At 36.3% G+C, this 60,948-nt stretch overlaps 8 protein-coding genes across 9 annotated transcripts; 6 read left to right on the plus strand and 2 right to left on the minus strand.

Annotated features, from left to right (window-relative positions):
- The first annotated feature begins 11,922 nt into the window (after window positions 1-11,922).
- On the plus strand, window positions 11,923-13,787 carry LOC116127640 (60S ribosomal protein L21-1). Its single transcript, XM_031413284.1, has 2 exons — window positions 11,923-12,247; window positions 13,344-13,787. The coding sequence occupies exons 1-2, from the start codon at window positions 12,011-12,013 to the stop codon at window positions 13,599-13,601; spliced, it is 495 nt and encodes a 164-aa protein (XP_031269144.1). The 5' UTR covers window positions 11,923-12,010; the 3' UTR covers window positions 13,602-13,787.
- Window positions 13,788-27,420: 13,633 nt separating this feature from the next.
- Window positions 27,421-28,860, plus strand: LOC116127557. The gene is made up of 3 exons (XM_031413204.1): window positions 27,421-28,366; window positions 28,451-28,540; window positions 28,712-28,860. The coding sequence occupies exons 1-3, from the start codon at window positions 27,421-27,423 to the stop codon at window positions 28,858-28,860; spliced, it is 1,185 nt and encodes a 394-aa protein (XP_031269064.1).
- A 2,183-nt stretch (window positions 28,861-31,043) lies between these two features.
- LOC116127463 (uncharacterized TPR repeat-containing protein At1g05150-like) lies at window positions 31,044-33,883 on the plus strand. The gene has a single exon (XM_031413111.1). The coding sequence runs from the start codon at window positions 31,326-31,328 to the stop codon at window positions 33,720-33,722; it is 2,397 nt and encodes a 798-aa protein (XP_031268971.1). The 5' UTR covers window positions 31,044-31,325; the 3' UTR covers window positions 33,723-33,883.
- Window positions 33,884-36,990: 3,107 nt separating this feature from the next.
- Window positions 36,991-41,364, minus strand: LOC116127622 (protein LTV1 homolog). Its single transcript, XM_031413260.1, has 5 exons — window positions 40,922-41,364; window positions 40,404-40,817; window positions 37,818-38,420; window positions 37,512-37,646; window positions 36,991-37,414 (listed from the first exon to the last, which is right to left on the minus strand). The coding sequence occupies exons 1-4, from the start codon at window positions 41,327-41,329 to the stop codon at window positions 37,515-37,517; spliced, it is 1,557 nt and encodes a 518-aa protein (XP_031269120.1). The 5' UTR covers window positions 41,330-41,364; the 3' UTR covers window positions 36,991-37,414; window positions 37,512-37,514.
- A 1,001-nt stretch (window positions 41,365-42,365) lies between these two features.
- LOC116127492 (cellular nucleic acid-binding protein) lies at window positions 42,366-47,233 on the plus strand. 2 transcript variants are annotated; one of them, XM_031413155.1, is made up of 5 exons: window positions 42,450-42,491; window positions 44,942-45,005; window positions 45,156-45,385; window positions 46,073-46,165; window positions 46,242-47,233. In XM_031413155.1, exons 3-5 carry the CDS (start codon window positions 45,237-45,239, stop codon window positions 46,774-46,776), a joined length of 777 nt encoding a protein of 258 aa, XP_031269015.1. In that variant the 5' UTR covers window positions 42,450-42,491; window positions 44,942-45,005; window positions 45,156-45,236; the 3' UTR covers window positions 46,777-47,233. The 2 variants fall into 2 exon arrangements, with proteins under 2 accessions (XP_031269014.1, XP_031269015.1); XM_031413154.1 differs by lacking the exon at window positions 44,942-45,005 and having other exon boundaries at window positions 42,366-42,491.
- Window positions 47,234-48,146: 913 nt separating this feature from the next.
- LOC116127558 (transmembrane and coiled-coil domain-containing protein 4-like) lies at window positions 48,147-53,869 on the plus strand. The gene is made up of 15 exons (XM_031413205.1): window positions 48,147-48,515; window positions 48,785-48,869; window positions 49,266-49,739; window positions 49,991-50,159; window positions 50,258-50,410; window positions 51,033-51,130; window positions 51,310-51,401; window positions 51,885-51,955; window positions 52,039-52,174; window positions 52,652-52,711; window positions 52,808-52,890; window positions 52,969-53,045; window positions 53,131-53,201; window positions 53,570-53,627; window positions 53,705-53,869. Exons 1-15 carry the CDS (start codon window positions 48,289-48,291, stop codon window positions 53,867-53,869), a joined length of 2,019 nt encoding a protein of 672 aa, XP_031269065.1. The 5' UTR covers window positions 48,147-48,288.
- A 1,353-nt stretch (window positions 53,870-55,222) lies between these two features.
- LOC116127446 (glycine-rich protein 2-like) lies at window positions 55,223-56,238 on the plus strand. The gene is made up of 2 exons (XM_031413091.1): window positions 55,223-55,674; window positions 55,738-56,238. The coding sequence occupies exons 1-2, from the start codon at window positions 55,428-55,430 to the stop codon at window positions 56,016-56,018; spliced, it is 528 nt and encodes a 175-aa protein (XP_031268951.1). The 5' UTR covers window positions 55,223-55,427; the 3' UTR covers window positions 56,019-56,238.
- A 2,086-nt stretch (window positions 56,239-58,324) lies between these two features.
- On the minus strand, window positions 58,325-60,024 carry LOC116127500 (B-box zinc finger protein 21-like). Its single transcript, XM_031413163.1, has 3 exons — window positions 59,500-60,024; window positions 58,984-59,421; window positions 58,325-58,891 (listed from the first exon to the last, which is right to left on the minus strand). Exons 1-3 carry the CDS (start codon window positions 59,683-59,685, stop codon window positions 58,613-58,615), a joined length of 903 nt encoding a protein of 300 aa, XP_031269023.1. The 5' UTR covers window positions 59,686-60,024; the 3' UTR covers window positions 58,325-58,612.
- Window positions 60,025-60,948: the final 924 nt, after the last annotated feature.

Genomic DNA, 60,948 nt, shown 5'->3' on the forward strand with positions numbered 1-60,948 from the left:
TGATGCATGTACCTTGCACAATCTCGGCATGCTTCCGTTGCCACCATGCGATAGCATGATCCTCAAGGTACCCAGTTGCGATGTTCACCCTCTCTTGCTCACTTTGGACATTAGTAGCTTCGAAGTACCTCTCCATGGACCATAGAAAGTTCTCCAACTCTTGGGCATCCCGCTTTCCTCCATACTTCTGCGGTCTTGGAACTTCGACCCTTGCGGGAGGTGTGGCATTGGTGACGACCCCGTTTGCCACCGCCTTCTTGCAAAATGCCCAATTGCCCTTGCTTTCCTTTAGACCCGATCGGAGCTCTTCCACTTGAGCTTGTAATGCCCTGAGAGAGTCCAACATCATCGCTTGGAACTCCGTGAAAGCTTGGTGCTTCTCGACAACATCTTGGCGAAACTCTCCCATGGTTTCGACCATCCCTTCCATATCGTCCATCTTTTGATCGAGGACATCGAGGTGTTCCTTCACTTCGACAACGTTCACCTTGTTGCGCATCACTCGCGCTTCCATGAAGGCCATCATGTCCATGGACTTGTCCTTCCGTCCTCGAGAGTTCTTCTTGGAAGGATTGGGGTTAGGATTGGCCTCCCTCCCCCTTTGCTCTTCATGGCAAACTTCGGACGACATCTTGAACCAAGAATCTTCCCGCTCTGATACCAAATGTAACGACCCGATCGCTTCTCTTCGGAGTCGTGCGGCCTTAGGTGCTAATCTCCTGACGATTGCCCTAAGTCAGCCTTGCTTGCTCACGCTTCTAGCCCTGCAAGTAAGAAAACACTCACACAAACTCACTCACAAAGGATGCTAGAAAGAGAACTATTTACTAATGAGAGAACTTTACAATTCTTGGATGGTTTGGCCAAATGAAGGCCTCCCCCTTTTATAGTAGTTAAAGAATAAAATAAAAGATAAAAATCTCTCGAGATCAACGGTGGAGATTAGCTAACTCTAAACTACCACCTACCAATTACCATCTACCAACTACTATATTAATTACAATATTCTAGCATATACAAGAGTATTCCGGAAGCTTCTAGATTGTTGGGGTGATGCACACCAAATGTTTGATGAAATGCTTGAGAGGTGTCACACTAGTGACCGGAGGAAAAATAGGGCGAAGAAAGGAAAGAAAGAGAAGGAAGAGGATAAGAGAGAAGGGGGGAAAAGAAGAAGAAAGAGATTTGGACGGAATTTTTATTGTTTTCTTAATGGAAATCTTTTTTTTTTTTTTACTTTTTAATTTTTTTATTCACAAATCCTTAAAAGGTCAAAACTACCCTATAAAGATGATAGAATACCAATAATACTATTTTAGTTAACGGATTTTACTAATAGGTTTGGATGAAAGGTGGGTTGTGGTTTCAAAACTTTTTGGGTACCAGTTTATGTTTACAATATAAACTAAGTGTAAGTCGTTCTCCCAAAAATAAAGAAACAATGAGACCTTTGGAGAGTGAAGAGAGGAGGTGCGCTTCTCAATGGTCAATACAATNAAACTTTACAATTCTTGGATGGTTTGGCCAAATGAAGACCTCTCCCTTTTATAGTAGATGAAGCTTACAATGGACGGTGTAGATCTTCCACAATCAACGGTGGAGATTAGTTAACTCCAAACTACTAACTACCGTATTAATTACAAGATTCTAGTATATACAAGAGTATTCTAGAAGGTTCTATAGTATTAGGGTGACGCACACCAAGTGTTTGATGAAATGCTTGAGAGGCGTCACACTAGTGATAAGCTAAGAAGAGAAAAAAGAGTTTCACTCAATTCTTACTCAAAACATTTAGAATTTCTTACAATTCTCAAGTGTGCCTACAATGTCCAAATGAGGACTTATTTATCGGCCTCAAGGCCAGCAAAACAAAGATTAAAATACAAGGCAAAAAGGAAAACATAAGAAAATTAGGTTTTATTTTAGCCTTCGTTTTAAGTCATCAATCTGAGTGATTTTAGCCTTTGTTTAAGGGTTAATTCAGTCCTCACTTTAGCTACAACTTCTTTGGTTCAACCTTGGTTGATTTAATTGTCCAAATCCTTGTTCACGTGTAGCCCAATGCCTAAGCCAAATCAGGCCTTGAACTAACTTAATATTGTGGCCTAGCATCAGGTCTTTGGCTGGTCCTCATGTTTTATGGCTAGAATGAGAATGTTTGGAGCAAGTATAGCTCATTTGATCTTTGGACTGAATTTGCTCCTCACTTCCAAACATGTGAGTTAATTTGGCCTGATTGGAGTTGAGGAATTGAATGGTTTTTTATTCCTCATCATAAACCAAAATGTATCCCACTAGAAACGAAAGCCGTCTATTTTATGAAACTAAAAATAGGCAAATAATATTAACTTCAGTTGAGATAAAACCTTACTTAAGCCCAAACTGCACAACTCACAAAAGTATACAATTATATAACAACCTCTTTGTCACCATTCATCGGAGAGCTCTCTCCCTCATTCCATTTCTGTGCGTTGTTTTCCTTCCATTTGTCTTCTCACACACATTCTCTCAAATCAATAGAGAGAAAAGAAAACCATGGAAAATTTTGCTAACCGCCAACGACATCAATGACATTCTCACTCTCACGCCTGCGCAGATCACTGGAGACATACTCAATCAAACAAGGCAACAGACTGCCGCAGAACGATCGAGATGCATTAATCACTATTCTACAACGTTTGGATGGCAGGACGTTTAACTCTATTCAAACGCTTCATGTTTTTGATGTAGTGATCTGCATATTCTTGTTTTACTACTAGTCTTGTTGCTTTATTTATGTTTTTGTGTTTTGATTTTGTAGTTAGATGATACTTTACGCCGCCTCACAAAACACAGCTTCCCCTTGGTCAGAGACAAGGCCAAAGTGATTCTTCAAAAACTAAAAGAGAATACTGAGCTTTACGAGTTCTAGGCCGTTTTGAACACTGAGTATAACGAGTTCCAAGATGACGCCAATGGCTTGCGTGTCATTTACCCCCTCGAACACCAGCAGGTCCATATTTTTCAGTGGGCCCTTTCACATTGACAATCAGGACGAGGAGTTCAATGTCAAAGACCTTTAAGCCAGCCCTAGCCATCAGATATGATATGATTGTTTTTATTTAATTTGGGATAGTTTTTAAAAAAATATATTCAAAATTTTTATGAAGAAGACTCTATCTAAAACATCTTTAGTTTTGTTCTGTTTTCTATTATTGCAGAACCTTCTTTGCAAGCTACTTTTAAATTTTCATTAATTTCAATGAATTCCAAATCTTTAGTGCAAATTTTGGCCATTACAAATTTTCTTACGTGCATAATAAGAGTGACACAGGGGTTGAGTTTTTTATCTCCAATGACATGGAAGGATATGCCGGAGTCACGAGTTTCCGGAGTCACGAGTTGTGGTAGGGAGATTTGGTGCAATTGGTAAGGATGGTGACACGTGGAGTTGAAGAGATGATTTTTATTAGGAAATAAGATAAAATGTCTAACGGGAATGCACGAATCAACAATTTTAAATAGATGTACTGATTTTCAATTTCTCTACTTATAATCTATTATTCATTTATTACAAAATCAACAAAAGCTTTTGATAATTAGAAGTTGATTAAAAATTCTTCAAAACGTTTTGTCACTTGAAAAATAAATATTAATAGCGGAAGTGTTATTAACAATATTCCTGCTTAGGTGTAATTAAGTAAATTTTTTTTTTATGTAATTATAATAATAACAAAAATTGTCTTATCTTGAGTTCAAAGCTTAATTACCCAAAAAAAAAAAAAAAAATCTCTTATTGTAAGTTTTTTTGCGTTAAAACGAACATTAGCGAGAGAGATAATTATATAAATATTCATTAACCTTACTTATTATAAGAAAATTCATGTTATTTCTAAAATCTCCAAAAAAATTTGTTATTTGGTTAATCTTCAAAGGATCGAGATCAAAACCCTTTTGTTATATTAATAAAATAATTATACCATAATGTATTTCCTTCAATCACTTTTGTGCATATTTGGATTTCAACAACACCAACTAGTTACAAAAATAAATAAGTAATATTAAAATTTACAAAGTTAATATTATCCTGTAAGATAAATAATTTTTTATATGTAACTTCTCTATTTTATTTAATATTTTCATAATTACTTTGTATATAATATATCTTATGAAAGGTTAAACAATTATAACCAATGTTCTGAAAACCGGACCGGACAATGACCCGTTCAAGGGTCCGGTTTTTGGTTTGACCGGTTTGACCGATTGGATAGTAATTTTTAAAATTATTTTTAGTCCCCAAAGGTTTGAAATTCATCAAAAACACCCCTTAATACTCCCTTAAGGTTTGAAATCTATCTAAAATACCCCTATCGCGCGAAGATTCTGGTGAGTGGTGGCGGCAATGACGATCGATGGCCAATCAAAGCTGGAATCTTGGGGCTTTTGATGTGTAGGTGTCGGCGACTCTGATGGTGGTGCCAAGGAGTTCCATCGACGCCGGAAATAGCCGGAATCAACAAAAGAAGTCTGACGGTCGCGTGAAGTTTAGGTGGACGGCGAACGACGATGGCTGGACGATTGCCACTGAAAATGGCAGGGTTTTGTGATGGAGATGTCGTCAAGTCTAATGGCGGTGATTTCTCCCTCGATCAGTGTCGGAATCTGACGGGATTCAACTGGGATTGGACCGCGATTCGGTACTGTTCCGGAGGTCCAACCGCGGTCCAATCCGGTTTAAATGCAATTAACGATTTTTGAAGTATTCCGGACTAGAAATGCCACCAGTCACCAGTCGAACCGGTCCAACCAGACGATCCGATCCGGTTTCCAGAACATTGATTATAACATAAATTATTGACAGATTTATAACAAAAATTTCACTAACTAGTGCAATTTAATAAATTTGGAAGAGAGCTATACACGTACACATAGACATGTTTAATAATCTCTTTTTTCTTTTTTTGGGTTGAAAGAACACGAAAGACTTTGTATACACATTTTATATGCACGTATTATTTAAAATTAGTAAAAACATAAAATAAACTATAAACATATAATTAAAATACGACTTTGCCCTTCAGAATTTCCAAAAAATACAAATTAATCAGTCCAAAGGGCAGATTTCATATCAAATATTCATCATCTGGAAACTAAAGCATAAAATTATATAACAACCTCTTTGCCACCACTCCCTCATTCCATTTATTTGCTCTGTTTTTCTTCCATTTCTCTTCTCAAACCATGGAAAATTTGCATTTATTAACTGCCGACGAGATCGATGACATTCGCACTAGCATACGTGTGTAGATCACCGGAAAAAAGTGTTCCAAACAAGGCAGTGACCGCGGAAAAAAATTTGTTAATGGCTAGTCTAGAACTTCTTGATGGAAAGGCGTTTGACTGTATTCAAATGCATCAAATTTTTGAGACAATGATCTGCATTGTTTTACTACCTTTCTATTACTTTATTGATGTTTTTGTGATTTGATTTTGCAGTTAGGTAGTTTTATAAGCTGGCTCACAAAATACAAGTTTCTCGCGGTCAAAGACAAGGCCAAAATGATTCTTCAAAAGCTCAAAGATAATACTCAAGAGTTACGAGTTACAAGCCATTATGAACACTGAAATCCAACACGGCGCCGGCTGGTTGCACGACATTATTCCTGACTTGAACGCTGGCGAGCCATTCTTCTTCCCCTACGATCCCTCTAGGGACCCAAACCTATACCTCTATGAAATTAACCAGTCACAGACAATGAAAACTTCTGATATGATGGTAACATTCGGTTAGAAAAAATTTTCTTAGTCTATCTACTCTAAACTGTCCATATCAAATAATCATCATTTGAAATTAACCAGTCTAAACCGTCGGATTTCATATCAAATATTCATCATCTAGAATCTATAGCATAAAATTATATCACAACCTCTCTGCCATCACTCCCCAATTCCATTTCTTTACTCTTTTTTTCTTCCATTTCCCTTCTCAAACCACGGAAAATTTGCATTTGTTAATTGCCGACGAGATCGATGACATTCTCACTAGTCTAGAACGTCTCGATGGAAATACATTTGACTATATTCAAACGCATCATTTTTTGAGGCAGTGATCTACATTGTTTTACTGCCCTTCTATTACTTCAATGACGTTTTTGTGTTTTGATTTTGCAGTTAGGTAGTATTATAAGTTGGCTCACAAAATACAAGTTCCCTGTGGTCAAAGATGAGGCCAAAACGATTCTTCAAAAGCTCAAAGAGAATACTCAGAGTTACGAGTTGCAGGCCGTTGTGAACATTGACATCCAACACTGCGCCGGCTGGTTGCACGATATTATTCCAGACCCGAACGCCGGCGAACCATTCTCCTTTTTTTATGATCCCTATACGGACCCGAATGCATACCCAAACCCATATCCGAACCCCTACAGACAAGACGAGGGAACATCACTAGCATAGTCCAGACATTGAAAACTTCTTATATGATGGTAACATTCGGTTAGAAAATTTTTTCCTAGTCTATCTACTCTAAACTGTCCATATCAAATAGTCATCATTTGAAATTAACTAGTCTAAACCGTCAGATTTCATATCAAATATTCATCATCTGGAAACTAAATAATAAATCTCTACCATCGCTCCCTTATTCCATTTGTTTGCTCCATTTTTCTTCCATTTCTGAACTCAAACCAGGGAAATTTGCATTTGTTAAATGCCAACGAGATCGATGACTTTCTCGCTAGCAAATCACCAAAGACAAAGTGTTCCAAACAAAGCAACATGCAAGCACAAAAAAAAAAAAAATGCTCAGAGTTACAAGTTGCAAGCCGTTATGAACACTGACATCCAACACGGCACCAATTGGTTGCATGACATTATTCTCGACCCAAACACCAACAAACCATTCTTCTTTCCCTATAATCCCTCTGGGGATCCGAACTCATACCTAAACCCATACTCGAACCCAAATCCAAGCCCATACCCGAACGCATACAGAAAAGTTGTATGCAACATTTTGAAAATGAATGTGATTGCCTCGAGTCAAGAACACGAGGGACGACCACTAGCACAGTCACAGACAATGAAAACTTCTGACATGATGGTTACATTCGGTTAGAAATTTTTTTCTCACTCAACCTACTCTAAAACGTCCATATCAAATAATTATCACCTGAAATTAACCAGTCTAAACCGTCGGATTTCATATCAAATATTCACCATCTATTAACTAAAGCATGAAATTATATAACAACCTCTCTGCCATCACTCCCTCATTCCATTTCTTTGCTCTGTTTTTCTTCCATTTCCCTTCTCAAACCATGGAAACTTTGTATTTGATAACTACTGACGAGATCGATGACATTCTCAGTAGCATGTGCATGCAAATCACTGGAGACAAAGTGTTAAAAAAAAAAAGAAAAAAAAAAAAGTGTTAATGGCTAGTCTAGAACGTCTCGATGGAAAGGCCTTTGACCATATTCAAACGCATCAAATTTTTGAGGTAGTGATCTACATTGTTTTATTACCTGTCTATTACTTTATCGACGTTTTTGTTTTAGAGTTTAAATACTATTGTTAACTTTTTCCTATAAGCATATTATAATTATGTTAATCTCAAATGGGAATGCAATTTACATGTATCACTGAACATAACTGATCAATCATTTAACAATATAAACTAAAAATTGAAACAGGACATAGTGAAAGAATAAGCCCATGAAATATTGCTGCATGATAACATATGTCACCATTTGCTATATTAACCCATGGAAAGGCAAAAATCAAAGTGACAGTCATACAACCTCAGATAGGAAACCCTTAAGAGTTAAATTGGCCAGCGATGTATTTTCTCCAGCATTTCTGTAACGACTTTACATAAGAAATTATATTTGGTAATTATAATGGCATCACTCGCAACAAATTTTGTAAAGAAAATTTGCTAAAAGATAGAAAAACCTAGAAATTAAATTATTGGCTAGATAAAGGAACAAGTCTAAAAAACAGATTTCAACTTTCTGGTGTGGTTGAAAATAGATCTTCATGCTCAATGGGGCTCTGGGCTCTATCCTACGAAAGAAACAAGATTAAAGCATTCTGAGATTTAGTGCAATGTATTAGTCAACATCATAAAAGACAGCCCAACTATAAAGCACTCTTAATGGCGTAAAGCCAAAATTCAGATTGGCAGAGGGTAGAACATACATTATCCTTGTCATACGTTCCAAAGATACCACATAGAAATTCCACAACCTCACTTGCCAGCTCCACACTCTACAGGGCAGCATCAAAGAGTAATTACCTCAAATGATGTTATGAAAAGTTAATCAAAGATTTTTTTTTTTTTTTTTGCAGATAATAAAAGAGGAGGGTAGAAAGAGGAAATTTTTTATAAAACCACATAAATGTAGATCCAACAGCCACATGTAAATAAACAAGTAGGATTTTGAAAATTAAACGGAATGATGTTCATAAATTCTCTTAGTAGAGATACTTGGTTAGGAGCAAGCTTAGGTGGAAAAGGAAGACACTCATCCCTTAGTTCTAAATCATCGCCATAACCAAATTTTCTCAGGACAACCAAGTAGTCTCAAGGTGCCCGTTTCCAATGAAAAGATCATGCAGAGTGACGAACCCTTTAAAGGTAACACCACGGCCATTGACTCCATCTCATTGCTTCTCTTGTACAACTCTTTTCGCTGCTACTATTTCAGCAGATTTCAATGGAACATTAGAGCATTTAACCTGTTTAATATCAATTAAACATGTTAGACACTCAAAGAAGAGTGTAAATCAGCCATGGTAAGAAAGTATCAAAAGGGAAAAAAATAGAAGTACAAACAAACCCGAAAATAATTAAACTCTGCATCACTAAGGGCGTCATCCCTGTCTTGGTCACAAAGAAAAAATATCCTTTTCAATGCCCTGACAAATCATGGTTTCAGATGTTGTGAATCACGATCAAGCAATGGATCTACTAGATGAAGTATTGCCTTCTAAGCGTGATAGAAAACGTAGTGGACCTACCATCAAGGAAAATTTGATTAATCTTAACTCTTGAATAAAATCTCATTGAGTGATCTTCTTGCAGTTTTTTATCATTATGATTAACTTTCTCTTCTGTTGAAAGCAAGACCTTGAGCTTTGGTGACAAGTGGGAGTAGGAGGCAGAATCTATAAATAGAAACGATTTAAATTGGGGCAGGAGGGAAGGAAATATAGCAACCAACCAACTTGACCTTAAACCCTAAACGTTCATTTGTCGAAAAACCATAAAAACATATCTAGAACCCTACCATCTTTGACAATATGAATATGAAGAAAATAATGCAAGATTTTGGTGCATTCATGCTCTGGTATACTTGTACGAAACACAAAACAAGTTCACAAATCACTGGGAGGATCTTTACGAAAGTAAGTGCAAAAACAAATAGTTTGCTTACACTCCCCAACAACATTTAGGAATTCCGAGCATCTCTGGTTGCATTTCTCAATCTCACATTTCTTCATTTCAATTAGCTTGTGACATGTATGCTCTGGGNACTCTGATCCTCAAGTCAACATGGTTGTGACTAAAAACCAAAGCGAAAAGGTAAAGGATTTACCATATTTATGGAGCCAAGCGCAATTATCGTCATAGAGTGGTTGGAACTCGACTATAAGAAGACAATCAGTGTAGAGTAGTCAGAACTTAGCTCTATAGCAGGAAAAAGGCGGTGATTCTTGAAAGCAAGAACTTTGAGAGCTTAAGCAATTACTTGCATGTGAATGAATTGAGAGAGACTAGACCTCTGCTCTTATAGGAAGCCAAGGAAGCTTGAGTCTTTGTAGAACTTAGAGTTCTTTTAGTTTAGGAGTTTGAGTAAACAAAAAACTCGTAGTACTAATCCATGTAGGACTAGGAGTACTAGTTCATGTAAGATTGGGAGTCTTGGATGAACTAAGAGTTGTATGAGACTTGGAGTCCTATTGTGGAATGAAACTAAGCTAGTAGGCTGGAGCCTGAGGTAACTTAAGCTGTAGAAAGGCCTAACTTGTGGAGTGGCCCAAAATATAGGTTGACCTAATTCGTAAGGTGATCGTAGAGTAATCCAACTCATAGAGTAGCCCAATTCATGGAGTGGGTTGATCATGGTGTGGACTAGCTCGTAGAATTGCCTAGCCTATAGAACGATCCTTCTTATAGAATGTGTCATCTCGCTAGATAGTCTTTTCGTATAATGAGTTTTGATGTGGGCTCAACCAGAGTTGGGCTGTGGCACTGGGGTATGCTGGATGCAAGTGGCCCTTTTGTTGTTGGGCCTGATGGCGTCCAATATGAATTGTAGAGCCAACCAGGGTTGGGTCATGGTGTAGAGCCAACTGTATGTGGGCCATGGCATAGAGACAATTGCAATTGGGCTTGACTTGTGCCCAATATGATTTTTTATCCAAACACCTTGTATACACATTTTATATATACATATTATTTAAAATTGGTAACACATAAAATAAACTATAAACATATAAATAAAATAATTATATTTTATAGCCCAATATTCATTTCTAAGTTTGTTCATTTATGTTTATGTTTAGATGTGTGGTCATTGGCGGTTTAGTATGTGGGTATTTTTACTAGGGGCTTGAAAGATGATGTTCCGGTATTGTTACCAGGATTTTTTCTTTAACTTTTGTGTGTTAGTGGGCGTGTTTATTTTATTTTTTTGGATTTAGATGTATTGATATTGGTGTTTTAGTATGTGGGTAATGTTACTGGCAAGCTTTTTGTTTTATTAATCTTAAAAAAAAAATTATTGTTTGATTAATCTTTAAATGATCGAGATCAAAACCATTTTATTATATTAATAAACTAATTATACCATAATGTATATTCCTTCAATCACTTTTGTGCATATTTGAATTTCAACAACACCAACTAGGTACAAAAATAAATAAGTAATATTAAAATTTACAAGTTAATATTACGCTATAAGATAAATAATTTTTTATATGTAACTTCTCTTTTTTATTTAATATTTTTATAATTACTTTGTATATAATATATTATAAGAAGGGTTAAGCAAATATAACATAAATTATTGACATAGATTTATCACAAAAATTTCATTTACTACTACAATTTAATAAAGAGTAAACAACTTTTTCCCACCCAAGGTTTGCCTCAATGACACTTTCCCACTCAACGTTAATATTTTGTTATTACCCAAAGCCGATTCCAGCTGATTTCAATGGCAAAAATTCTCATCTCACCATCATTTAAACCTCAAGTTTCCTCTATATAAAACTCCTCTCACTCTGGCATTCGATTTCTTGCTGAATGTCGGCCACCGTAAAGTTAGGGTTTTTAATTCTTAACTGATTCCGACAGTGAATATTCAATCAGTCACCATCATTCAATCCATCGGCCTCCACTATATAAAACCCCTCTTACCATGATTCTTGGTAACTCACCGAACACTGGCTGAGAAAGTGAAATGTAATTTAGGTATTAGCAGAATACACACTTTGGGTGGGAAAGTAATATTTTGAAACTTTTTGGGTGAAAAATTGTCATTAGGGGAAACCTTGGGTGAGAAAAAGTCGTTTACTCTTTAATAAATTTGAAAGAGTGCTATACACATACACGTACACATAGACATAAGACATGCTTAATAGATTTTTTTTTTTTTTTTTTTTTTTTTTTTTTTTTTTTTAACCTGGAAAGAACACAAAAGACCTTGTATAGGCATTTTATATGTACATGTTATTTAAAATTGGTAAACACATAAAATCAACTATAAACATATAACACAATATCTCCAATAATACGCTTATGTTAAAATTTAAAAAATATTCTCTTATAAACTTCATATAACGCATGGGCCAACTAAAGCCCAAAAAGAAACAAAGGTCCAACACCACACCTTCAAAATCAAAACGAAACCCTAGAAATTTCATATATAAATAACACTGAGAACGTCTAGGGTTTTAGCCACCACCACCCACCTTTTCTTCTTCAAACCCACAGAGAGAGAAAGCTCTCAGAAGGTGAGTGAAAATGCCGGCCGGTCATGGTGTGAGAGCCAGAACAAGGGATCTCTTTGCCCGGGGATTCAGAAAGAAGGGTTACATCCCATTGTCGACCTACCTTAAAACTTACAAGATCGGCGATTACGTTGACGTCAAAGTTAATGGCGCCATCCACAAGGGCATGCCCCACAAGTTCTACCACGGCCGCACTGGCCGCGTTTGGAACGTCACGAAACGCGCCATCGGTGTCGAGGTTAACAAGCAGGTCAAATAATTAACCCAATACTCATTTCTAAGTTTGTTTATTTATGTTTTTATTGTTATTGTTTATGTTTAGATGTGTGGTTATTGGCGGTTTAGTATGTGGGTATTGATTGATATGTGGGTAATCTTACTGGGTGCTTGAAAGCTGATGTTCCGGTATTGTTACTGGGATTTTTTCTTTAACTTTTGTGCGTTTTACTGGGCGTTTTTATTTTGTTTGGATTTAGATGTATTGATATTGGTGTTTTAGTATGTGGGTATTGATTGCAGGGTAATGTTACTGGGAAGCTTTTTGTAGGGAACTAGAAAGATTATATTCCGGTACCGTTAATGGGGTTTTAATGGGTTTTTTTTCATGGTTGTGTGGGTTTTAGTGTGTGGGGATTGATTGATTGTGGGGTAATGGAATGTTGTTTGACTGGTAATATTATTGGGATTTGTTTTTGTAGTGTCCTAGAAATATGATATTCTAGCTATGTTACAGGGGGTTTTAATATATAAGTATATGTTTGCGGGTGTGATTTAACAGCACATAATGTAGGTGATTGAAAAAGATGTTATTCTGGTAATGTTACTTAGATTTTATCTCTGGTGAATTAGCAGTACTTTGAAGTTAATGGTAAAAGTGATTGTTGTTATTAGTTTGGAATTTCTGTGGATGTTGTGCGTAATGGTTTCTTTTGGGTTATCATTTTTGGTCCTTCAGGTTATATATTACTTTAAACTTGTGTTTGTTTGTTTATTGCTGATTGATGATTGTGTGAATATATTTTATGCTTTATTTGTATTTGTTATGCTTACATTTTTTTGTTATGCAGACAAAACGTTAAATTAAGTAGTGTGCACAAAGCAATCTTCCAACTTTTTATATTACTGTACTTGATAAAAAGCCATTGTATTTGCTGTATTGTGATCAGTTGGATAGTGTGATTTCTTTTTTTCTCTTGTGAGAATTATCGATATTTGTTTGATTAGTTTGGTTCCATGTTTGTCCTACACAGTAATTTGGCTTGTTATGTTTATTATCTACATGCTTGTACATATATATTTTAATTGGAAGTTTCATACTGAACTCTGCTCCATATGCTTGTATAAAGGTGGGTAACAGGATAATTAGGAAGAGGATTCATGTTCGTGTGGAGCATGTGCAGCCTTCCAGGTGTGCCGAGGAATTCAAGCTGAGAACGAAGAAGAATGATGAACTCAAGGCTGAAGCCAAGGCAAAAGGTGAGGTCATCAGTACTAAGAGGCAACCAGAGGGTCCTAAACCAGGTTTCATGGTGGAATGTGCAACATTGGAAACTGTCACACCCATTCCTTACGATGTTGTTAATGATCTTAAAGGAGGTTATTAGGTTTTTTTTTCTTGGTTTTGTTCTTGCTGTTCGGTTATTTGATGCAAAACTTTTGTGAACTTAATCTTATTTGGATGCATTTGCATCCATATTACTTTTGTTTTGAAGAGGTACTGCACTAGCAGAGATGTTTATTTAATCACATTTTACATTAGAAACAAGGTTGTTTTTTGAATGCAAAGTTAACATTTGAGAAAGTTTTGATTTCAATTAGTTAAATGATTTCAATTTTGTTAATGTTTCAACTTTCAACTCAACTAGTAACTTTCTTGTGATGTGAACGGCTGAGATTCTGAGATACCTTTTCCCTGGACATTTGAGAAAGTTTTGTATGAGTTAGAAGCTTATTTCCAGGTCTCTTGGATTGTTTTCTGCAATCAAGTATCAAAATTCAGTAGAGTAATACTACACTTACAAAGAAATTTTACAAAGATCTTCATACAAAGTGATGTGGTAAGAAATGAATGGAAAAGTGAATTTAATGAGTTTGACTTTTTGTTTCATTCTTCTATTCATTTTTTATCACATTATTTTGTATAGAAATCTTTGCAAGATTTTTTTTGTAAATATATTATTATTGTATTCAGTATGTGCCTCCTCCATTCTCATTTTAAGCATAAAGAACTGCGTAGAAATGGTTTCTTGGTAAAATCCCAGAAAAAGAACTTAAAACTCTTGTGTAACTGCGTAGAAATGGTTTCTTGGTGAAATCCCAGAAAAAGAACTTAAAACTCTTATGTCATATTTGTGGATTAAGCTTCTGCTTGTTGGTCTGGTTGATCATACCCAGTTGTGTGCTTAATTCGGCCTTCAACTTAGCCCTACAACATTATAGAGGTTCAAATTCAAATCATAACAAAAACTAGTGTAGCATTGGATCTGGATCCTATATTGAGGGTTAACGTGGCGGTTTGAAAACTTCCAAGGAACCAGTCCAGCAGTCGTTTACCTTTGGTGTTGACCTGCGGCTCATGATCCGGAGTTGAGAAGTATCCTCGGTGAATGTTATCGACCGAAGATAGCCCTCGAATGTTATGAAATATCTTGATTTAAAAAGATACTAAAATGCATATTCATAATCATGTATCAATAATAAAGACCAGGTTGCAATTAATTTATATAAAAGATACAAGTTTTAGACTCTTATACAAATATTAAAACCTAATGAAGAAAGAACCAGGCTATAAGAAAAATATTTTTTCTTTAAAAAAAAAAAAAAAAAAAAAAACACACTCTCAGGTCTTGTGTCTATGAACTCTCATGTTTCAATTTAACTTTTTTCGGATCAACACAATCTGTATTGTGTTGATCCAAGTTCAATTTTGTTTCTTGGAATGGTTTTCCGCCCAACATTTTATGGATTAATCTAAAACCAGTATAATTTGTTTTGTGCCGATTCAAGTTCAACTATGTTTCTTGGATTTTGATTCTTATTAGAGTATAATTTGTCCAAAAAAAAAAAATTTAATTCAGGTGTGCATGGTGTGTATGATACACGAGAAAGAACTACCATCCATTTAAAGTTCAAATTTAAGAAAAAGTTAAATATCTTTTGGGTAAAAAAGAAAATAAGATTAAAAAATCAATCATATTCATTAGATGATTGAACTGTCACATGTTTTTAGATCCTTCAAATATTAGGTAAATTTAAATTAGCCAATAATCCAAATGCAGAGAGAGGATCCCCATACCCCATTAAGAGTAGCAAATCTCATCAGCATAGTAAAACAATGGTTAGTGATAATATATTGAACACTTGGCTTGGCAATTGATACAAAGGAGAAGAAGATTGGAGGCTTCAAATTGGCACAATTAAAAGTAGAGTCAACGGTGGACCGTGTCATACTTAAAAATTTAAGGCATGTCATGCCATGGACCGTGCTGTGCCAAGGCCCGAAAAATTCATGCCATGTTGTGCAATGTCGACCTACCAAATTTGAAGGCCCATGGCACGACCTGCTATATATCTTGTGGTGCCTTAGGCCATGTCGTGGGTCGGCCTGCGTGCTTTGTAAAAATATTTAATTTTAATATTGATAAATGATGGTAATTTTTATTTATTATTAATAATTATTATAAAAATATCTTATATTTAGTGACATTTTGTATTTATATGAATTAAAGAAATATATAATCACTCTTAAATATAATTAAATAATGAGACATTGAAATATTAATTGAATTTCAATACTTTTTAATACTTATAAGTTATAATTATAAATTACAATGCAAATTTAGAAATTAGGATAAAGAATTATTATATATCTTCATTTTCATTAATTTCTAAATTCTTTCAATCTTCAAATATATCTTCAACAACACGATTTTGAAGCTTNAACAATTTTTCTTAAATAAAATCCAATAATAATTCTTGAAAACAGTCAATAATATTTTATGTTAAGACATAAAAGGACATAATTCAATATTTTATCATCATTATATTTTGCAAATGGACAATACTTCATTTATTAAAAAAATAATTATTAATATTGTGCAGTAATTGTTTTATTAATTTTTATGGTTATATTGTACCTTAATTGTTTTTGTTAAGTTTTGTGGACTTTGAACTAAACAAAGGCTTCACAAAAAAATCTAGCCAAAACAAATTTGAAAATGAAAACGATTGGCTTCTTCTTCTTTTACTCTTCTGCGTGAGAAATGCATCACAACATTAGAGGTAGAAAATGGAAGTAACTAAAATTTCTTAAATGATAAACTAATTTCACTACTGAAATAAAAAAAATTAAAAAAAAAAAAGCAAAAAACAAAACATGTTAATAGATTTACGAAAGATGCAGGCACAACCATGAGGATATTATATTTGCCTCTTGTATGCCATTAAATGGTTGTGATCGCTTACAAATTCAAACAAATCAAAAACATTAATCGCAACCCTAAAATTACAAGAAAAGAAACCTTAGACTTCTTACTGATGTAATATGAAAAGAAGATTATTACTGCTGGAATTATGTGTTCTGGAATCAAGTAATTGACATGATATCCAGGAGTGAGTTTAGGAAATCCTTTATTGAAAATATTCTGTAATTACACTATTTGATTACATTCCTTGTATTACTTTTACATTTTTGTATAAATTCACACAATACTGTAAACACAAATATACAAGAGATACATTTCTTCTTCTCTTTTCTGGCATTCTTCAACAACTACAGTTGCTCCTTTTGCCCCTCCTTGCTCATCCTCTGACATGGTATTAGAGCTCAGTTCAGTTGAGCTGAGCGTTTGACCAGCGAGCGAGGAGTTAGAGCCAACAACTACCTCCAATAACAGGCGTGACCCAACATATGGGCTTGACCGTGAGGGGGAGTGTTGGAGTCCCACATTGACTAGGTACGCTCAAGCCTATTGGGTTATAAGAGGAGATAATCCTCCCATTCAACAAGGCCTTATTGGGTGAGGAGTCAGACCGACCTCAAATTTTGACATGGTATCAGAGCATCCTGTTTAATCTTGCTTCCTCACAGCAACCCTCTCTAGCCAACAGTTCCAGCGTCAGTGAATCAAGGCCTTTGGACTGAGCATTTTATTTTCTCAACAAATCCTTCTTTGCCAGATTTCCAGAAGCTACAGACAATGCATTTGGGTTAGTATTTATCTTATACTGAAATCACAAAAATTCTTAGTATTATCATTTTTGTTTAACCAAACAACTTCCCTCATGGATCCAAACACCAACCCGCAAATCACAAATCCACCACCCTCAAACCAGTCAACTGAAAACCAAAACCAAAACCAAAACCAAAACCAAGATTCTGGATTGGGTCAAAATTCTGCTCAAACCCACAACCAATCCGGACCAAACCCATTTGGGTTCATGGGTCAAACATCCAACCCGACATTCCAAATCATCCAGAATCATCCCAATCGACCAGAACCCGGCGACCCTCTCTACTTCCCAGCATCCGACGGCGCTGAGTTGGTGCTTGTCAAGCAACCACTCACCGGATCAAAAAACTATGCCACTTGGGCCCGTGACTTCCGCCGATTGTTGATCACAAAGGATAAGGAAGGGTCCATCGATGGAACTCTTCCTCTGCTAGTTGAAACGTATCTCCTCAAGCACTGGAAACGCTGCAATACCCTCGTCTGAGCATGGATCAGCAACTCCCTGACCCAGGAGATTGCCGCTGGGCTACCATAAACAAAAAATGCCCAAGAAATATGGGCAAACATACATGACATGTACGGGCAGCTTGATTTGGCTAAGATATTCACCTTACGAAAATCTCTTGCCGAAATCAAACAACATAACTTATCGGTGACGTCCTATTTCAACCGCTTATCAGCAGTTTGGAATGAATTGGATGCTGTAGTCGAGCCTCTTGAAGTGCCTGCAATGGTGATTCAACAAGTCAAACGGGTAAAAGATCAGGATCAATTGATCCATTTTTTAATGGGTTTAAATGACAGTTTTTTACCTTTCAGAACACAGATGCTTGCCACCACGCCGGCACCGACACTTCGCCGCACTTTCCAGTTGGCTATACAAGATGAGAGCCAACGCATGAGCTCCCACGATGGCTCTCACAACAGCGACATTTTTGCTTTCAACGTGAAACAGAGACCATTTAGTGAAGGAGAGAAAAGTAATGGCGGCCATGGAGAACAAATGGGTCATGAAAGGCAGGTGAATGATAAGATTGTTTTATATGGGGCAAAAATCAATGGCTCAAATTCTTTCTCCAAATCCAATGGTCCAAATAATGTCAAGCCCAATTCCTTTACTAATTCACATTGACCGAGTTACTCCACCTCAAATGGGCCATCTTTATTTAATTCAAATGGGCCACCTCAAGCATGTGGGTCAAATGGGTTAGGAAACAATAAGTCCGGAAGAAATGCACATTATTGCGATTACTGCAAACGAAGAAATCACACTTGTGACACTTGTTGGAAGCTGCATGGACGCTCCTTTAATCAGAAATATGGGTCCACTGTCAACCAAACAGACACCAAAGGTAATCCTGTACCCACTTTCAGTCCTAAACAATATCAACAAATCATTCAGATGATCAATCAACTTCCCCAGGCTAATACGGCATCCTATGCAGGTACATCTTGTTGTTTCAATTTAAATAAAGATGATATTTGGATAATTGATTCAGGGGCGAGTGACCACATCATTTGTCACTCCAAGTACTTTACCTATACACCAACAAAATCATACACATATGTTCGTATGCCCAATGGCACCATGGCTCCCGCTACCCTAATAGGGACTGTTCAACTTACCAAAACCTTAGTCCTCCATAATGTTTTATTTGTCCCAGCCTTTAGATTTAACTTTATCTCTGTTTCCAAAATCTGTCAAGATAACCATTGCTGTTTAAAATTTCTTCCTAACATATGTGAATTTCAGGACCCTTTGACTGGGAAACTGATGGGCTCGGGTAAGGTTCATAACGGTCTTTACTATTAGATCACTGATTCCGTAGAAAAGTCTCAAAATATTTTGTCTTGTATTACTAAAAATAAATTATCTGATTGTAATACAAATTTCAATAAAAATTCCTTGATTTTGCACCAAAGATTGGGTCATAGTGCTTCTATTCCACAACCTCATTGTCCAATTTGTCCCATTGCCAAACAATCCCGAACTGTTTTTCCACACAGCACATCAAACACTACTCGTCCTTTTTCCCTTATTCACATAGATATTTGGGGGCCCTATCACACACCTAACCATGATGGCTTCCGATTCTTTCTTACCATAGTCGACGACTTCTCTCGAGGGACATGGGTTTATCTCATGCATTCCAAAACCCAAACACTTTAATTCAAGCATACGTTTCCGTGGTCAAAACACAATTCAATTCCTTTGTTCAGAGAATCCGAACAGATAATGCCCGTGATTTCTTTAATCACCATTGTTCATCATATTTTACATCTCTAGGCATTATACATAAAAGTTCTTGTGTCTACACCGCCCAACAGAATGGTATAGTTGAACGGAAACACCGACACCTCTTAGAAGTAGCCAGAGCCCTCAAACACCAAGCCAACATTCCAGTCTCCTTTTAGGGCGAATGTGTGGTCACAGCTACTTACCTGATCAATCGGATGCCTACTAGAATTCTTAATGGTAAGACTCCCTTTGAACTTCTTTTTGGGAAACTACCAGACACTAGTCATCTCCGAGTGTTTGGTTGTTTATGCTATGCTACTAATCTTGGGGCTCATGACAAGTTTGCTCCTCAAGCCACTCGTTGTATTTTTATGGGCTACCCTATGCATCAAAAAAGTTACCGTTTATATGATCAGATAGAAAATAGATTCCTGATTTCTAGAGATGTGATTTTTCATGAAGATTCCTTCCCATTTATGGATACTCATAATCAACCAAACATTACTTCCCAGCAGACATCTTTTTTTCCTAGAAGATCAACATTTCCTTCCGACACATATTTTATGATACCACATGCAGAAGATCTGGATAATTCTCCAAATGCTCCCAACTCTACTGTTGCTCCCACAGATCCTTCCACAGAGTCTTCCCCATCAGTCGACTCCTCACCTACTACCTCAGAAAGTTCTCCTAATCATTCAGAACCAGCCCCTCGTTGGTCCACACGGTCCACCCAACCACCCATTTGGACAACTGATTATGTCTGTCCCACTGTTCAGAATACTTCAGGTACCCTTTACCCTACTACCAATTATGTGAGCTATGATAGACTGTCTTCTACCCACAAGACTTGTATCAGTTAGATCTTTGCAAATCAAGAACCCTCTTGCTATTCTGATGTTGTTTCTCATGCATAGTGGAGACAAACCATGGTCGATGAACTTCATGCTCTGGCACAAAATCATACTTGGGACATTATACCTCGGCCCTCTCATCGGAAACCAATTGGTTGCAAATGGGTATATAAGATCAAACATCAAGCTGATGGATCCATTGAACGCTACAAAGCTCGTCTAGTTGCCAAAGGCTTCACTCAACGGAAAGGGTTTGATTACCAAGAAACTTTTTCTCCCGTTGCTAAACATGTCACTGTTCGAGCTTTTCTGTCTGTTGCTGCTATTCGTGATTGGTCTCTCTACCAAATGGATGTTCACAATGCCTTTCTCCATGGCAACCTTCATGAAGAAATTTATATAGACCTTCCTCCAAGCCTTCGCCACCAGGGGGAGAATAATGTATGCCGGCTGCAAAAGTTTCTCTATGGTCTGAAACAAGCATCTCGCTAATGAAACGCTAAAATCACAGAGGCACTTACAGACATATGATTTGTTCAATCCAAAAATGACTATGCTCTCTTCACATGGCACAAAGGTACTTCATTCATTGCTTTAATCATTTATGTGGATGATATCCTTATCACAGGGAATGATGCACCTGCCATTCAAGCTTTAAAAGAACACCTCAACAACGACTTTCGTATAAAAGATCTGAGAGAACCCAAATATTTCTTGGGAATCGAGATTGCAAGGTCCCCCGCCAGCACATCCCTCAGTCAGAGAAAATATGTTCTTGAGCTAGTGTTAGATTCTGGATTATCTGCATGCAAGCCAAGTGTGATTCCCGTAGAACAAAACATCAAACTCACAACCCAGCAATATGATAAAGAAATGCCATCCTCTGAAGATGATCCTCCATTAAAAGATGCCACCATCTATCAAAGACTCGTGGGAAGGCTAATATATCTCACCATGACACGACCAGACATACGTTATGTTGTCCACATCTTGAGCTAATTCATGCATGGCCCAAAGGAATCCCATATGAAGGCAGCAACTAAGGTACTCAAATATCTGAAAGGTTGTCCAGGTCTAGGACTTCTTCTGCCAAGAAATGGAAACTTAGACATAACAGCCTTTTGTGACTCAGATTGGGGTACATGTCCAATGACAAGGAAATCACTCACTGGTTATTGCATAAAGCTTGGGGGATCCTTGATTTCCTGGAAGACAAAGAGGCAGTTGACAGTTTCACTATCTTCAGCAGAAGCTGAATACAGAGCTATGGCGAAAACAACATGTGAAATTGTTTGGGTTCTTGGGTTACTAAAGGATTTGGAGATACAAACAAATAAACCCATTATCTTACATTGTGACAACAAGGCTGCCAATGACATAGCCGCAAATCCCGTTTTCCATGAGAGGACAAAGCATATTGAAATTGATTGCCATTTTATTCGAGACAAAATTCAAGAAGGGGTAATCAAGACAAAGCATATCTGAACCTCAAAGCAACCAGCAGACATTTTCACAAAGCCACTATGTAGTCGACAACATTCATATTTACTTCACAAGCTTGGAGTTTTTGATATCTACAAACCACCAACTTGAGGGGGAGTGATGTAATATGGAAAGAAGATTATTACTGCTGGAATTATGTGTCATGGAATCAAGTAATTGACATGATATCTAGGAGTGAGTTTAGGAAATCCTTTATTGAAAATATTCTGTAATTACACCATTTGATTACATTCCTTGTATTGCTTTTACATTTTTGTATAAATTCACACAATACTGTAAACACAAATATACAAGAGATCCATTTCTTCTTCTCTTTTCTGGCATGCTTCATCAACTACAGTTGCTCCTTTTGCCCCTCTTTGCTCATCCTCTGACACTTACAATTAATAAGACACTTCAGTTCTTGGCAACATATACTCACCGTCCCTATAATGGGTCGAAAATCATTATACTCTATTTATTTCAAAATAACAATTATTATGTGCTGATAAAGACTAGAAGCTAAGGGAATGATATGGGATGTAAAGTCGAACAAAGGTAATGCATGGTATTTCATATGTTACAAGAAGGAGAGAGAACTAAAGTTCCAGTCTCCTTCTACAATTAATTACATTAAAACATAAACTAAGAGCACCCACAACTCAAAAATCTAAATTCATCATGAATGATTGAACCGAATATAAACTAACCTAGCATAATGACACAAACTTTGGACAAAAAAGAGAAAAAATATATATACGAGGAGATAAATAGAAACCTCAACATCTCTTTTTCTTATCCACCACAATTGTCTTATTATTTTGAGTAGTATTTAAAAAAAAAAAAAAAAAGTTGAGTTGGGTTATTATTACGAGATAAGGTTTGAATTTGAAAATGTGTTTGGTAAGATTATTTTTTAATCCTTTATATTTGTTAATTTAGTTAAACACCCCCTACAATAAAAGTTCTAAAATTAACAAAAACGCTCCCACCCACCCATTAAATGCTGGCAACGGGTGGTCAGCTGCCGAGAATATGTGGGTAGGTGAGGGTGTTTTTGTCAATTTATAAACTTTTATTGTTGGGTGTGTTTAGTTAAATTAACAAACCTAAGAGGTTTAAAGATAGTTGAATAAAATAGAATTGAATTTTCAAAATAGGGAAACAAATATGTATTTTGGGTAGAACAGGGATAGGATGGGGTAGAAATAATGCCCCAAACACAGTCTTACAACTAGGTTTTGCAGACGATGACTACAATTGTTGTTGTGAAGGACGTTGATGAAATGATGACTACAATTGTCCCTAAAAAGGATCCGAATAAAAAGAGGACTACAATTAGATATTTACAGAATAAAGACCTTGTGGTTTGTCTTATGTAAAGCCGTCCGAAACTATTGTCTCACTCTTGATCACTCGAGTGTTGTAAGATCCACAGGATACCAATGGATGTGTGCGATGCCATTTTTCTCATTGTCATTGCAATGTATATCCTGGATAACATATATGAATTAGAATAATTTAAAAGTAGAAACATGGGAAAGAGAAATTAGTTTTACTGGATGATAGCAAACATGGCATAGACTAGATAAACCCACCTAGTCTTTGAACTTGTTGATGCTTGATTTTGACACCAACGACTTGCATGTGCAAAATGCTAAGAGAGTCTTAGAAATTACACGTGATGGATTCATGAGATTTGAATATGGTGCTGAGATTATATATGTTTGCAGAAACATAAATAATAGATAGATAATAGAGGTTTTTATAGTGGTTCGAATGCTTAAAGCAAATCCTACATTCACTATTATTTTGCTATTCTCGGATTATTTCTATGATATTGCCTGTAAGGCATACAAAAATGGAGAAAAACTTTGTTTACAGAGAAAAATAATAAAGCTCAAATCTATGTCTAGCTCTCATATGCCTAGCCTCTCCTTTTTGGGAAGAGGGGTGTCAATTTATACACATTTGAGGTCAATGTAATGAGAGCTTTTGCAAGTTGCCTTGGCACATGGAGAGCTCTCATTCGTCCTTATCATAAATGAGATAAGGTTAGTATAAAATATCTCTGAGGCGATATGAGCTTGACAGCTAGTACACTTTGTCTTTTAGGCATTTATTGAGCTGACATCAGCACGACTTTTTAGGCATAACAGAACCCCTCCCCCCCACCCAAATGATCTCAGATCGAGCTCCTTATGCTCTCTGATCTAGTTCCTTATGCTTTCTAATTAAGCTCATAAGCTCGCTCGTTTGCTTAAGATCGTGTGCACCAAATCGTTCAAATCGTACACCTCAAACTCTCAGGCTGAGCTCCTATCAGATCGTGATCAGCTCCTAGCTCTCAAATCGCGATCAACTCTTCACTCTGAGATTGCGAACAGCCTCAAGTCATGATCTCAGCTCTCAGATTGAGATCAATTCTCAATTATCAAATCGTGACCATCTGCCAACGTCAGAAAAAAAGCATAGAAAACTCAAAAAAAGCCTCGAAACATGTCAAAACGGTATATTTAGCCTTGAAAATTGCCCCAACTGAGTACCCCAGTTGCCACAACGTAGAGCTCAGAACAAGCTTTCCATGGATATCTTACGGGCTCTAAAACTCCTCCCAGATTAAAAGTTATGGTTGCTTTAAGTTGGCTTATCCGTTTAAGGCCTTTAAGCCATGCGTTTGGGCTTCTGACGTTAGCTCCCTCCAAGAATTCATCTACTAGACATTTCATGTTAGTCATCAGATCGCGCTCAGTTTCGGATTGCTCCAAGCTCTTAGATCACAATCCTAGCTTTTAGCACCCGATCGCACCAGACATAGTTCAAGCTCTTTAGTTTATGGTTGCAGCCTATAGTGCGACAGCCTATAGGCTGCAGCTAAATGCCTTTGAAACACCTTTGCTTTCGTCTAAATTCAACTCCAACCCCCAACACGTCAAAGTCTCGATTTACGTCACCAGTGCCCTCAACATAATAAGTATGAGCACTTCGTCGAGGATGGTGTTGATTTTTTCATCCCTGAATTTGATTCTAGGGTTTACGGCCACCAGTAGAGCATCCATTTCTTCTCTGTTAAGGCCACCATTGCAATTTGAATCAAGTTGTTGAAAAATTCTTTTTACCATCTCTGATCTGCTCCCTTTTGTACTCATTTTGAATTTTTTTTTTTTTAAAAAAAAAAAACTAGTATTAAGGTTTGAAGAAGGGGAGGGGGAGTAGACAAGAAATTGAATGAGGATAGGAATAGATGTAGTAATAAGCCTAGTTAGTACATATGCGTTTTATACGCGAATTTATGTAATTTATAAATACATATGCGTTTTATATGGGTATTTAATTATTGCAACAAAAAAAAAAACCAATTGCTCACCCCAAAACGACGTCGTTTTAGTGGGGTTTGACTCAAAATTAAACAAAATCTCTTCTCCTCTTCGGTTCTTCTTCTTCCTCAATTCTTTGATGGACAACATTTTCAGTTTTTCTTCCTCAGTTCTTCGACGTTTTCAGCTTTTCTTCATCTCTTGGGTCTTCATCTCTATTCTCTTCTCTTTTTAACTCCCTCTACCAAGCTTCAACTTCAAGTTCGGGCCTTCAAGGTACACACTTGACACATCTTCTCTTCTCTTTGAATCTCGTTGGTTGATTGCTTGTGTTTGTGTTGGTGTGTAAGTAGTAGTAGTAGTAGGGGCTGGTGGGTTGATGGATTTGTTATGTTGGTGGATTGATGGATTTGTTTGAAACATGTTTGATGAAATGCTTGTGAGAGTTATATTTGTATTTGATTGTGATTTTACTGGACTTTCATAACTAAGGCCAAACCTTAAGGACCAAAATGTATTTAATTACTCTTAGTAACTGCGGATTATGCAAATGATCACTGTGGGTTTTGCGTAGTTTTTTCTGCTAAAACCTCTTTAGTTTAATGCTTAGAATCTGTATCCTTTTTGTAAGCAACAAAAATATGCACATGTCACACATATCCAGCCAGTTTTACATGTCTTTTAGTAAAACCTAAAACCTTGAAGTGATTCCCCTCGAGTTGTACTGACCTGAAGACTTTCAACTATATGGGTTTTAGTTTTAGAGGAGTTTTTGTTACTGTGGTCTTTACGTTTGTTGGTAATGCTCTTAAGATTGTTAAGTTTCTGTATATTTGGTTGTTTACTACTCGTAAGCAGTTGGGTTTGAACAAAATTTTCTACCCAAAAATTTAAGTTAACGCATTAGGACTAGCCGCACTGCTAAAGTGTTAGTGTCATACACTCATACCTAAAATAAAATGAATTTGGAATCATTAACTCTCATGAACAGTGATATAATTTAGCAATTGGTGTTTCAAATATTTAGAATTTGGCTCTGATAATTAATTAGACTTCTGTAGAAGAAAATAAGCTTATAGGTAAAGGGCCTTTGTATAGAATAAATAGTCATATCATAAGAGAATTTAACTAATATGAGATAACTATATTGAGCAACTACCAATGCCACATATTGGAAGACTTGGTATACATTGAATCCTTTTATCACTATTGAGTTGCAAAAGCCTATGAATAGGCACTAAAAAACAATTTGATTCACGCTAGTGCTCCTATTGGGAAGACTTGAGTTGGTAGTTAAACTAAGAGTCACGGCTCAAACTCTAAAGTCTAGACTAATCATCGAATATCTTAATGTAAGAAAACAAAATGTGGAAAGAATGAAGAAAAGAATATAGTCATTCTCATTTCCATTGTTTGAAATAACATATTTGTATTGATTGTATTTGTATTTGATTGCCTAGTTTTGCTTTTAAATAAATGTAAGAAAAAGTGATGATTAAAAAGAAGAAATTAAATGTGAAAAGAAGCTACTACTTAGTATTAATTTTTATCAATCTTTTTTCCTTTTGTATTTGATGATGTTCTCTTTCATGTTCTTGTAAATACAGACTCAAACCAATATGATACGAAAAAAAGATAAAATTTGGGAGCATGTTGAAGAGCTTCAAAGGAATAAATGGAAATGTAAATTTTGTCAAAAAGTGTTTAGTAGTGGGGCTTACAGAATTAAAGCACACTTGTCGGGAATTACTGGCCATGATGTTGAGATTTGTAGTAAAGTCAATTATGAGACACAAGCATGTGCATTCTTAGCTATGTCTGCAAGTGGAAGTAACCAAAAATTAAAAAGTTCAGCCGGTTCTTCTATTGCTTTAAACTCTAATGATCATGAGGAGGAAACAGATTCACCATTTTCACCACTTTCTAAGGGTAGCCAAAGACGTCAAAGTCAAACATCTTTACTAGAAATAAATAAGAAAAAAGACAAGGAGTTTGTTGATAGAATGCTTGCTAAGTGTTTTGTGGTGAACAATATCACTTTTAATGTTGTTCAAACTGGTGCTTTTGGAGAATTTGTTAAGGCAGTGGCTGAATATGGTGCAACATACAAGCTTCCATCTTATTCAACTCTTCGAACTAAGTTAATTCTAGAATCTAGAAAATGTGTTGATGAGTATGTTGCTATGGTGAAGCGTTCTTGGGATACATCTGGATCTGGTTGCACTATAATGTCTAATATATAGACTGATATAAGGCACCGATCTTTCATTAATCTTGTGGCATATTCACTTGGCAGTACAATGTTTATAAAATCATTGGATGTTTCTCGAGAAAGAAAAACTGGGATTTATCTGAAAGAAATTATTGTTTCTGTGATTGAATCAATTGGACAAGAACATGTTATACAATTCATAACTAATAATGGTAGCAATTTCACATCTGCTGGTGACATGCTCATTGGATTGTATCCTCAAATGTATAAGATGAGGTGTGCTTCTCATGAAATTCAGCTTCTTTTGAAAGACATATATGAAGAAGTTAATTGGGTAAAAGTTGCCACAGATGAAGCAAGAATAATAGTTATGTTCATGACACAGTACACAGTTCTTCATGCAGCAATGAAAGAGTTCACCAAAGATAGACAATTGAGACAACCTTGTGCCACAAGATTTGCTTCAAATTTTTTAATGCTTCAATCTGTGTTGGATGTGGAGAATGAACTTCGACTCTTTGTTGCTTCATCTAAATGGAGGGGTTTTGATTATTGTAAGACCGAATCAGCTAAAAGGGTCACTGAAATTGTTCAGAGTGATTTTTGGGCTAGAGGAAGGGAGGTTATAAAAACTATTGAGCCATTGGTTCAAGTTCTTCGTTTGGTTGATAGTGATGGATCTACTGCTGGTTACTTATATGAAGCAATGACGAGGGCAAAAGTTGCAATCAAAGAAAGATGTAATAGTGAGGCAAGCAAGTATGGGAGAATTTGGGAATTGTTTGAGAATCATCGGGTCAACAACATCATTCATCCTATACATGCTGCAACTGCCTTTCTCAATCCAGCTTACTTTTGCTCACAAAATTTTAGAGAGGATAGGGAGATGAAAGATGGCATCAATTTCATTCATAAAAACCTACTTCTAATAGAAGAAAAGCATCCATTTATGAGAGAGGTTCAGTTGTATCGTAGTAGGCCAGCTATCTTATTTATTGCAACGGCAAAAACGATGTTACAAACAAGTCATGCTCGTAAGTGTTTTAAAAAATTTTAATATCTTTTTTGTACATTGCTTATCTCTTTATATTCAAGAAAGTTTTTTATGTCATTTGCAGGAATATGGTGGGATTACAATGGGGATGATCTTCCTGTGCTCAAGAAGTGTGCCATTCGAATTCTGAGTCAACCTTGTAGCGCTTCATCATGTGAGAGAAATTGGAGTGCCTTTGAAGCTGCTCAAACAAAAAAAAAAAAAAAAAAAAAAAAAAGGAATAGGTTGTCACATGAAATGCTAGACACACTTGTATATGTGAGGATGAACACGATGATGATGGATAAATTCACCTCCACGATGAATCGTGACTTGGAACCTATAGATCTTGAGAAATTGGGGGAGCTTCCAGACTTTGAATATGAAGAAATTCATATGGATGAAGATGATAATTCTACACTGACAGTTGAGGGTTACATGGATGACTTAATGGATAATGATGACATTGCTTGGTTGGATGATGCTCTTTTTTGAGTTGTTATTGACTTATTGTTGTTTATGTACTTTGTGAGTTTTTTTTATAAACTATAATTTGAATCTTGTTGTATTATTTATGTATTTTATTTGTTTAGAGCTCTAATTCGACTTTGAATTTTGGTTTTGTTATGACTTATGTGTTTGGTTTGACACTATAGTTGAATCTTGGCTAAATATTGTGTTTGAGTCTGGAGATTATAATTTGAATATCAGCTATATATTGTGTATTTGTGTTATTGGTTAATTGAATACTTTGCATTTGAAATGTTATATTGATTTTAACCAAGTAGTCCATAAAAGTGTTAAAACTAAGATTTATATTACCGTATTTTTCAAAATGTATTATTGATAATGCACCGTATTAAACCCGTATATACCCGTATCGTATTTTTCCCGTATCCGAATTTTATGGTCGAATTTTTATAAATATATTTTTTACTATTTGTTGTATTATTCTTATACCCTTTTTTTATCGTACCCGTATTTACTAACTAGGGTAATAACTAATCCAATTGATATCCACTCCTTTTAAACTGGGATATGGATTTGGTTCAGAGTTCAAACTATGTAAATCGGCCGCACATAGATAAGCCTATCTTGATCCATCATGAAGACCCAATAGGCCCATCAAATTCCATTATCAAATTGAAAGACCCAATATTAAGAATTCAGCTTTATTACAAGTGTTTATTAGTGGCATAAATTGATGATTTTTCCTTTCCCCTTTCAATTTCAATAAATCGGTAAAAGTTGTATAGTTTCAATTTATTTCCCTTCCAATGAAGATGCCTGAGCCCTGAGTTTTGTATATATTTTGCGGTCTTGAAATATAGTATGTACGTGTTTGAAATATATATATTTTTATTTAATTAGATAGCCCTGATACTAAATCGTTGACGTTTTAATATATAGTATATATGTGTTTGAGAAAATATGATCAATTTTCATGAGAACTGACCTCATGTACGTTTCTACTTCAATTTATAATTGAAGATAGGGATGATTAACAATAAAATTTGAGGCTCCCTTTTGCTTCAGGAATGAACAACAATCCTCGTGTTAGGTTTGTCTGCTATCCAACCAAACAAGTATGTATTACCAATACTAAAGTACAGCTACAAGGTGGTGCTTATTCCTACATTTAAGAGCTTGCATAATAAGTTAAATGTGGAGATTTTCTTTTGTGAGAGTGATAAATGGATCCAATTAGAGTTGTCCTCTCCCCGTGCGATAAGTACATGTGGTTGGCAGTCTAGTTTTGCATATAATATAATGGAATCCTTTATTGGGTGGATGCATAAAGTCAAATCATTGTGGTTTGTGATCCATTGAAAAATACTGATCGATTTAGGTCATTAATCTTCCCTTTAGAAACTCTGATATTCCTTCATACCGTTTAGGAGTGTTCAGAGGAAGTATGCGACTTGCCCACTTTTCTATACGCCATTACATTTTCACTGTAGAAGGTTATAATGCAGGTAAATGAGTGTTGGAGCGTAAGGTTGAGCTAATGGCTTCAAAAATTACATGGCTGGTCGAGGAGGTAGCAGGGCAATTAACAATTCCTGTGAACCCTGCAAGTGCTTCCTTATATGCTTCAACATGCTCCAGGCAAACCTATTGGATATGCGGAGATAGATATATAAGAGGGACTTTGTATCAAATAATCAAAAGAATATGTACCATATATAAACCTTAAAAGTAATAAATTAATTAAGATTGGAATATCGAAAAAGAACAAAGTTTAAGTACAATTTAATCAGTTGCATTCAAAATTTAAGTACCATTTAAGTAGTTGAATTATGATGTTATTCAATCAAGCCGAATTCTTTACATTGGGTCTTCATAATGGATCAAAATAGGCCAATTTATGTGCGGCCCGCTTTACATATTTTGAACCAAATCCGTATCCCATGCATATGAGTTTAAAAGGATTGGATTACTTTTTATTCAAACGGAAAGACTAATTCTTTTCTTAATCCTGAATTACAAATTTAAGTTATGAGATGATGATGAGACGCCAGCTGGCAAAACCAGCCACGCCATCAACGAATTTATTTTATTTAGTTATAAAAAAGACAATCCGAGAGAGTAAACTGCTTTATTGTGGGGGCTACACAACCCTACACCACTCATACAATAATAAAAATAAAAGGAAACAGAGTTTCTCTGTTCTGTTCCCGTTTCTCTCCGACTGCTTTACCTTTTGCTCTCTCTTCTGCTCTTTAGATCCAATGAAACCAAGAAAAATAGCCCCCACAACACCCAATTCAAACCACCATCATCATTATCAACAATTAGTTTAAACGAACTTCAAATGAATTAAACACTTTTAGTTTTTTATAAATTTATCTTTTCTTAATTTCTCATCCATTCCTATCCTCCTCACTCAATTTCTTATCTACTCCTCCTCTTCTTCAAATCCTAACACATATATATATATATTTTTTTTTAAATTCGAAATGGCTACGAGAGGGAGCAGATCAGAGAAGGTAAAGAGAATTTTTCAACAATTCGATGCAAACCGCGACGGTGGCCTTAACAGAGAAGAAATGGCTGCTCTAGTGGTGGCCGTAAACCCTAGAGTCAAATTCAGCGACGAACAAATCAACGCCATCCTCGATGAAGTGTTCCGTACCTATGGCGAGTTCATTGACGGTGAAAAAGGCTTAACCTTTGATGGTCTGTTACGCACCTACGATGACGGTGCTGGTGACGTGGACAGAGACTTTGATGCGTTGGGACTGGAGCTGAATTTAGACGAAAGCAAAGGTGTTTCAATGGCATCTGAAGCTTCTTCTTCGTCAATTGTCGATGAAAGGGCAATTGAGTCACAAAAGATACAGAGAACGGCAGCTTGGGCGGTTTCGCCGAATCACGGTATAGTGTTTGATGACACGTGGAAGATTGTGGATGATTTGGAGATTTTGGTGAAAAGATTGAAAGCTAAGCAAGCGAAAGATGGGAAATATAAAGGGGAAAATTTTGATGCGTATTCAGACGCAGGTTGGTCAAGAGAATTGGGACCTTCAGCTGAATTATCAGAGAAAAGGGTATTTTGGGAAGAGTCGGGACATGACTACGCAGTTTTTGTTAAGGAATTGGGGGTGTTGAGAAATAGAGCAGATGGGGCTAGGTCGAGAGAGGAAGCTTTTGATGGGCATATGGCCATTGGTAGGGTTTTGTATGAGCACCAGTTGTTTAAAGAGGCATTAGTGAGTTTTAAAAGGGCTTGTGAGTTGCAACCAACGGATGTTAGGCCACATTTCAGAGCTGGGAATTGCTTGTATGTTCTTGGCAGGTATAGAGAGGCTAAGGAGGAGTTTTTGTTGGCACTAGAGGCTGCTGAGTCCGGTGGGAATCAATGGGCGTACTTGCTCCCTCAGATTTATGTCAACCTTGGGATTGCGCTTGAAGGGGAAGGTATGGTTTTAAGTGCTTGTGAATATTATAGAGAAGCTGCAATTCTTTGTCCAACCCATTTTAGAGCCTTGAAGCTTTTGGGTAGTGCACTTTTTGGGGTGGGAGAGTACAAGGCTGCTGTTAAGGCATTAGAAGAGGCTATTTTTATGAAACCTGACTATGCTGATGCACATTGTGATTTGGCTTCAGCTTTGCATGCAATGGGCGAGGATGAGAGGGCAATTGAGGTGTTTCAAAAGGCCATAGATTTGAAACCTGGTCATGTAGATGCTTTGTATAATTTGGGTGGGCTCTATATGGACTTGGGTAGGTTTCAGAGAGCTTCTGAGATGTATACTAGGGTTTTAGCCGTGTGGCCAAACCATTGGCGTGCACAACTCAATAAGGCTGTGTCCTTGTTGGGGGCTGGAGAAACTGAGGAATCAAAGAAAGCTTTGAAGGAAGCTTTGAAAATGACAAATAGGGTTGAATTGCATGATGCCATATCGCATTTAAAGCAGTTACAGAAAAAGAAAACGAAGGGTAATGGAGGCACGAATGGGGAAGGGGCTTTTGTTATCGTAGAACCCTCAAAATTTAAGACAATTGGCGAGAGGACTACAGTAAGGCAGGACTTAGCTAGTGCTCTTCAAATTAGGGCTTTTCAGAAAATTACTAGGTTGAGCCGTTGTGATGTGGAACTTCTGAAGAAAGAAATGAGTGAAAACGATGTACCAGTGTCTTATTCTGGAGGTGGTGGTCCTCAGAAATCCATACGTAAACCTAACTTGGAGGAAATTCTTCGCAGGTTTCTTAGTTTCCTAAAACCTGAAACTTTCCAAGGAGCTGTGAAAGCAATAAATGAGAGGATCCTCTCTATCTTGGATGTAGTAGGCTCAGGTAGGGTGGACTTAGGCATGTTTTATGCTATTCTTTCTCCCATTTGCAGCGGTTCTCCAGAAAAGCGAAAACGAGTAGCCTTTGATGCACTTCGGTGGCGTCCTGTGAATGAAGGGAGTGCTCAGATTAAAAAAATCGATGCTGTTAGATACATTAAATTACTGAGGGCTATTTATGTACCTTCTCAAGGTGTCAGTGAAATGATGGAAGTCCATGGAGAAGCAGATTCTTCAACAGTGTCTTTCACTGAGTTTCTTGTCATGTTTGACGATCCTGATTGGGGATTTGGCATCATGACTGCTTTGTTGAAGCTTGAAACTGGGGATAGGAGTCGCCATGGACGTCATGCTTGCTCAGTTTGCCGCTACCCAATTATTGGTTCTCGGTTCAAGGAGATGAAATCTCATTTTAGTTTATGTAATCATTGCTACAGTGAGGGGAAGGTGCCACCCACTTTTAAGCAGGACGAGTACAAATTCAAAGAGTACGGAAGTGAGTCTGAGGCAATGAAAGATAAGTGTATGTGCTTTACGTTGCAATCCCATAAAGATCCATAGCAAGTTGACTGCAAGTCTTTTATTTTTTTTGTCAATCGTGTATTATTCTGTATGCTATTTTAGTTGCTTGGTGTGACATATAGAGCTCATGAATGTGTTAAGTGTATGCATACCCTTGTATAATAAATTCTGTTAACCAATGGCTCTGATATTCTTGTTCATGGACAGTAGTGGTAGTAATTCTTTTGTTTGTATTTTTAATTACTTGAGATGGTGTTTATTACGTAAATCACTTTTGTGATCCCCTACAAAATTTCCCAATCTGTTGTTTTATTTGCATGAGGTATTAGTCCCTTTTCAATTGATTTATTGTGTGACATTTATATTTTATTAAACTGGTACATGTAAATATTATCTTCTTTCTTTTTGTTTCTTCGAGATACAAGGAGCTTAGTTTCAATGATGTTACAAAGTTTGTGTTCTTGCATTTTCTTCTTAACATAATAGAAGGTATTGCTAATCTGCTACTGCCCCTCATCATCATCATTGTTACTATTTTCTTTTACATGGGCAAGTATATTATCTGAAGCTATATGTGATTATTTTTCAACTTGAACTTTCACTGCTTTCGATTATGAGCATTGATTTGCCCATCTTTCCTACTGATTCAAAATGGTGACAAGTTTGGTTACATGGAAAATTTCAAGGATTATTTGTAGCAATGCCATTAGGACACTGTAGGTTTGGGAGTGGGAATGAGGATGCTAAAGAAAACCAAGTAAACATAAGCTGGAATAGCCTGCAATAAATAGGAAGTCCACGAATGACTTTAGCAGTTATGATATATATGCTATACGATTGGGAAGAGGAGGCAAAACTAAGATGTTGATTATACATCATAATACACGTGTTTGTTATGATTTATTAGTGGAATACACACGTGCAGGATTTTTTGGGTCCTTGGTACTTGGTAGAGTAGATCAGTAAGATGCTAAAATGCTGATCCTTTGGCTGATAGAACTTGGCAGCCGGATTCTCAAGGCTGAAAGGCATTTCTGTCTAGTGCTTAATAATATGTCAATAGATTATTGGAGCATTGTTGGGGAAATCATTGACAAATACTGTTTTACCAGTCAAACCAAGAGGACACCAATAATCTGTTAGTGATAGCTGCTATTTTATCTTTATTTCTTTGTCTCTTTTACTGTTTAATGATATAATTTTTTTTTAGTGGAACAAGAATCTGGTTCTCTATGTTTGAATCGAAAAGTTATATCAGACAAGGATATAAGTCCAGCTCCAACTCCAACCGGCATTAGGATATATTCGGATTCGGGTCTCACCCAAAAAAGGCTCGAAAAGCTGCGTCCCTCTCGGGGTTGTCTTATTTGAAAATTATGACCTTGTCAACATCAAACTCTATCTCAGTCTCACCCGATAATTTAGGGAGATTGAATTGATTGCTTAAAGTTTGAATGAAGGTTGTTAGAGTGGCAAAGTCGTTCCAAACTAATATTAATTAGTGAAAATCAGTTGAAGCACATGCATCAGGAACATCACTATAATTATCACTAACATGACGATATAATTGCAAGAGTAGTATCATCATTATAGTGGCCACCGTTAATAAACAAGAAAGAAATGCGTTGGGGTTCAATATGGAATATCAGAAGTTTATGGTGGAGGGGATAATAAAACCTTAATAAACCCCCTTGTACAAGAACACATTGCCATTTTGCTTTATTATATAACAAGAGCATTTAGTTTGTAATTAAGAGTTGAGGATATGATAATAGACATATTCAGCAGCTAGGGATTGATAGCTGCTTGTATATATATGGTTTTTATCTTATTCTCTTTCGTGGGGTTGTGCCACAATTCTTTTTTATGAATGGTTGTGGCCGTCCTTAGAACATTCCACCAAATCAACTTAATATGTAGATGTGCTTCCCTCTCAAGCAGTATCCTCACCAAATATAAAAGAAAGCGAAGAGCCAACTCATTTCTCTCTGTAAGAATCAAATTATATCTCTGCAATGTTTAATAAATTTGTAGTCTAGTCGGTTAGAATAATCGGCTCTCACTCAAGAGTCGATTCCTGTTTCCTGGCAACGGAATAATTTGTTTATCTTTTTTTTTTTTTTTTAATTTTATTTTTAACCAGTAGCTATAATGCACCTTTTCTCCTTTTCTACATATAGCTATGATACACTAAGCATAATTTTTCTTTTCAACATTTAGCAATGAACACTCTTTCCCTTTTCTACATTTGACTTTGAAATATAAGATCAGGTATGATTATATAATTCTAACATAAGCACCTTTACAATGTACAAACATGGTTTTTCACATTGCTCTATAATGCTTCCCTTGGACCATTCATCGAAATTTTTCATGTTTAACAGTGAAAACATAAACGCACAAAGGAATCAACCTCTATTTTGTTACGATACCTCTATCAAAGTTTGTTTTAGTTGATACACAGCAAACACTCGATGATCCATCATCTATTTGGTGTGAAGATAATGACAGTTTAATTCAAGCACTTCTTCTAACTATAACAAAGACATTGTTAACACGCAACTCAGATATAATTAAGTTTAATTATGGAGTTTTTAAGAATATCAAATGTGGCATAAGCAGGATAAAAAATAATGCACAGTTTAAGCATGTCAACAGCAATTGCTAGGTCAGTTGTGCACATTATGAGCATGATAATGATGTTTATATTGATATTAATCCCCGTGATAGCAAAAGAATCTTCATCATCGTCGGCATTATCACCACCAGGGTCACCAGCATCTCTTGGTCAGAAAGGAGAAAAGGAATACTACCAGGTTCAACTGAATCTGGAAGACGATTATGGTAACTGGAATCCCACACCCAGACATGGCGGAGCCAATCCTGCCCCTGTTCCACACGTACGCTGCAATTCTCATCCAAATTTATTTCACTCTCGTGTCCCTTTATCCGATCATGCTCCAACTCCTTAGTCAATCATCCTCTACTCCGATTCCATGTTCTTATTTTATTTAATCCAAGCCTTGCTATTCCACCTGCCAGGTATTAACATCACAATATTATATGCATTTTCTGTATACAACAATGGCGTTTCAGGTCCTAGCAGTCCCCAATGCCAATATGTTCACGAGTTATACAATGTTATTGTACTGTTCTTTCTAGTGTATAATCCGCTTTAGTAGCTAGTATTTTTAACTTCTGGGAATTCTGTTTCAGAGTATATTATCAAATCCCAGGCTATTCCATCATAAAGAGAAATCATGATAGTCCGTGGAAAGAGATCCCATTTCTCATGGCAAGGAAGGAAGCGCACAAATGAACAATATGACCAATATATGTACTACCGTAAAAACAAACAATGCATATGTTTCCAAAAATCAAAAAAATTATGTGCTAAAAGAGTTATTGATGGCTTACAACAATTCTGCTTCTACTCATCCATTTCAAGTCTTTCAAAAGCCCAAAGATTTACTAAATGAAGACGAGAAATTAACGCCCCTAAATTAAAACAACAAAATTTAAAACTCTTAACAGGCGAATTTCAACTTCCTGCATGCTGTTCTGTGCAAATGGATGACAGCCAAGAATGTGTATAATCTCCGGTGCCGTTACTTACTCAGATATTGCAATAGATAACTGCAGTTGCTGTCCAATTTTGTCTGGAGCAGCAACAATAAAAAACCGCTAGAACACCAGACTGCCTCAAGCAACAATCTGGCATCAAACTTTACCTATTTCAAAAAAAAAAAAAGTAGCATCGTATCAATTGTCACCTTTAAATCAAATTATTATTTCTATAGAAAAACATTTGATGATCATAATACTTACAAGTTACATCAGATGAACGGATGATGGGCCAGATATAGCAGCGACTTTTTGAGCACGCTGTGCTTCAACCCGGTACAGCCCCTTCAACTCTTTTTTTGCTCGCCGAGCTTCACGTCGCTCCTCCTTCACAGCAGTCTGCATGCAGAACATTAATGTCATAATCAAATCACACATAGGGCACATAGACAAAAAGAAGCACAAACCTAAAAACAATACTGCAAAGCATTTGAAACAAACAAGAACATCCGTGGACATAAGCATGCACACACAATACAGACAAAGCTGGAACAAGTAGCAAAAAGATACCTTCCGTTCTTTCTTCTCATCTTTTGATTCCTGACCATGTTGCTTCCTCTTCAGCTGTTCACTTTTCAAACTACCCATGAACTTCACCTTTTCTGTAGCCGCTTTTTTGCTATGAGGCAAAAAATCTACAGGAAGCTTCTCTTTTCCTTTAAGAGATATGACATGATTGTTTGCATTCAAGGCTGCAAAGACAGTTTCAGCCAACTTCTTCTTTCTTGCTATGTCAGGTGCTCCAATTTTTCCAGGGTGGTTATCAATATTTGAGTACGTGGAAATGATAGTCTCACAATCCCACTCTTCCGATTCATCACTACTTTCCTGCACAACAACTTTGTCTTCTACATTTTCATTTTCATACTTATCTGCATATTCCACACAACGACGTATAATATCAGCTGCAGAGTCCAGTGCTTCTCTACCCTTTGCTGTCTCATTAACATGCAATATATCAGCCGGAGCTTTATATTTGTCATCAAGTTCAAAGTCCTTTGTCACACGATCACTAAGGACATTTTTGAGCTTGTTTGCAAGAGATTCTTCTTCTTCGGCATCATAGCCATCATAATCATTGTCACTGTCAGTGCCATATTCTTGACCTTCAAGCTGAAATAAACAAATCAGTGTTAGAGATAAACTGAAATTGATGTAAAATGCGCCAGGCAAAAGGAAAAACCATAAAACAACAGTGTGAATTAGCCCAATTATAAGTATATTAGACATTTGCTTTGGTATCAGACTCAAAATAGGCAGCACTGTCATCAGATCTTTCTTATTGATGCATTTTAACGTTTTCTTAGGAATTCTAAAATAAAATAGACTAGTCAATCAGCAGCCAAATGCACAGAGTCACTGTCAGCTGTGGAGACTAAACTACATGAAAAAAGTCAAGAGTATAATACACAATCTGAAAAAAGTTACCAAAAAAAGCCAAACTAACTGAGAGAACCAACTTAAATTTTGCAGCTTATAAAGAGAAATATACATATAAACATGTAGAAGACAAATAATGAGCATATGATACAATGAGAAATTAGAAATCAGTACAGAATGAGAACTATTCAGATAACAAAGTTGTTCCACAAAGCATCAAATAGAATACTATTAATCCCATATTTTTAACGATTGAATGAGAGATTTTGAGTTGGGCAACCTGGACTGCCAGACAGTTCTATGACAGCTGCTACCATCCCACTTCCCCTAATAAGTCAATATACCCCCATGCATAGAGATATGAAGTATTTAAAACCCACAAGAAATTTGAAACAATAATCTAGGAGCTGTTTCAATTGAAAGTTCCATGTCCAAACTCAAAAGCTTGATTTCAGCAAAGACCAGTAAGTAAGTTCTATGATAAACTAATATAGATTAAAAAAAAAAAAAAAATGCACGACATGAGCACTAGATTTTCTCATCATGATACCCAAAAAAATCTATAGGAATTTAACACTCACATAAGTGTACCACCCAGAAAAAGTAATAGAAGTTACAATTAAAAATAACGATAAGTAAGAGTCTTACCAAATCAAATTGTTCATCAAGAAGACGACGAACTTGTGGCTTGTCAGCAACAAAATCATTTTCTTCTTCCTCNCTTGTTTGCAAGAGATTCTTCTTCTTCGGCATCATAGCCATCATAATCATTGTCACTGTCAGTGCCATATTCTTGACTTTCAAGCTGAAATAAACAAATCAGTGTTAGAGATAAACTGAAATTGATGTAAAATGCGCCAGGCAAAAGGAAAAACCATAAAACAATAGTGTGAATTAGCCCAATTATAAGTATATTAGACATTTGCTTTGGTATCAGACTCAAAATAGGCAGCACTGTCATCAGATCTTTCTTATTGACGCATTTTAACGTTTTCTTAGGAATTCTAAAATAAAATAGACTAGTCAATCAGCAGCCAAATGCACAGAGTCACTGTCAGCTGTGGAGACTAAACTACATGAAAAAAGTCAAGAGTATAATACACAATCTGAAAAAAGTTACCAAAAAAAGCCAAACTAACTGAGAGAACCAACTTAAATTTTGCAGCTTATAAAGAGAAATATACATATAAACATGTAGAAGACAAATAATGAGCATATGATACAATGAGAAATTAGAAATCAGTACAGAATGAGAACTATTCAGATAACAAAGTTGTTCCACAAAGCATCAAATAGAATACTATTAATCCCACATTTTTAACGATTGAATGAGAGATTTTGAGTTGGGCAAACTGCACTGCCAGACAGTTCTATGACAGCTGCTACCATCCCACTTCCCCTAATAAGTCAATATACCCCCATGCATAGAGATATGAAGTATTTAAAACCCACAAGAAATTTGAAACAATAATCTACGAGCTGTTTCAATTGAAAGTTCCATGTCCAAACTCAAAAGCTTGATTTCAGCAAAGACCGGTAAGTAAGTTCTATGATAAACAAATATAGATTAAAAAAAAAAAATGCACGACATGAGCACTAGATTTTCTCATCATGATACCCAAAAAAATCTATAGGAATTTAACACTCACATAAGTGTACCACCCAGAAAAAGTAATAGAAGTTACAATTAAAAATAACGATAAGTAAGAGTCTTACCAAATCAAATTGTTCATCAAGAAGACGACGAACTCGTGGCTTGTCAGCAACAAAATCATTTTCTTCTTCCTCCACTGCATTATTTCTTTCTCCAGCCACATTTTCTCGATTGACAAAACTAACAGATTCATCATTCGTTACTCCTTTAGATTCATCCACCAGATTCAACTTCCTATCAATCTCTAAATCAGCCCCTTCTTCGGGATAATTTGCTTGGAGAATGAAATCCTCGTCCAAGTCCTCAACGTCAGAACCAAACCGTGATAAATCACTATCATCCAGCAACGCAGCCACTTCAGGATCAACAGCTTTTGGAACCCTAACACCAATTGTATTTGACGCAACACTATAAATCGACTTATCATTTGCCTCGTTTTTAACTTGAGAAATTTGCACTCTCGAAGCATCATAAGCCTAAACAATTAAAACATAAATAAAAATCAATATTTCTATAATATATAAAAAAAAATGATCTCAACCGGATAATATGCTTTAAAATAAGCTCAAAATTAACCAACCTTGACATCGCGCTGGAGCTGGTCAAGCCTGAACTTAGGGTTATGATAAAAAGCGGATCCACCGCCAGTGTTTTTAATCTCCCTCAAATGAGCTAAATAATTATAACCATCATCAGGAAACCCTAGCTCCAAAATTTCTCTCCTAACGTGCTCCGGCAAAGATGCCGTTGTAGTGGAGCCATTAAACTCAAGTTCACCGTCGTCGTCGTCGGGCGCGTCGGCGAATATAGAATTGGAATCGTCGTGATTTTCGTCAAGGGTGCCTAACGAGTAGGGACTATTGTCGACTCGAACGAAGACTCGGTCGCTGCCAGGTGTGTCGTCGAAATTGGGATCAGAGGAGTCACGGGCAAGTAGTTGGAAGGTTGCCGCTTTCTTTTTGTCGATAAATTTCTTCTTCTTGCCCATTGGATGATGGACTATAAGCAAGTTTGTAAGTTATGGAAGTTAAGTTATGAAAGTAAATAGCCAAAGAATTAATGTTTATTATAAGTCTGTTGGTATAAACCCTCAAGCCATGAACGGTCTCTGCTGCTCTGTACAAAACCCTAGATTTTGCAAAAATATTTTATTGGAAAAATATATATTATATAATTTGCTAGGATTCGAACTTGGGCTCTCATATATTTTAGTCCCTAAGAGACTACCACCTTTCTCAAATAACATAAAAAGTAAATGTCTTTAGAATAGTAAATTACATATATTTTATCAGTGATGCTAGGGTTACCGACTCAGCCACAGATTTTACATACCGACTTGAGTTAAATTTTCAGATTTGGATTGTTGGGTAATGAGTCGGTATATAAAAATCAGTATTTGGGTCGGTAAATATAGTATTATCCATATTTTATAGAGATTTTTAGATATAAAGTGAATGAAAAAGTAAATACCATGAGTTTAATTTTTTACAATCATTTTTTTTGTTTATTTTCTGTCATATTATTTTATATATTAAATTTAATAAGATTTCTTTATACATCCCATATTATTGTTTTTAAAATTAGTTTTATTATTCACTATTTATAACAACATACTAAACGTAACTTACTTTCCTTTATCTACACTTTTAACATTTTCACAAGTAAAAAGCTAATGGAAATTTTTAATTTGGAATCCTTTTTTATGGTAAGTTTTCATTCAGTTTTTTGGAATAATTAAAATCTCTTAATGTTAATAAATTATTAAAACTTATACTATTATAAATTTATTAAACTATCCTTCTATTATTTATTCTCATACTTGAAATTTAACCTCAAACCTCGAGGACATATTTGTATGTTTAACTCCTACTTATTTATTTATTTTGCTATTAGAAAATAAATTATATAAAAGGATAAAATCGATAAATTACGTCAGCATAGGTCTACAGTGACCCTAAGCGAGCCCCAGTGGTTACCAGCCAATCTCATATTGTCACGTGGCACAAAATTCCGAAACTTCACATGCCTAAGCGACTTTGAAATAAAAATAAGAAAAAGAGGTCTTCTAATTTCTAAACACTAGCTGCCAAGCAAAGGATATTTTTGCTGCAAAATATTACATCGGACCGAAGTTCCTCTCCAGCACAGAGGTTTGTGAATCTAAACCCTGCACTACGATTCATTTGATTCTTTAATTTTACTTTTGCTTCAATAGCTTTTTTTATTTTTATTTTTGTTTTGTATCCCTATCGATTTCCAATCTTGTATTATGCGATCTATCATCCTCTGAATGTTTAGGTTAACCTAAGGTCTTTATGGTTGTGGTATTGGGATTTTGCGATTGTTTTAGTTGAAGGTCATGAGAACCAGGGTTTCGTTCATACAGTACGTGCAATCAATTTTATGTTACACTGAACTGGATTCGTATCTTTTTATAGTTCTGCTTTCTCTTTTTGTTTATCCACTGGAGCACAATGGTCGCTTAGAGGCATTTGTGTGGAAGAGCACGATAGGGTTTTTGAAATGGAACAGGGTTTTTGAAATGGAACAAGGTTTTTGAATTTCGGTTGATAATATATATGGTGATGAATGTCCAGTGGTTTAAGGGCTATTTTTTAAAACAAACAAATTAAGTGAGTGTTGCAAAAACAAATTTATCCTGAATAACGTGTTGCAAAAACAAGTCCTTGATTTATTATTGTTAGGAGTATTTATCTTATCGATTGAGACACGGTTCCCCTCTTGTGTCAAATGTGCCTCCATCCATTATACTTATATTTGGAGTAAGTTGTTTTTATCATTGTGAGTTTGTTGTAGTATTATTGACTTGTCTCGTGATGCATTGTTTTTAAAACCCTAACCAAACATTTTTTTTCTTCCTGATTTTCATGAATATTTGCATGAATTTTACAATTTTTACGTGGCCTCAGTGATCATTATATGACAGTGGTTAGTTAATTTGCAAAGGCCACGTGGTTTCTAGAGCGCGGTGCTCATTATATGGCAAGTTATTGGCTGCTTCAAGAAAGCCACATGCTTGAAATAGATGCCACCAGTGTGGAGCTAATAATTTAAATTTATAACGAAAACATTCCTAATTGATCAAGGAATGGCTGACATCTATCCACTGCTAATTCTGTGTTTCTTATTGATTGTTTTTGTCATTTTTCCTGAAGGATGAGATTTAGATATTCTTGAACTTTAGAATTTATTTCCGTACGTCTTAAAAGTATAATTTCTTGAAACAACATAAACATTCTCAAAATTTTGTTCATTATGCAGAAGATTGTATTATCAGTAAATGTATCCAAAATTTAAGTTGCTTGGAAATTCCTTTTCTAAATGGTCTTTAAGATTCCTCTATTATTCATTCGATCCTTGCTCACTACTTCTCTTGGTCTTTTCGATTTGTTTCGTGAGATATAATGCTTTGAATGTTGCTTAAAAGAGTAAATATTTGGGGCGTAATCAACAATAACCACATTAATTAGTCTTGGATTCCATAAGTTTAAAATGCTTACCAGGGTCCTAAATAGAAATCCAGAATTTATTTTCTTTGGTTACAATTATGCAATATAATTATTGCCATTATTATGACTCTTTGTTAGGTTCAATGCATTATAGGTCATTGTTATTTCAATGTTAATGCATTATAACATAATATACTGATGCAAGTTTCGACTTGATTTCTTAGATAGAAAGCTTTGCTGAAATTCTTTGGCCTCAGGTGGTCAAAATAATCAAGAATAAGTGATTTGTTGATAGGCGAATTTGCCAACTTGATGTAAACCTGCGTATCTAAGCGATAACTGAGGATAAATTTCTGTCGGGGCAAGCAGAATCTGGCCCTTACAGTCTTTGCTGTGAGATAATGCTCTTAGAATATTATTGCGTGTTTTTTCCCAACTTTTTTTCATCTTTGTATGTAACACTAAGCCATTTCAGTTCATGTCTTTGTTACAAATAAGAGATTGTGGACATTAAAGTGGTCAGATGTTACCAGTGAATTGAGGAAGAGGCCGACAGTTAAACATTAAGCTCTCTTATTTTGTTCAATTCTACCATTTGGGAAGGACCCCATCCTGTGTGGGTGTGAATGTATTTATTGTACTTATAGTCTTTCTGTCTCATGCTTACTCCATGTGTGTGGTATATTATCCTTATAGTAATTTTTAATTAGGACTGTAGTATTTCTGCTCTCTCCATTGAAGTCACTGTTTTTTGGCTTTGAAGAAAGCATTCTTGAACACTTGTTGGTATTTGGTTTAGAGAAAGGCCTTTTAGGGAAAATTATCAAACACAATATGTTTTATTTGGTAATGTAATTATCATGAACTATTTTCAGCACAACACATATTGAGGGGTACGCACATAAATGTAATTCACTAATGATTTTGGTTTCTTTAAGACGTATTACACTTCAAGTTGTCAAATCAAATTGGTTCCAAATGTGAAACCAAGGAATTGCTTGTGACAGATTGAGGAGGTCTGTCTCTTTTGTGGATGATTTGTACATGGTTGGAATATTGTCTGTTAAAAAGTGTTAATATTGTAACTAAATTTGAAAGTTTATGCGGGCTGAAGAAATCTTGCTTGCCAGTGGTATATGATTCTCCATGGCAGATACTTCACGATGAAGAATTGTGTCCTTGTAAATTTACACGGTATGTTATGGGACTTGGTGATTGTAATTTGAAAGGTGTTGTTGGACAAGGGTTTTATTTTACTGTTGGAATTTGGTGCTTGTGTTTGAAGGTAAGAGTATGAGGTGGTCCAATGGAGATAATATTTGGGTGTGTGATTAATGTTGACAGGGAAGCTGTGGCAGCTGTGTTGTTTTTGGTGGTGTGTTTGTGGATCAGTGGTGTTTGACGTGATTAGTAGGAGATTTGAACATGAGTTCACGCAGCAGGAGCAGTAGCAGGAGCCGAAGTCGTAGTCGGAGTCGGAGTCGAAGCAGGAGTCCACGAGATCGCAGGATCCGATCTCGACACTCTTCATATCGTGACGCTCCTTTAAGGAGAGAGGCACGTCGCGGTTTCAGGTTCTTAGTTTTCTAATAGCTCTTTTGATTTTTTTTTTTTTTAAAGAATTTTGGTGTCTAAAGAGGAAAGGATCCAAAAAAAATAAAGAACAATCAATGAAAACAGATCCATGAGCACTATTTTCTGGAATGTGTCCTTGGGCTGTGTTCATGTTTTATGTTGTGGCTGCCAATCCAATTTTTCCTTTTGTGTCTATCCAGAGCTTCTTTTTCTTTTTCTTTTTCAGTCCACTAAAACTTAATGGTATATGGGATCGTGTTGACATTTGTTTCTTTATCCTGTATAAGTGTTTGTTTTGGTATAATTATGCTGCTGCTTGACCGCTTTGCATGTGGTCAGGGTTATTCTACACAGTACCACGATTTAGTTTTATCTTGTAATCAGCTGTGGAGTGAACTTAGACTTAATTGCTTTTGGACGTTGAGCTGAGCTACGGCAACCTTTTTGCTTGTTATAGCAGTGTCAACATATTTTCTTCTTTAGCCTGATTGGATCTTGCATGCGTATAATTTTGGATATTCATAATTTAATTGGTTATTCTTTGACAATATGAATGTTAAGCTCTGAGAATCCTTTCTTAGCCATAAAGATTGTGCCTTTAAGATGATTATTAATTTGCAAAAGGAAATTGCAACTCTTCTGGATTGTTTACTTCGTGCTTACCATTTTTTCTGAAATGTCACTAGCCAAGGCAATCTGTGCAACAACTGCAAGCGACCTGGTCATTTTGCAAGAGAATGTCCTAATGTTGCTGTTTGTAACAACTGTGGTCTTCCTGGGTAATGGAACCTTCTTGCATTACCATCATAAATATAAACACTACAAACAGCTACACATCTAACATTTTATTTTCAGGCACATTGCATCAGAGTGCACTACACAAGCACGGTGTTGGAATTGTCGAGAACCTGGACATGTGGCCGGCAACTGTCATAATGAGGGCATCTGCCACTCGTGTGGCAAAGCCGGACATCGTGCTAGAGATTGCCCAAACTCTGAGCAGCCAGGTGGAGACTTGAGACTCTGCAACAATTGCTACAAGCCAGGGCATATTGCAGCAGACTGTACTAATGACAAAGCATGCAAGAATTGCAGGAAAACAGGCCACATAGCACGTGATTGTCAGAATGAACCTGTCTGCAATGTGTGCAACATATCTGGGCATTTGGCTCGGCAATGCCCCAAGGGTAATTCTCTCGGTGAGAGGAGTGGTGGGGTTAGATATGGTGGCTATCGTGATGTGATCTGCCGGAACTGCAACCAGGTTGGCCACATGAGCAGGGATTGCATAGGTCCCATAATCATATGCCACAATTGTGGAGGCAGGGGCCACATGGCATATGAGTGCCCGTCTGGGAGAATAGCTGACCGTGGATACCGCCGGTTTTGATTCTGAATTTGCATGAATAGGTATCTGAACTGCTTTGGAGGATTAAAAATCATGTTTTGCATTGGGTTTGCTGGTTACAGACTTACAGTTGAATTTACAGCAACTGGATTAGGGCCTCGACCCTTTTTATTGCCCCAAAGGATATTTTGCTGTCTCAACATATTATTTATGTGGTTAGTATAAGCTGTGTGAACTTGAGGTGTTTGTGCCATACTGCTCGATCGTTGTGTGGTCGTGTTGTTTCTGGTCTGGGACGGCCAATGTAGTCTTAGGGTGTCTAGGAACATTGGTTTTTCTTTATTGTGGCCGAGATTTTCCCATGGAAACTGAATTGGGCCACTTCGTAAATCGATTCGGTAAGCAGGCAACTGATTTTGAATATCTTAGGTAACTTTAAGCTTTTTGGTGTACTTCTCCCCAAAGGGGTTTTGTTGATTGTATTGCACTCTTTCACAGTTCGATACATTTGTTTTTATTTTTCAAAATTTTCTTCAAAAATTTTAATCTTTGGATTTGGATTTCAAGGACACGATTTATTAATGAGTAGCATTGTAATGTTACGCCAACAATATTTTTTTACGAACTTATCTTGTAACCCTTAATATAGTTGGTGTTGTCATGTCAAAATGATTTTAATTAGACTAAAGAAACAATCGTTATTTATGAAAGAATGATCGTTCTTCATAGAAAAAAATAGTCGTTTCATACGAAGGAATGACCATTCATAAATAAGAACAATCATTTTTAATGGAGGGAACAATAAATCTTTAGAAAGGAATAACTGTTCCTTTGGTTGTTTCTACATAAAAAATAATCATTCTTGTTAAAGAAACGATAGTTTGTTTTTAATAGTGTCTTTTGATCTTGGATGTAGTGAGAATTGATTTGATAGTATCAATTTGTTGATACGTTATGGTTGTAAGAGGAAGTTGTGAGATTGAGTTGTAAACTTATTATTTTTCTTTATCAATAATATTATCACATTAGCATTATAGTATTACGCTATCTACATATCCTTGATTAAGTAGTTAATTGTATAGGTTTTATTAAGAAATAATCATTCAAATTAAAAAATAACTCCTTTTAAATTATATTAGTGAGTAAGATGGGTCATACAAGTAATTTTCCTTTTTATTAAGTTGAAATATTATTTTGGGATTTTTCCCAATAAACAGGTAGATGAGATTCATTCATAGAGGAAAGACAATATCCGGGGAAATTTTTCGTGTGAGGTAGAAATAATAGCAAATGAAATGATGCCACGTGGCCGTAGGTAGAGCCCTTTTCATGATTCATATATCCACGCGGCTGCATTTCCCGCGTGTATGCGGAGAAAGAGCTCGACCCGCGATCAGACCGTTGCATTTTTTTAAAAGTAAAGGCGGTTATAATTTATTCGTCAATATTGAGAGCCAAACAATATAACTCAAGAACTGAAGCTCCTCCAGAGATCCTACTTTTAAGATATCTTTTCCAAAAATTAGATGCATTAGCTTATCGGTTCTTGGAGTCATGGAGACATCGACAAAGACGCCTACGCAGAAGTACGCAGCGGCTGGTCTGTTTGCTCTGGCACTTCATCATACGCAAATTCACCAAAAGCGGCCTTCAAATCCTCTTGTACCCCTCATAGATGAGCCTATTGGCGAAGGCGTGGAAATCGGTTGGACTGTTTCGGTTTCGGATCATCCTCAGCTTTGGATCCATGAAAATTCTGGCTTGCTTTCCCCTGTTTTTAGGTATTATTTTCTAGCAATAATATCCTTTTCTTACCTCGATTAGGAGGTGAAAATGCTTAAATTGAGCAAACAATGATTAGAGTGAAATAAGACTGGTTTGAGTATGGTTAATGGTGGTGATTTGAGGAAATGATAAGTACAATCGTACCATTCATGATTTGATTCGGACTTCTATTTATTTGTCATCACGTTATGCAAATCACACGGCTTTTCAAATTTAAGAATGGATTAATTGCGATAATCTTTTGAAGGATTTTGAAAATGAACAGGTTTTTAGGGGTGGACGAACAAAGGCAGCATGGGATTAAGGAAACAGCTGAGCTCTCTTCACAGTTAAGGCACCATGTTGGAGCGGTATGTAATATTCTTTCGAATTGCTGATTAACTGCTAAATCCGGACTGTGCGACTGACATTTGTATCAGTTGACCAGAATTAAGTTTTAATGGCTTTCAATTTGTATTTTTTACTATTTCATAATAAAATAATCTATTTGAGACTGTCAGTGTGAGTGATAAAGAGATAATATTTTCCTTGGAAATTTTTAACTTTTCAAGGCCTCAAGTTATATTAAGATCAGACTAGGATTATTTTGTAAAGTGAAAGAGTGCGACACTATTTGTTTACTTGATGATTATGCGTAAAAATATCTTTGTTGATTGTTTTGGATGATTTTTAAAGTTTTACCTGCACCGGTTGCTTTGTGTTTATTATTTTTTTATTAACTGACCATGATATTATTTGTATCACAGTTCTTGACTTTACTCTCAGCGGAAAGTGGTGGAACTTCAGAAATAACAAACAAGGAACTTGCTTTGACCAAAACTGTTGATGCCATGGTGCTTAGCATGGAAAGCTCTGCTGCCTCTTTGGATGGTTCTGGGAATTATGAGTATGAAAACAAATGCCACGAGAAATATTCCATCAATAAGCCAGAACCAGCGACTGATATCAAGGAAACCATACAGGGGGCGATTCCCAAGGCGTCCACTGAAGAGAAAGCTCAAAGTAGATTTGTAATTGAAATTTCGGAGCAACCACCGGAGGAGGAAACGGTGCTCACATACCAGACAAAAGTGGCAGTTCTTTTTGAGCTTCTTTCAGCTTTTTTAGTTGAGAATACTGATTTTGACAAGAATTGTGCTCGACGAAAGGGTTATGACGCTAGACATCGTGTGGCTTTACGTTTACTATCAAAATGGCTCAATGTCAAATGGATTAAAGTGGTTTGTCTACCCACCAATTCTTTGTATGTAACATTTATTTCGTATGTTAGAGTTAATTGATATTTGCTTTATTATGAAAGAGTTTATCATACCATACAGAGAGAGATACTTGCACACAGGCATTGACATATTCAAATAAATATTTATTAATGTATGTAAATTCATTACAGTTATTTTAAGGACTTCTGGCACGTGCTCCTTGGTTTCTATTATTGTACTAGAATCCATTACAGGAAACTTTTGTTTTGTAGGAAGCTATAGAGACAATAGTCGCCTCCTCCTTAATGGCGACAGAGCAAGAGCAGGGTGGAAATGAGGATGGAAATGGTACTTCAGAAGCCCCTGGGGCCAACTGGAAGCGTGGAGGTATTATTGGTGCAGCTGCTCTAACAGGAGGAACCTTGATGGCAATTACTGGCGGTATATATTCTTCTTAATTCAGCATACCAGATGTTTTCTTCAATAGAAACTTGTGGTGGTAACAAGGGTGTTATAAAGTTGTTTATGATTCTTAACAGGCCTAGCTGCCCCTGCAATAGCACATGGGTTGGGTTCTTTGGCTCCTACTTTGGGCGGTCTTGTCCCTGCAATTGGAGCAAGTGGATTTGCTGCAGCAGCTAGTGCTACAGGATCAGCTGCTGGTTCAGCTGCTGTTGCTGCTTCATTTGGAGGTATTATTTTATAGGATTGGCTATTCTGGCTTCATCATCAATACATTTGCAATTTCCTGAATACTAACTGGAGTGTCTAAGTGCTGCCCAGCAATTTCTGCAGTCAGTTTAAACGTGATTTCTAGTACCATGTAATATATCTGTATGTGTGGAGATCTTTAGTAATGTGTATCTAATGAAATTCAAGGAATATGTTACCCAAGAGGTTTTTTTATATTTTTATCCTATGAAATCTGAAAAGTATATCAGTGATCCGTCTTTCAAAATTTTTAGCTGATGTAAATTTCCTAGAATGCTGATACTGATTGTATGGAAGCTGTTTATATGTATCTTGGTTTCAGAGGAAGAAAGGCTGTGGTTTGATAATATTGATTCTTGTGACTGTATGCTTACAGTCTGACTGGGGTCAGCTCTTATAAAAATTCACTATGGATTGAGGATGTCAGGTTAGTTGAACTTTAGAGGATATGTTGATTTAAGGTGACAAAATAGTCAAAGATAATTTACTTCACAGAGATAAAATTTTGTCATATAGTCATCTATACTTGTATATTTGTAATATTAAATTTAAAAGAGAGAAGAATAAAGGGGAACTTATTTAATTACTTTTTGTACATCTCAGCGGCTGGAGCTGGCCTTACAGGGAGTAAAATGGCTAAAAGAGTTGGCAGCATTGAGGAATTTGAGTTCAGAGCTATGGGAGAGAATCATAACCAAGGCGTGAGTACTACTGTTCATTTATTTATTATTGTTTCTTGATATTTAGGCCTGGACGTAGGGGTGTTAAAACTTACTAATGGTTTTTTGCGTATCATGTTATACCGCCAGGATCTCTATTGATAGTAGCCCCTCGTAGTTGTATTATATGTTTTTCTTATTGATATATCTAATCTTCCCAGCGGCTGGCAGTTGGAATTATGATCTCCGGATTTGTCTTTGAGGAAGAAGATTTCATCAAGCCTTGGGAAGGTCATAAGGATAACTTGGAGAGGTTAGAAACTTAAATATACCACCTTTGAGAATGGATCACAATTCTATTTTATCTTTTCCTTCAGTGTTCTCATCACAAATGGCACATCATTATACTTCCATTAAGTGCTTGTTGTTGCAAAATTTGAAGTCTTTCCTAAAGAAAGATTCAAATTTTTAATATGCTACCTGTTTCATGATTTCATTTCTGTAGTATCCACCCTTGTTACACGATGGGAGTTAAAGAGAGAGGGAAGGGGGTGCAGGGGGTATGTCGCACATGTTTATAGCAATTATCTTTGGTCATTCTGGGCACAAAATTGTTTGAGCTTAAGGTGTTAATGGACTCTAGATTGTTATGGGTTACATGTTTCGATCTACTGTGTATGTGTTTTCAATAAACAGTTCTAGTGAAAGATTGTTCTGTCGGAGTTCTTCCATTTACTAGAAGCTGCATCCTTGTGTCTTTATAATAGTTTCTGATTTTAGTTTAATAAATATCTAGGTATGCCCTATGGTGGGAGTCTAAAAATTTGATTGAACTGAGCACTGGAATACAGGACTGGCTAACTTCAAGTACACTTTTTAACCTTAAAATTGTATTTAGAATTGCTACATTTAGAATTTTTTGTCATCAACAATCAAGGTGCTTGCTGAAGGAATTGCTGCGGAAATGATGAAACAAGGTGCCATGCATACTGTATTAAACACACTTGTAGCAGCATTTGCTATGCCGGCAACACTGGTTACAGCATCAGATCTTATAGACAGCAAATGGGCAGTTGCTATTGACAGGTTAGTTTTCACTTAATTGGCAGGGGAAACCCAATTGCGTGCTTAATGTGAAAGTTATTATATTTTGCTTCCCAGTATCATTTTACACATATATGCAATAATCAAAATTAGTTGAGATTTTCATTCCAGTAATCATCAAAGTGTCCAGCAATTAACTCCTGTTTTTACTGTGATACTTACTAAGCCTCAATTTCAAACTACTCGGGATTTTTATTCTGGTCATGTCAAAATTACATATTGAGTTTCTAAAGGTGTAGAGATTGCATAAGGCATGTTAATTGCTAATTTAAGTACATGTTATTGGATAGTTTATACATTTCATTCTACATGCATATTTTCCCAGTTAGATTTTTGAACTGAATTATCTCCATGGCAAATAATGTTAGTGTTACAAGTGTTTAATTGACGTCTCTGACAGCTTTTTGCATCTGCACCCTGCTCCCCACCCCCTTTTCCTATTCCCATCTCTACTATTAGATCTGATAAAGCTGGTAAATTGCTTGCTGAAGTGTTGTTGAAGGGACTGCAAGGAAACAGGTGCTAATGATTGATCCTGTACTATCATTAAAAGATCAAAAGTGTTTTATTTGTGGCTTTGTAACATTATACCGTAATTCCTCTATATTGTTGCAGACCTGTGACACTCATAGGTTTCTCATTGGGGGCTCGTGTAATTTTCAAATGTCTCCAATGTCTGGCTGAAACAGGAGAAAATGGTATGATATATCATGTTATTTTTTTCTTGATTGTTGGGTTGATCATCTGCTGCTACTATTTGCTGCTGTATTTTGCAGCTGGACTAGTGGAAAGGGTTGTTTTCCTTGGAGCACCAATATCAATTGAAGATGAAAACTGGGAGGATGCAAGAAAGGTGTACCCCGAATTATTTTCTGCTAAAATTTTCTAAATAACTATTGTCCTTTTAGAGGTAACTAAATCCTGCTATTGGTTTGCAGATGGTGGCCGGGAGATTTGTCAATGCTTATTCGACTACTGACTGGACATTGGGAATTGTTTTTCGTGCAAGGTAGGTGCTTTATAGACAATTCTATGTTACTTAGGTAAATCTTGTACATCAAATTATGGAGCAAGATCACAACATTGTGCTTTCCCATGATTTAATTGTGCTAGGCATAGTAATGGTTATGCATCCTTCAGTGATAACTGTATACTCTCTATGTAAGTTGTCTTGAGTAAGTGTTTACTGAAGGATTGAAACACATGATTAGGAACACAAACACTTTTGCTTCTTATTTTTGATGGAGTTTGTGAGGTACAATTAGAACAAAACTTTCTTCTTTCGCAAACAATCGTATTGCACCTTTTAATTTAAATCACATATTCAATCTATTAGTTAATTAACTTCTATATGGCCAAATTGTTTACCCTGTGCAGTTTACTTTCTAAAGGATTAGCTGGAATTCAACCTGTTGATATTTCGGGGATTGAGAATGTAAGCACAGATTCTCACCCTTCAGATTTCTTTTGCAGTCGTATTGCATTGATAATGGATTTGTGTTGGATTTGCAGGTTGATGTTACTGATCTCATCGAAGGTCATTCTTCCTATCTATGGATGACAAGAAAAATTCTGGAACAGCTTGATCTGGAAAATTATTACCCAGTTTTTAGAACCACACGTGCCAAATCCCAGGAACAAAATAGTTCCGTAACCGGTGTGGTCTCACCAATTTAGTGAAATATCTATTTTACATCACCTTATGTTATTAGTTGTCTACTTGTCTCTATAAAGTAATTGAGTTGAATAAAATATTGTGCTCTCGGAAGATTAATGCTTGGAAAGTGGAAACCCATGTGTGATATTCATACATTTTAACTTACATTTAGTTATGGCCTTGTCTGGTAAGTCACATGCTGGCCTAGCATGCTTTTAACATCGAATGGGACATTTTATTTGTTTAGAGAATAGAGAGAGAGACGGTATCCAAACTTTTACTCTCAGTGCTTCCTATTAAGTTTGAGCTGAACATTATTGCATCTTTTTTGGTTGTATCAAACCGCTGCTACATATCTGTGGTGCAAAGTCACATGCGAAAGAATTAAGGAGTCCCCTCCCGATTTGGCTTTGCTTAAACGCCTGGATAGCAGATTGACATTATTCCGTCTCATGTGAATTATTCATATTGATTCGCCTTTCAAACAGCTTAGCACTTGAAAGGAAAAGGATCTTTATTCATTATACATACTGGTCAATCTCCTCTTCATTCTCAATCATTTACATTGTCAGTGTACCAATTTTCCACTCTATTGTCTACATGACTAAATATAAGTCATAAGTCACAGTAAATATTGGATTCGACCTCAGTGGAGAAAGCTTCAGTCCTTGCCGTGTACAAGGAGCTTGTAGCAAACTTGAGCTTGAATCCTTTTGGCTTCAGTTCATATATAATTTATTTGGTCCTATACAGTTGGAAACATGATGACACAAACAGACCGAATTAATATTTGTATCTTGTAAGGAATACGTTTAGGTGACACCCCCACCAGATCTCTACCCACTGCTGTTTGGAATACGCACGCCCTCTCTTTCAAACTTCTACATCAAGGCAAATATACAGACAATGGTGACCGTTAGGGAAGGACCATTAATTTGTTAGAGAGGAGCTGAAAATATCAAGGCTTTAAGATGGACCATTTTCCGTTGGTTGGCCAATGGCTCATCTGTTTTTGTTACATAATCTAAACTATGTTTCTCTAAGTTCATTTATCACGTTTCTGTTAAAGAAAACATACATATTTTAGTTAATAAAACAATTCACACTCTTATCGTTCAAGGAAGTCTCTCAAATGGTCATTTATATAGTATTGATCAAACTAATCTGGTTCATCATGCTTATGGTGTAATTTATTAACTAAATCTCTGGTACAATGGTGCCCATTATCTCATCGTCAAGTTGTAAAGATAACTTGAAGGGATAAATATTAGCGAGAGTGGGTGAAAGCGTGGCATGCAAGTGCGTGAAGAGCACGGTGGTGCCCACATTTGGAGAAGAAGTTCAGCATGCTTGCACAAACTTCAGGTGGGGACAAAAGTGTTCTCTAAGGATTCTCATTCTTATTCTCTTTTGAGAAGAGAACAACCTGCAGCAAGATTGTTTTAAGTTCAAATTTCTAAGATCATGTGGGGCCAACTAGTTGCTGCTAATTAATGCTCACCATTTATCCAGCTAATCATCTCGTCTATATAAGTGAAGCAACATTTTCACAACATTTGCAAAAGTAAGCATCGCAAGATGAAGACAGCAAGAAGAAGATTCTGGTTTCTTTTGTTTCTAGCAATGACCGTTGCTGAGCTGACAGCTGGAGAAATTTTGGTAAACGGAACCCGTAGTGAAGGCACTCTTGTTGACCTTCCTCGAGGAAATGACAATGTAGAAGTTGGAAACAAGACAACTAACACCGAGGTTGTTATCAACAGCAAGAATAAACATTATGGGCATTATGGAGGTGTAGGACGAGGTGGTGGCCGCGGCGGCGGTGGTGGTGGGGGTTATGGATGGGGGTGGGGTGGTGGTGGTGGAGGAGGTGGCGGTGGTGGTGGAGGAGGAGGAGGTGGTGGGGGTGGATGGGGATGGGGAGGAGGAGGAGGTGGTTATTATAAATGGGGATGTGGTGGGAAAGGAAAAGAAGGAAGTAGAGGCGTTAATAATAGGGTTCATAGAGGGAGATCTTTTAACAGGAAGGATTATAAACTGGGTGAGTTTGCCCAGTGCATGAATAGAGGCAGGTGCAGAGGCATGAGACTGGATTGTCCCCTTCATTGTGGTGGACCTTGCTTCTATGACTGCCAATACATGTGCAAAGCTCATTGTCGACGCCCCTGATCCTGATTTGCTGCTTGTTAATTCCTCTAATTTAATAACCTTTTGTTATAGATTCTTCATCAAAGATTACAAAAAAGAAATGTGGGGAAGTTTCTGGTTTCCTATTTGTTGTATTAGTTTGTTTATTTGACTCCTGATTTCAGAGATGTGGTGGTAATAACAGTTTGATAGGTTTTTAGTGTTCGTATATTGTTGTTTTGAGTTGATATTACTCGAGTTGTGAGGCAATCCATATTACTGCAATAGGCAGCATGAGTTGGTACCCATTCTCACTATCTTGGTCATTAATAATTTTACCAAGTTCAGTACAGCCAGGATTTGTTTCCGCCCAGAATTTTTGCACTCCATTATCTACATAATCACGTAATTGGATTTGATTTACTTGTGTGAGAGGTGGGTGCTGGAGTTAACATTGTCATTGGGTCCCAAAGCAATTAATTAATTGCTGACAACAAAAAATCAAAGAAGGGTTGTTCCAAAATGTCAATGGGGCTAACTTAATAAGACCACAAACTCCCCTTTTCTAAGCTCAAGTCAAAATCTTATAATACAATGACCGTTCTAGAGAATTCAGTTTTTGTTGATGATTCACACGGAAAATATACATGAGTGTTGACAGTGAAATGAAGAAGAAATATGAATTAATAGAGCCCACAAAATGCGAATCAATTGACTTGTGGGAGCTAGCTACCCACCATATTTCAAACTTTTTAACCAAGGAAGTAACATCAATTTTTTTAAGGTTTGAGCTGCGTATAACTTCGGTTTCACCATGAAGAAGAAACAGACAGGTGTGACTGGGACGTCCAGAATCTAGATCACCGTTCTAGAGTCTATCATCGCACAATTTAGTTTACAACAATCAGAGGCAGTGCATGATGTTGGATCCATAACCCAATTTCCAATACAGTACTCTTCATGACATGTAAGTCCCTCTCCCCCACATGTAAAAACAGTTCCGAGGTGATGTTGCATACTGGATTTAAATTGTATTTTGTGTTTGTGTAAATGTCCAGCTCATCCTTAAATAATGCTTATTTTATCTGGAGAAATCCACAGAACCAAACTTTACCCTCGTAGTTTGGAGTATAACATACAAGTCTAGACATAACAAGATACTAAAATTGCCAATTGACTATCACTAGGTTTTCCACATTGGCGACTATTTATTTCCAAACAACGTACACCATGACGACAATTAGAGCACAGTGATGTGAAAGTAACAAAAATTTACCCATTTTGTACTCGGAGAAATCCAAATAGCCGTCTTATAGTTATAGCATTCATTTAATATAGGGTGTGTGAGAGCGAGTGAGAAATCCAGGCATCATTTGCAAATATGGGATCCATACTTGTGTTACTTTCATTGCAATAAATGGTCGGTTAAATTCAATATTTTATGTTTTTTAAATAGTATTTTGAAAAAAAATAAAAAATAAAATTAAGTTATTTTTACGAAAAAATAATAATTAATATTTTGAATTATATAAAATAGAATTAGATTTTAAGAATATTAAAACAATACATTTTTTTGTTTTTAGAATAGGATAGTGAAACAAACAAACTATTTTGGCAATGCATTGGTAAGAAATTGACTGCATCCATCCATTCGAATTGCCACCCATCTTAACTATAATAAAGCAAAAAATTAAGTGGTTAAAACTTAAAGATCTACTACTTACCAAAAACCTGAAAGTGGTAGGGACTGCCAGTCGAACCCTTGCTGGAGATCGAGAGACTTGTAACAACATTGATATTCAGATAGCAAAAAATTCACCCTGCTAAGTACTGGCAGCAGGAAACAGTGAAACAATTACTCAACAAACCGAACCAACTTTCTATTAATGAAATGAAATTGATGGTTCTATTACTCTCGTCCCCACGAAGGACATTATGCATTACAGACAACAGTGAAACAAGTTCTCAACAAACCAAACCAACTTTCTATTAGTGAAATGAAATTGATGGGTTCTAGTACTCTTGTCCCCACGAAGGACATTATGCATTATGACAAAACCAGGCTACCCCTTTTGGCATCTCTCCTTGTTCCTTATCCGATGACCATCTTCATGATAATCATCATTACCGTCTTCTTCCAATCTCAATAATACGATACCTCTCCCCGACAAAAGCGAAAAATACTTGTGCTTTAACAGTTGATTGCTCAAAAGTTCTCTGGCGTTAGCCAAAAAGTGTTCTTAATAATTAGCTGTTCCATCAAAATTTCCATGATGAATTTTGAAGCAACGTGTATATGATTTTCATGCCAAATTCGATTGAAAGTGCTATATGTGGTTAGAAACGGATATCGAAAGGGTTTTTCCAGATCTCCTTAATATGTACAAAGACGTTTGCTTGTTGCAAGTACAAGAAAAAGATGAAACAAAATGATGGAAACAAAACCCAGTTGGATTTGGACCACCTGGAGAGAGAGAGAGTACTGGCCAAAACAACAGCAACAAACTAAACCAGACTAAAAGTAAATGAAATGACAATCAAAGAAAAAAAAACAAAGAGAAATTGGAACCCATATCAAAAAAACATAGGAACATGAGCTTTGTTCATGATTGATTTGAGATCTTGACGATTTAATCCTACCAGAAATTGGGTCTAGATCTCTTTGAGGTAGCCGAGGGAGGACTGATCTGTGGAACTGTGAAACCATCGTCTGTCCCCCTACTGTTGTTGGTTTTCATGGTGGTAACCTCCTTTGTCTCCTTGAAACTAATTTGTCCTCCAATTTGTGAAGGAAAGAGAGAAGGATGGAGAGGTGCTGGGGTTTGAGGGACCCAAATTCCATTACTTCCAGATGACAAAGAACTCAAATTGCATCCAAAATCAGCGTCCGCAAAGAGCAACATACCATCATTACTCTGCAACAAATCAACACGAAAAAAGATATCAAAGCAAAACATCAGAACTGAAAGTTTTTTGAACCCAGAATATGGGATTTGATAATGCAAACCTTACAGAAACCAAAGTTGTCTAAAGAAGAATCAAGAAAGTCTTCAACATGCCAGCCAGGGAGCATCTCCAAGTATTCTGATATGCTACTTGTTGAACCACCACCTTCACTAACTATCAAATTATTCCCACTATTACTCATCATAGTAGTTGTTGTTGTTGTATTTGAAATCTTTGAATTAGAAGATGGATTTGAACTCGGTGGAGTAACAGAGACATGTTTCTTGATAGAAGACTTCTGAGACTTAGCATCAGGAACAGAATCACAACCGTTGTTTCCAGAGGATGTATAAAGAGTAGTAGCAGCAGAGAGTTTGACCCCTGTGAGAAGAAACCTATTATGCTTCTGTCTGTACTCGTTGGCTGTATGAATCGGAACATCACAATCTCTGCACAGAATAGCTCGTTCTTGTTGACAAAACACGAAGGCTCTCTTCTCCTACAACAAAAACAAACCATCAAAATTATCAGAAATAAATTAACAATAACTGGTAATCAAGGAAGTGAAAACGAATACCTGACAGACGTCACAGAGAGGGAACTCTTTAGAGGAAGGATGGAGAAGCGAAAAGCGTTGGTGCTTAGAGGCAAGTTTGTTGGCATGGTGGACACGGTGGTCGCACTTGTCACAAAGAGCTGCCTCATCGGCGGTGCAGAACACCGAAGCCTCGTCTTTGTTACACACGTCGCACTGGATCTTCATCTGCTTATCTTATTCCTTTCTTTTTTCTCTTCAATCCAATTTAATTGGTACAGAGAGAGTAAATGCTTAATTTGTTATTTTTCTTCTATAAAACTTAATTGCTACAGAAAGAAAAGAAGAGTTTAAGAAAATATAATTAGAGAGAGAGAAAGAAAGTAGGTGGAGACGGGCTGACACTTAGAAGAAAAGGAAGAGAAGGGATTATAAGAGAATCATGTTACTTGTTTAAAATATAGAAAATTCCGAGAATAAAGTAATGAAAATGATAACTGTGAGATCAGAAGATCTCCAATTTTCATGTTCTTAATTTAATATCCAAGTATGGAGAGGGACACTCTGATATGGGGTTGCCTGTTTTATCCTTCCCATGTGTTAACCCTTTTTAATCTTTGGGGAATCTAATTACAAATTGTTATATCGCGTTTATAAAAAATGTTTATTAGAGTATCTTTATTCAATCGTTAAGGATGAAGGGTTAGAGCTCCCATCAACCTTTGAAACAGAAAATATGTATATTTATATTATTATATATTCTGGTTTGGTTAAATGTTAACTTTTATAAACTGGTTTGGTTAAATGTTAACTTCTATAATTTGCCTGTTGACTTCTTATTATATAAGCTGGTTTGTTAGTTGCTATTTGCTAAATCAAATCTAAGGCTTATTCCTCACTTAATCGCTCCGTCCATGTTGCTAATTTTTGTAACCGGGGAAGAGGAGAGAAACATTATCTATTCATTTTCTTAGATCGATACATAATATATTCCCCTTTTTATAGTTTTAAAAGGATAAAACTAAATAAATACACTTAACAGTTAAGAGAAATTCAAATTTATAATTTAAAAATAACTGTAATTCAGTTTTATCTAAAACTAAAATTCTTTGGCCATGCCTTCTTTATCGCTCTTTTGAGTAATGCTACAATCACTAAAATTTTACATCGAATTTTTGTATGAAAGGACATGGCAACTAGTCAGACGCGACACGCTGGAGTCTTTCGTGAATGAACGGCCGTCCAACATTTATGGATACTCGCCCATATTTAATGGACTCCCGTTCATATTATATGGGCGGGTGTCCATTTAGATAGATGCCCGTCTAAAAAATTTTAAAAGAAAAATAATGGACGCTCGTCCATCTTATATGGACGGGTATCTATTTACTATGGACGTGGACACCATCCAAAAAATTTTACATTCAATGGACAAGCGTCCCATTGTTTAATTTAAGATGAAATATTCATTTTTAAAGTATAAAATTTTTA

Source organism: Pistacia vera, unplaced genomic scaffold (assembly GCF_008641045.1).
Source record: "Pistacia vera cultivar Batoury unplaced genomic scaffold, PisVer_v2 Contig192, whole genome shotgun sequence".
In the NCBI taxonomy this organism is placed as follows: Eukaryota; Viridiplantae; Streptophyta; class Magnoliopsida; order Sapindales; family Anacardiaceae; genus Pistacia; species Pistacia vera.

Coding starts and splice junctions, on each gene's coding strand:
- LOC116127492 (XM_031413154.1), top strand. CDS start 45,237: ATGAGTTCACGCAGCAGGAGCAGTAGCAGGAGCCGAAGTCGTAGTCGG. Junction 45,386..46,072: donor GAGGCACGTCGCGGTTTCAG/GTTCTTAGTTTT, acceptor AAATGTCACTAG/CCAAGGCAATCTGTGCAACA. Junction 46,166..46,241: donor AACAACTGTGGTCTTCCTGG/GTAATGGAACCT, acceptor TTTTATTTTCAG/GCACATTGCATCAGAGTGCA.
- LOC116127640 (XM_031413284.1), top strand. CDS start 12,011: ATGCCGGCCGGTCATGGTGTGAGAGCCAGAACAAGGGATCTCTTTGCC. Junction 12,248..13,343: donor GTGTCGAGGTTAACAAGCAG/GTCAAATAATTA, acceptor GCTTGTATAAAG/GTGGGTAACAGGATAATTAG.
- LOC116127463 (XM_031413111.1), top strand. CDS start 31,326: ATGGCTACGAGAGGGAGCAGATCAGAGAAGGTAAAGAGAATTTTTCAA.
- LOC116127558 (XM_031413205.1), top strand. CDS start 48,289: ATGGAGACATCGACAAAGACGCCTACGCAGAAGTACGCAGCGGCTGGT. Junction 51,131..51,309: donor GAGAGAATCATAACCAAGGC/GTGAGTACTACT, acceptor TAATCTTCCCAG/CGGCTGGCAGTTGGAATTAT. Junction 52,712..52,807: donor AAGGGACTGCAAGGAAACAG/GTGCTAATGATT, acceptor ATATTGTTGCAG/ACCTGTGACACTCATAGGTT.
- LOC116127446 (XM_031413091.1), top strand. CDS start 55,428: ATGAAGACAGCAAGAAGAAGATTCTGGTTTCTTTTGTTTCTAGCAATG. Junction 55,675..55,737: donor TGGTGGCCGCGGCGGCGGTG/GTGGTGGGGGTT, acceptor GTGGTGGTGGAG/GAGGAGGAGGTGGTGGGGGT.
- LOC116127622 (XM_031413260.1), bottom strand. CDS start 41,329: ATGGGCAAGAAGAAGAAATTTATCGACAAAAAGAAAGCGGCAACCTTC. Junction 40,818..40,921: donor AGCTCCAGCGCGATGTCAAG/GTTGGTTAATTT, acceptor TTAATTGTTTAG/GCTTATGATGCTTCGAGAGT. Junction 38,421..40,403: donor TTGATGAACAATTTGATTTG/GTAAGACTCTTA, acceptor TGTTTATTTCAG/CTTGAAGGTCAAGAATATGG.
- LOC116127500 (XM_031413163.1), bottom strand. CDS start 59,685: ATGAAGATCCAGTGCGACGTGTGTAACAAAGACGAGGCTTCGGTGTTC. Junction 59,422..59,499: donor CTCTCTGTGACGTCTGTCAG/GTATTCGTTTTC, acceptor TTTTTGTTGTAG/GAGAAGAGAGCCTTCGTGTT. Junction 58,892..58,983: donor ACAACTTTGGTTTCTGTAAG/GTTTGCATTATC, acceptor GATTTGTTGCAG/AGTAATGATGGTATGTTGCT.
- LOC116127557 (XM_031413204.1), top strand. CDS start 27,421: ATGTTTATAAAATCATTGGATGTTTCTCGAGAAAGAAAAACTGGGATT. Junction 28,367..28,450: donor GTTACAAACAAGTCATGCTC/GTAAGTGTTTTA, acceptor TGTCATTTGCAG/GAATATGGTGGGATTACAAT. Junction 28,541..28,711: donor ACCTTGTAGCGCTTCATCAT/GTGAGAGAAATT, acceptor TGGAACCTATAG/ATCTTGAGAAATTGGGGGAG.